The 72,089-nt window shown below is 40.5% G+C and overlaps 2 protein-coding genes across 2 annotated transcripts; both read left to right on the top strand.

Annotated features, from left to right (window-relative positions):
* The first annotated feature begins 40,857 nt into the window (after positions 1-40,857).
* Positions 40,858-43,604, top strand: LOC138887357 (uncharacterized). The gene is made up of 5 exons (XM_070169094.1): positions 40,858-41,230; positions 41,840-41,940; positions 42,362-42,698; positions 43,209-43,264; positions 43,380-43,604. Exons 1-5 carry the CDS (start codon positions 40,858-40,860, stop codon positions 43,602-43,604), a joined length of 1,092 nt encoding a protein of 363 aa, XP_070025195.1.
* An 8,071-nt stretch (positions 43,605-51,675) lies between these two features.
* LOC138887356 (uncharacterized) lies at positions 51,676-52,095 on the top strand. The gene has a single exon (XM_070169093.1). It carries the CDS (start codon positions 51,676-51,678, stop codon positions 52,093-52,095), a length of 420 nt encoding a protein of 139 aa, XP_070025194.1.
* The last annotated feature ends 19,994 nt before the right edge of the window (positions 52,096-72,089 follow it).

Below are 72,089 nucleotides of genomic sequence, written 5' to 3'. Positions count from 1 at the left end.
CATGTACACCAACCTAAAAATATCATACAGACTTGCTCTTGTAATCAAATCCTCAAAATAACATCAATAACCACGAATTTACCACCAAAATCAAAGGAAATATCATGATCTTTCAAACTTATAAATTGTACAACTAATGTTCTAAATCACGTCATTTCAAGTTCGTTTCTTACCAAATTTTTCAGGCTCAACTTTAATCATATATAAGACCTGTACCGACTCCGGAACCAAAATTCGGGCCCGATATCAATGGTTTCAAACACATTTTTTTTATTTCATAGATAATTCAGTAAAACAATTTATTTCAAAAATTGATTTCTAAGGCTTGGGACCTCGGAATTCATTTTCGGGCATACGCCCAAGTCCCATATTTTACTACGGACCTCCCGGGATTGTCAGAACATGGATCCGGGTCCGTTTGCTCAAAATGTTGACCAAGGTCAACCATAATCAAATTTTAATTCTAGAAATCTCTATTTCTCATATTTTTGCATAAAAGGCTTTCCACTTATAGGTCTGGACCATGCAGGCAAATCAAGGTGAGGTATAAACGTGGTTTTAAGGCCTCAGAACACAGGATTTATTTATAAAATAAGTGATGACTTTTCGGGTCATCACACCTGCTTTGTGTACCAAACATCTTTTTAAGATGTTCAATGATTGCATTTGGATCCATATCCTGATGTTTCCTTTGTAATTCAGAACTCATAGAAGCGAGAATGATCCCTTTGGTAGTAAGACATTCTTCCAAGTATTTCTGATAAATCTTGGTAGCATCATCATCATTCTCATCTTGTACTTCCTTGGCAGGCTTATCGATCACATTAATAAGCTTTTCATGCATGAGAACAATTCTCAAATTTTTGTACCAATCATCAAAGTTTGGTCCTACCAACTTGTTGGTCTCAAGTATTCCACGCAGTGATATAGCAGACATATTGAGAAATCTAAAATTAGAAAAGAAAAGATAATAATATAAGAACATATTTACACATATCATAAAGACATGGACTTTTATCTAAATGATATTTTCACTAATTATTTTAAACTATTTACCCTTATTATAGTTTACGAAATCTTTAATTTAGTTAGTGGAGTAAATGAATCCTTTAACAATATGTATGAGCCTCTTGGAAGTCAAGTCATTTCTCACATATATTTTAAAGGTAGGTACTCTTACCATGGTAGTCAGGTCGATCCTATTGGCATAGTTGAGTTCAACCATCAGGAAAGTAAAGAACTTATTAAAATTTATACTCCCCGGGTGGTCCAGGCATCTAGTATAAAATTGAATAATTCTTTCAATCCATACAACTAATGCAATAAATAATTTTAACATATTCTCGAAATATAAGTCTCCCGGTATTCAGGCTGCTCATTATAAACAAGAAATAAGTAAAATTATTTACTTTGATGGATAGCTCTATAACAACAAGAAGATCAAATCTTTATAGCAAGTGAATTTAGTTCAAGTTGTCTATATGCTTAGTCCTAAATTGATTTACATCACATGTAATAAATAATTCAAAATTATGTAATGAACAAGCGCGTGACATAAAAACAAAATTCAACATTCTTCTAACATGTTTAATCTATATATCACAAAAAAGTAATTCATGCCAGAATATTAATATTAATTAACATCTCATGAACTAATAACAATAGAATTATGTAACCTATTATAGATTCCCGTTGTATCTAATACAAAATTTCAAATTCAAGCTATGAACTATCTCAATAGTTATATGAATACATATTTTATCTGCAATAAAATAATATCAACATTCAAACGATTTGACTATTACACAAGACACATGTGTTATGGTTTGAACTCTTCAAATATAATATTAAAATAGTTCGTAAATAAATTTTAGACAAAATAAACCACGGCTCTGAAATACAGATTGTTGCTAATGCATAGTTTTAAAAGCATATATGCATTTCAAAAATATTATAGGGAAAAATTGGGTATCAATAGCTGTCCCTCTTTACCCGGCAAGGATGAAAGAGTTTTCGCATAAAGAAATGATGGCCAATTTTGACCGAATGGGATATTTTAAAAGATAGAGGCCGGACTCTAGCCTTTGAGCTACCTACATATCCCTGATTTTACAAGAATCAGGCCATATGCAATTCCGAATCCATCGGCGGAATGTACCGATGAAGTCATTACAAGAATGGACACGAGATTTCGGGATGGATAAAATAGTGGTTATGGTGAACAGTTAGGTTTGAGATAGTTCAAGGAACTGGAGCGAGGTCGCTCTTGCTGTGATAGCAGTTGCTTACTAGTCACCTGCAGACAGAGAGATGCTATAAACATGTATATGTGCAAAATTTAAACATGATGTAGATTCCCTTTAGACCATGAAAGTTGTCTTTGGACGGTTGAGGATGACGTCCTTATATCATGACGTCCTGGGCTATGAATTGTTTAGTGAGGGATTCGGAGGCCATGAAATGATGTTCTCGGGCCATGAAGATGGTGCCTCCGAACCATGACACCTTTGAATAATGATATGCAGATTTGAGATATCCTCAGGCCATGGCATGGTGTCTTCCGGCTATGAGGATGATGCCTTTAGACTATGGCGCCTTTGGACAGATTGGCGATATTTCATCCTATGAGATGCAATAATATGATGTTAACAAGACAAGGATTAGTCTTGTGAAATAGAGGCCAGATTTTAGTCCGACAGAAGAACAAATAACTAGTATCGAAATAGAGCAATATTTATGCAAGGAGGGACAATGCTTAGTCCCATGCAGATGGAAGGCAGAGCTTAGCCTTATACAGATATGGAGGCAGGGCTTAGCCTCATGCAAGATGTGGGATAGGGCTTAGTCTTATGCAAATAGAAGGCAGTGCTTAGCCTTATGCAAATATGGAGGCAGAGCTTAGCCTCATGCAAGATGTGGGACAAGGCTTAGTCCCATGCAGATGGAAGGTAGTGCTTAGCCTTATGCAAATATGGAGGCATGGCTTAGCCTTATGCAAGATGCGGGACAAGGCTTAGTCCTATGCAGATAGAAGGCAGTGCTTAGCCTTATGCAAATATGCAAGCAAGGGTTAGCCTAAAGCAAGATGCGGGATAGGGCTTAATCCCATGAAGATGGGAGGTAGTGTTTAGACTAATGCAAAATGGAGGCAGGGCTTAGCCTCATGCAGGATGCGGGAGAGGGCTTAGTCCCATACAGATGGAAGGCAGTGCTTAGCCTTATGCAAATATGGAGGTAGGGCTTATCCTCATACAAGATGCGGGACAGGGCTTAGTCCCATGCAGATGGAAAGCAAAGCTTAGCCTTATCCAAAATGGTTGCAGGGCTTAGCCTCATGCAAGATGTGGGACAAGGCTTAGTTCCATGCAGATGGAAGGCAGTGCTTAGCCTTATGCAATTATGGAGGCAGGGCTTAGCTTCATGCAAGATGCAGGACATGGCTTAGTCCCATGCAAATGGAAGGCAGAGCTTAGCCTAATGCAGATATGGAGGCATGGCTTAGCCTTATGCAAGATGCGGGACATGGCTTAGTCCCATACAAAGAGAAGGTAGAGCTTAGCCTTATGCAAATATGGAGGTAGAGCTTAGCCTCATGTAGGATCCGGAACAGGGCTTAATACCATGCAAATGGAAGGCAGAGCTTAGCCTTATGCAGATGTGGATACAGGGTTTAGCCTCATGCAAGATGCGGGATAGGTCTTAGTCCCAAGCTAATGGAATAGCAAATAATGGTAGAATATTTCTTAGCTAGGATATATTCGGTGTTCAGTGGCCCGTTTGATAGTGATTTTGCTTCATGTATCTATTCGCAAATGCTATTGCTATGCCAAATGTGCCTGTGTTCAAAGAAAAATTGTAAGTTTTGTGAGGGGGAGGTTGGTTCGTGCCTTTATCCGCTAGCCTCGCTTTGCTCCGTTCTGGGGGCCTTTTGAGTTTCCCTGGGTAACAACTGACTGTTGCGGAATTAGATTTCTCAAAAATATGCAATTATTGATAAAAATAGAGTCATTTTAGAAACATAGCGAAATATCAAGTAGTTTTTTGACGAACTGGTGACTGTAAGACATTTCAGAGACATTTCAGCTTTCTCCTATTAGAATTTTGAGGGTCCTCCTCAAAATTCTTCCCATGTTTGGTAGATGATCCTTCGTCCACTTGCAGGTAACGAGCCTTGTCGAACCTTCTTCAGAATTTTGAGAATCTTTCTCAAAATTCTGCCCAAGTTTCTTAACCATTTTCTGACCGATTGGCATATGTTGGTGTCGGCTGGACTTACTCCGAAATTTTGAGGGTCCTCCTCAAAATTCTGCCCCAGTTTCTGATCTTCGGGGGAATGGAAATTTTATTATGATATGACCAAACCCACATGGCTGCTTACGTATCCCCTCTGAAACAGGAATCAGGTCAAGCATAGTTCAATTACGTTAGATGAGGAAATGTAAATAGCCTAAGCATAGTATCTCTTGACTGTGTCTAAATTGATTGGTTTTGGCCAGACTTCTCCATCCATTTCTGCACGTATGAGTGCTCCTCCTGTTAGCACCCTATGAACCATATAAGGACCTTGCTAGTTGGGAGATAATTTCCCTTTGGCTTTATCATGATGTGGGAATATCTTCTTCAATACCAGTTGTCCTGGTGCGAACTGTCTTGGTTTGGCCCTTTTGTTGAAAGCTATGGACATTCTGTTCTGGTAAAGCTGATCGTGACATACTACGTTCATCCTTTTTCCATTTATAAGGGCTAATTGCTTATAACGGCTCTTAATCCATTCTGCATCGCTGAGTTCGTCTTCCTGTATGATCCATAAAGAAGGAACCTCTACCTTGGCTAGAATGACAACTTCGGTACCATAAACTAGCATGTAGGGAGTTGTCCCGGTTGACGTACGAACTGTAGTGCAGTATCCCAACAAAGTAAAAGGTAGTTTCTCGTGCCATTGCTTATGGTTTTCTACCATCTTTTTTAGTATCTTCTTGATAATTTTGTTGGCGCCTTCTACGTCCCCATTGATCTGAGGTCTATAGGCTGTGGAATTCTTGTGCTTGATTTTGAAAGTCTCACACATGGCTTTCATCAGATCACTGTTGAGATTGGCGGCATTATCAGTGACAATAGACTCGGGAAGTCCAAATCGGCTAACAATACGATCTTTGACAAAGTCTGCCACGACTTTCTTGGTTACAACATTGTAAGATGCAGCCTCTACCCATTTTGTGAAGTAATCAATGGCTACTAGAACAAACTTGTGCCCGTTTGAAGCTGTGGGCTCGATAGGACCGATGACATCCATTACCTAGGCGGCAAAAGGCCTAGTTGAGCTTGTGGCATTGAGCTCATTTTGTGGAACATTTATCATATCAGCATGCACTTGACATTGGTAACATTTGCGGACATACTGGACGCAATCTATCTCCATAGTCATCCAAAAGTAACCGGCCCTAAGTATCTTCTTGGCTAGGACAACCATTCATATACGGGCCGTAAGTCCCAGCATGTACCTTCTCAAGTAGTTTAGAAGCCTCTTTTGCGTCGACACATCTTAACAATCCCAAATCAGGAGTTCTTCTATACATGTTTCCTCCACTGTGGAAAAAGTGATTGGACAATCTCCGAAGTATGCATTTTTGAATGCGGTTCACATGCTCTGGATATTCTCCTTTTTTCCAGATACTCCTTGATATCATAGAACCAAGGTTTTTCATCCGTATCTTCCTCGATGTGGGCACAATATGCCGGTTGATTATGAATCCTTACTGGGATGGGATCAATGAAATTCTTGTCCAGATGTTGTATCATAGATGACAAAGTGGCTAATGCTTCGGCAAACTCATTTTGAATTCTGGGCACATGCCGAAACTCTACCTTCGTGAACCTCTTTCTCAATTCTTGTACATGATGCAGATATGAAAATATCTTGGAATTCTTTGTGGCCCACTCTCCCTGTACCTGGTGCACACCCAAATCTGAATCACCGATTACCAGCAGCTCTTGAATATTCATGTCGATTACCATATTGAACCCTAGTATGGAGGATTCATAATTTGCCATGTTGTTGGTGTAGGGAAATCTGATTTTAGCAGATACCATATAATGTTGACCTGTTTCTGATACCAAAACCGCTCCAATGCCCATTCCTTTGAAATTTGCAGGTCCATCAAAGAACATCCTCCAACAGTCGTATGCTTCGGTAATGTCCTCTCCTACGAATGATACCTCTTCATCAAGAAAATACATTTTTAGGGGTTTGTATTCTCCTCCCACTAAATTTTTAGCAAGATGGTCTGCCAATGCTTGTCATTTGACCGCCTTTTGAGTTACGTAGACAATAGCAAACTCACTCAACAGTATCTGCCACTTGGGTAACTTCCCAATTGGCATGGCTTTCTAAAATATGTACTTCAAAGGGCCCATTCTAGATATGAGGTATGTGGTATATGCACAGAAGTAGTGCCTCAATTTCTAGGCCGTCCAACACAAAGCACATCAAGTGCGTTCCAGCATTGAGTATCGTGCTTCATAAGGTGTGAACTTCTTAGGTAGTATATGGCTTGCTCTTTTCTCCATGTCTCGTCATGCTGTCCCAAAACACATCCAAAGGCTTCATCCAACACAGATAGATAGAGTAACAAAGGCCGTCCTGGTATTGGTGGGATCAAGACTAGTGGTGTAGACAAGTACTCCTTGATTTTGTCGAAAGCTTTCTGACAATCCTCGGTCCATCTTGTTTCGGCATCTTTCCTCAACATCTTAAAGATGGGTTCACATATCTCTCTGGACTGTGCTATGAAGCAATTGATATAATTGAGACGTCCTAGGAAGCTCAAAACGTCCTTTTTGCTCCTAGGCAGCGGTAACTCCTGAATAGCCTTAACTTTAGACAGGTCCAGCTCGATCCCTCGATGACTGACAATGAATCCCAATAACTTTCCTGCGGGAACCCCGAATGCACACTTTGTGGGGTTCAACTTCAAGTTGTACCTCCTTAACCTGTCACAGAACTTTCTCAAGTCCGCTATGTGATCCGCGGCCCTCTTGGATTTGATAATGATGTCGTCCATATACACATCTATTTTTTTGTGTATCATATCATGGTAGATAGTTGTCATGGCCCTCATGTAAGTAGCCCTAACATTCTTTAGACTAAATGGCATCACTTTGTAACAGTATACCCCCCATGGTGTAATAAAAGTTGTTTTCTCTATGTCTTCTTCATCCATCTAGATCTGGTGATAACTCGCGAAGCAATCTACAAAGGATTGGAGTTCATGCTTGGCACAATTGTCGATTAGCATGTGTACATTTTGCAGTGGAAAGTCATCCTTGGGACTTGCTCTATTTAAGTCTTGATAGTCAATATATACTCTGACTTTCACATCTTTCTTCGGAACTGGCACAATGTTGGCTAACCAAGTTGGGTACTTAACCACCATGAGGACTTTGGCTTTGATCTACTTAGTAACTTCCTCGTTGATTTTCAGGCTCATATCTAGTTTGAATTTTCTGAGTTTCTGCTTCACATGCGGACACATGGGATTAGTAGGCAACTTGTGAGTCACTATAGACGTGGTCAAACAGGTCATGTCATCGTATGACCATGCGAAAATGTCCTCATGCTCCTTTATGAAACGAATGTACTCCTCTTTCTCTATCAGCGATAAGTGAATGCTGATGCGAGTCTCCTTGACGGTCTCGTCATCCCTCAAATTTACTTCTTCGATTTCGTCTAGGTTGGACTTAGGTATATTCTCAAAGTTTTCAACCTCCCTGACAACTTCTTCAGGTATCTCATCTTCCTCACCTGAATCACTATTCTCATGTTGTGTTGCCTCATTACATGTCACAGTCACCAGTTCATCAGGAAAAGTAATAATAACATTGTAGAAAGAAAAATATGGAAGATAATAATAAATAATAAAGAGCAATGCATTTGATTAAGACTTAAAACATCCAAACAAGTACGGCTTGATGAATCGAGCATTTATTTGAAACAATCGAGTCTTTAAAACAAAATTACTGAAAATCTTAGATGCCTAGAATGGCTATAGAAATAAAATTTGCCAAGCTACCAAGGGACTCGGCGGGCATAGGATGGTGTGGCGGTCCAGTTCCTGAGAACAGCTCCATTCTCCACAGTCTGAATAGTGAGGCCTTCTTCCTCCTCCTCCTCAATTATTGCACTGCAGTCCATGTCCCCGCCCTCCAGGAATAGATTCCTCAGCTCAGCCAATGCTTCTTCTTCTGTAGTTCTCCATATTGTATCAGTTTGGTGGAAAGTTTGACCCAGATGTGGCACTGGTTGATCGAGAGGGAAATAAGGTCCACGCCATGGAGGTGACCAATCATCGTAGTCCTGTCATGTATACTGGTATCTGAGCCCGAAGGTAGTACCTTGATGTTTTGGTTGTATCGGTTTGGTAATACCCTGGAGATTTTTCCCAAGCCCTTTGCCGGGTTCATACCCAGACCATGCCAGTATGCTTTCTATTTTGCTACTCCACTATTTTTCTTTCGCAACGGCATTGACACGCTCGATGTGATGATAGGTTTCCACTACTAGCCTTCTTCGGTTCTTGACAACCGAGATGGTTTGACTGGTGTAAATAGGGTTACTCACTTACTTGTGAATGATCACCTCATGATGGTCCCACTCAAATTTCACAGCTTGATGTAGTGTGGAAGCCACAGCCCCCAGTGGCATGTATCCATGGCCGGCCCAATAGAAGATTGTATGAGGCTGATATGTCGAGCACCTGAAATTTAACATCGAACCAAGTTGTCCCGATCTGTAGACAAAGATTAATTTTCCCAATTGTGGCCCTTTGAGACCCATCGAAGGATTTCACGTTCATTCTTCCTGCCCGTATTTCATGGAAACCTTTGCTAAATCTTTTCAGAGTATCCAACAGACAAATGTTGAGACTTGAACCCCCGTCAATCAAGACCCTGGCGATGAATTTATCTTCAAATTGCACTGTGATATGCAATGCTCGGTTGTGATTCAACCCTTCAGGCGGTAACTTATCTTCATGGAAGATTATTTTATGACTTTCCAGCACCTGCCCTACCATATTGGCCATCTCTCCGCAGGTGATATTGTTGGGCGCGTAAGCTTCACTCAACACCTTCATCAAAGCATTCTTGTGTGTCACTGGATTTTGCAATACTGACAGTATGGATATCTGAGCTGGGGTTTTGTTCAAATGATCGATGATAGAGTATTCCATTGCGTGTACTTTCCTCCAAAGGTCATCTGGACATGATTCAATGACAGGTTGCTTGATAGCGACATCCTTATATGGTCCTCCCAAGTGTTCAGGTGTATAGATTCTCCCAGTCCTTGTCATTCCTTACGCAACATCGGATTCCTCCATCTTTGCCTTTCCTTTTCACCAAGCTTCGGCAACTTAATCCCAGGGTATTTCTTTTGAATTGAAAAAATGTGTGGTTGATACTGTCACCGTGAAAGGTGTGGCCACTTCCACTTCAAATGGAACAGGGGTGACCACAGGTAGAGATACCTCTACCTCAAACAGAACTGATGTAGTTATCTCAACTTCGATTGGTGACTAAGTCTGTACTACAATAGGAGTAAGTGTGACTGCAAGTTTAAAGTTATCGCCTTCTCGAATGAGCCCGATTGGCCCATCAGGATTCCATTCTTCATCCATCTCTATCACATGTATCCCACCACATCTATGATCCAGGAGAGGGTTGTTGCGGACATTGGGCGCAACGTTTTTCGCCTGTACAACCTTGTTGTCAATCAGTGTTTGGATTTTGTCTTTCAATGTTCGACACTCGTCAATAGTGTGCCCCTTCATACCAGAATGGTATGCACATGTTTTGTTTGGGTTGACCCATTCAGAAGGGTTTTCTACTGCCACATCGAGAATGAGAGTGACGTATCCAGCGGCTTTCAACCTTTCATACAGCTGGTCGATGGGTTCAACAATAGAGGTGTATTGTCTGGGTGGTTTGTGGTCAAAACCGGGTCATGGTCTTGGATAATTTTGGCGAGTTGGAGGTGACTAGAAATGAGATGGCTGGGAATTATAGGCATGATAGGCAGCGACCGGTTGGGAATATCTGGGAGATGAGGGTTGATATGTAGGTGGTGGTTCTTGGTATGTGGGAGGGGGTATTTGATATGTGGGTGGAGGTGTTTGATATGTGAGTGGAGATTTCGGGCCCTGAGCCACCATTACTGCCCCAACATCTCTATTCTTTGATATGCCGCCAGATTGTAATGCTTTGTTTGTGGCCTGTAATGCCTTAAAGATTGTTACCATCCCGCTCTTGATGCCTTGTTTGATTCTTTCCCCAAGTTTGATGATATCAGAGAATTTATGATTTTCAATAACAATCAACCTTCCATAGTAGTGCGGATCTTGTGCTCTGACGAAAAACTTGTTCATTTGTTCCTCGCCAAAGATGGCCTAACTTTGGCTGCTTCCGACCACCAACAAGTAGCATACTCGCGGAAAGTCTCGGTGGGCTTCTTCTTGATGTTTGGAATGTAAAAAACATCTGGTGAATTTTCTATCTTGAACCTGAATCGGTCCATGAAATCGAATGCCATACTCACCCAGCTAGACCATTTCTTAGGATCCTGGATGATGTACCAGGACAAAGCATCTCCCGTAAGACTCCTCATGAAAAGCTTTATCCAGATCTTTTCATCCTTTCCAACACTGATAAGTTTATCACAAAAGGTTCTTAGATGAGCCATGGGATCACCTGTACCATCAAACATTTCGAACTTGGGAGGTTTGTAAAACTCTGGCAATTTTACATCTGGGTGTATGCATAGGCCTTCATAGTTCAAACCTTCTATCCATTTGCCTCTTTCAACGCCCTAAACTCGACTTGTCAACTTCTTGAGTTCCTTAGACATGTTTTTGATGAGCAGGTCCTTCTCAACGGATTTTGGTGTATAGGAAGTTGGTTGGATAGAGTGAGGTACGATTTCCACGTTTATAGGGTTTTTTTGGTGAGTGCCAGTTGCCTGGGTGTAGTGGCGGTCAATGGTTGAGTTTTCAGGATCAGGAATGGGTTGAGGTATGTTCTGGGGAGTGTGATAAGTAGCAGTTGGTGGGTGTTGGATTGGTTGATGGTTGTGTTATGGCGGAGTTGGTATCGGTAAGGGATTGAGATTTCGACGTGGGGTTGCATATTGATGCGGTGCATGGGGGTTTTGGGGATGTTGGTTTAGTGTATTTTGGGGAGGTGATGTGTTCTTGGTGTTTTGTTGGTTGACATCGGGGACATTCAGGGTGAGGGATAGGTTTGCCAAGTTGCGGACCTGCTCAAGATCTCCCTATAACTCTAGTATCTTTTGTTCCAACCTCAAAACTAAATCGTTTGGTGTCGGAGTACTCCGACCGTCTGATGTTTCTGCATTTTCCACGTTCTCTTTTCGAATACCACTTAAGTCGTCCATTTTATCTTTCCCTTTGCTCTTTGTATTACTTGAAGGAGGAGGAGGTGGAGGGCCTCTAGATCTGTTGTGATACACTGATGATGCCAGTATGTGCGAACCAACCTTAGGGGATGGGAATAAAGAATAAAGACAACAAAAAGGTAATCAAGTCAGTAAAGGTTCTGAAATGTTTGAAGTACTTAAACACATATCGCGAGAACGTAAATTCACGTCCTAATTTTGGAACATCGTTTTGCCCGAGGTAGGCCTAGCGACAAATAAATTTTGAGAAATTCAGTGCTAATAATTGCCTCATTTCATTAATGTAAAAATAAACAACCCAAAACGACACTAAATAAAATAATGTTGCTAGTGGCACTTGTCCTTATTACATTTAAAAAGGAAAGCAAGTAAATCTAATCTACTTGGTCCCAGAAGGACCCTCTCCAAACCGGATGCTATTGTCGATCATCTCTCCCAGCTCGCGTAGGTTCAACAATAGTAATGCCTTTGCTAGATGCCCTCCTTCATTTCCTTCAGCGTTCTGGCAGTCGATAACCCTCTTCCGTATCTTCCCTTCCAATTCCACTAAGTTGTACTCCAGATATTCCATCCTCTTACAAGATTTAACAGCTATTTCTTTCTACTAGTTAATCATTTCCATGTAAGCCTTATGCTGCGCCATATGCTCAGCTTCAGACTCTCGAACTCTTTTCCGCAGCTTGTTGTACTTCACCTCTGCTTCGGCAAACTCATCTATGACCCAATTTCCTGTACCAACCCTTGGTTCAAAAACACCTGATAGATTATCATCCAACCATGAGGGGTAGAAATATGAATGGCCCGCATGATATCAGTATGGCTCAATGGTATCCTTCTCCACAATAATCTTCAAAGTCCACATATGGTGTGCTTCATTCTTATTTGGGATGGTGTCACCCTGGAAGTCGGCTCTGAAGTGACACATCTTAGCAACTCATGGTATGACTTGTCTCCTGCCTACCTGTCTCATAACTCTAAGGGGAGCATAAGGGTATATCCCTCTTAACCCGATCAACACCAAATGTGGGACATTTCTAGATCTTTTGATAAACTCGTCTGTGGGGAACCACTCGAACATCCACTGAACATGGTCCTCAGTCAACTTGTTCAAAAACTGCACCCATCATACAACATCATTAAATTGATCGAACATGTCTGGAATGTAAGTCATCCCTTTAGGGTGATGGAAGGCTAGGTGGTAATTCCACGACCTTCGTGGAAACTCTTGGCGGTATTGGCCCTTTAGGAAATGTTCTAACAGCCAGACTTGTAACAGTAAATTGCAACCTTAAAAGAATCTGGACCCCTTCTGACAGTGTTCTAAGGCCCGGTACATGTTCGCAATGATCATAGGGACAATAGTATATGTTTGCCCCTCGATCTTGTCAATGAGAGTGTTCACCACCATGCCCAGCCTATTATGGATTTTATCCCCTTGGATTGGGAATACTAGCATACCCAAGAAGCACACAATGAACTCGAAGACCCTGCAATGAACCCAACCCAAAGAGGTGATTGAGAACTCATCATCAAAAATACTGTAAGAGATGTTGTGACCGCATCTTTTATAAGGGAAATAAAAAGTTTGTAGGAGTTTTTCAGGCACTCCAAATCATCATTTTTCTCTAGCCCCATCATCTTAAGGAACCCTCTAGTGGTGCAATTTTCAGGTTCTAGCAGACCAGAGCTATCCCAAGGCAACCCGGCAAATCCCCCTATTTCTTCTAGTAGGGGAGTCATTTCTATGTCTCCAAAACGGAACACAACCCTTTCCTTATCCCAAAATAGAGCGGCAGCCTCGATTAGCATCTTGTTTGGTTGAAGATCCAATAGTGATGGCAAATTCCCTAAGACTCTTTTCACATGATTTTGGTCAGTTGAGGGAAGATCTCTCCACCAATATATAAAAAGTGGAGGAATTCTACGGACCATACCGAATCTGGGGACTTCGTGCCTCATTTTTTGCAAAACAAGAGATAGTTAGACCTTTTCCCCCTCCAGGTTCATCTATTTATACAGTAATGATTAGCATATTGGCACTTATTTCTCCAAATTAATGCACACAATCGTGGTTACGTCCGTTGGGATTGTGGAAAACCCGATGGACTTTTGGACGAGGTTTGTCTCAAAGGGTTATTATGAAGACATCATATTAACCCGACTAGGTTTGACCATGATGCATGCAAAATTAAATAGAGTAAGGCTGCTATAGAGGTCTAGACTGGGACTCTCAAACAGATAACTTGGGGAAAGGCACGAAACTATCGAACGCACCGCTGATCGACTAGTTTTATCGCAAATACGCCTTTCCGAATTTAAAGGGTGATATATAGGAAGAGCGCAAACACTCATCAAGCGTTTCTATAGGATTGATTACGCACGAGTGTAATATGATGTTGAGCATGATTTATGCAATAATAAATAGCATGTTGTCAAGTATTTGCACGTAAAAAATGATAAATACAGTATTTAAATAATTGAAAAACAGTTATGGAAAAAGAAAATAAAGAGACAACTCAGTTTCAGGAAAATAAAGAAATCATAAATACTTGAAAATAAGCAGTTAAATTCAATTAAGGGGAAAGGGTAGATGAGATAGAGCATGCTTGGACTAATTCACAAAAATAAGTTCGTTATGGTAAGAGCCTAAAATATCCCTAGCAGAGTCACCATGCTATCGCGACCCTTTTTTCCCTCGCGGGAGTCCAGGTTTCTGTAAGGCCCCATGAAAATTTCTACTCCAAAAACCCGAATCTCATAGTGCCAAGTTAGGATCATGTGTTAGAAATTCATAAAATAAGCTCGCTGCGGTTCGGACCCTTGGGATTGATCTGTGCATTAAAAAGCTAAGGAATTATGTTTTCCTGAAAAGTGTGTTTCTGTGGTCAATTATGCGGTCGCATAATAGATCTGCAGACCGCATAGTCGACGTAGAGGCAGACAGTTTGATGGTTAATTTGAGGACAACTATGCGGCCAATTATGCGATCGCATAATCAAAATGCGGGCCACATAGTCATCGCATAATCCCCTTAGAATTTTTGTGAGAAGCAGTTCTGCAGTGTATTATACGACCGCAGAACAGGTATGCAGACTGCATTTCTGTCGCATACCCAAACAGTTTGTTCAGGTTTTGGGACCATTTTTGCGGTCCATTTCGCGAGCCGCGTGTCCATTATGCGATCGCAGATTTTGTCGGGGCTCCTATTTTCTAACTTTTAAAACCACCCATCCCATTAAAAACACCCATTAGGCCTCTTTTATGTCATTTTTACTGCAAATAGGGTGAAAGAGGGAGCTCTAGAGGGAGAAACTAGCTCTCAAACCTTTCCAAATCTTTGAAGACTTTCAAGCAAAATTTGCTAAGTTTTCACCCCAAGAGGTAAGAACTTGAGCCCTAATCTCTGGTTTCGAAATTCACACTAGAATGAGCAATTAGCTTGTGGGTTCATAGGTATAAAAATGGATTTTCTTGCATGCATAAGAGTTAACAAGGTATGGGGAAGATGTGAGCTAAAACAATAGCAATTGGGGTATAAGATGATGAAAATCTCTCACAAAAGGGTCCGAGAATCACAATGCACAGTTAGTGCTTGATAGTATGCTTAAATGAGCTTGAAACTTAAGCATATCTCTAATTCTTTGTTTAATTTGTAATTTTCATAAAATAAATTGATGTTCTTAAGAGTCCCGGAATTTTTGTAAGAATTTAAAGAAAGCACTATTGAGGTATGTATGGCTAAAACCCCCTCCTATTAGAAATTGAGCTTCGTTGGTATGTGTATGTGCAAATGTGGTAGGAACGAAAACTTGATTGATGTATTGATTGGTATTTTACATGATGGTTTTGAAATGGTATTTATACGCATGAAAGGTGTGCCTCATTGTGTGTAAAGTACTATTCTAGATATTTAAAGATGTGCAAAGAATATGAACTATGTGTTGAAATTGCTTAGACTTCACGTCAAGATTTAAAACTAAGAGTGTCATGCTAATTATGTGAAATCTTACCTATGCCTACAACTTGAATTGCTTTTGTATGTGCCTATGATCATAAATTGCAATGTTGACATTGAAAGTGGAAATGACGTGATAATTCTGGCCCTAAGCACCAATGAGTTGATATGATATATGTGGAATAAATATTCAAATGAGATGATTAATTAAGTAACAAGGCCTAGGTAAGGTGGCTTAGCCGGTCGGGTCGTGATGGACACCATGCCGTACACATGGTGGTAATGTGCTGATATTGAATTCCAGAAAAAACAAAATGAAACGGTGATTGAGGTATATGTCTAAAATGAGGCAACCTAGCTGATCGGGTCGTGATCGGACTCCGCTCAAGATAGCGGTGGTATTGAGAACAATGATGAACATATGAAATGCCCCAAACTAAAGTTATGAAAATCATGTGAAAGTTGTATGATCTTTATTTGATGATGTGGTGTTTGGTTAAAGTTTTGATTGTCTCTTGTGAATTCTTTGAATTCTTTTATGATAGTTCTTTCTAATAAGATGGTGTTTAGTTATACATACTAGTACTATTCCATGGTACTAACGTCCCTTTTGTCGGGGGGCTACATTTTTAAATGAATGTAGGTGTCTCCATAGCGGACAGTGCCGATCGCGCGTAGCGGAGTATCCTCCTCTCATAGTCTTGGTGAGCCTCTTTTTTCCTTCAAGGGGTTATGTTGCACATCTTTTGTTGTATATTTCCACTGTTGATGTATAGCTAGGGCCTTTTTGTTGACGTTGTCATAATATTGTTTTGTATCCTTAGAGGTTCCATAGACGTTTGTGTGGGTTATGTATGGGTGTTGGATGGGTCTATGAACTAGGTTGTAATCTAAAACTCTTGTTTCTTCAAATTGTGACTGCATGTAGTGTTAGGACTTAAGTACGGTTTAAGGTTGTAATATGAAATGATCTATCAATGTTGATTGTACCATTTTTTCTATTGTCTAAGTAAACGAAAGCATGGTTCCCTTAATCATATTGAGTTCGGTAGAAAGTGTTAAAAAGGCTTGCTCAGTTGGGATCACTCGATTGAGCGTCGGTCATGTCTCTCGAGGTTGGGCATGACAAACTTGTTATCAGAGCCTAAGGTTTCAAAGTGTCCTAGGATGTCTTGGAGCCGTGCCTAGTAGAGTACTTCTTATCGGTGTGTAGTCGACCACATCTATAAGTTGGAGGAAACTTGGGCATCTAGGAATAACACCCTTCTTTGATATCCTGGATCGTGTGGCAATCTTGCTATGAAACTCTCCCCTCCTCTAACTAGTGCATTATTCTATCTTTCAGTAAATGGCACCTAAGAAGAAGTGTGAGGCGAGCATTGGCCAAGAAGCCAATGCCACCTCAGGGGTGGCTGATGAATCATTGCTTGATACCGCGGGTGAGGGTAGTCACCTTGCTATCACCCAGCATGGTTCTTCTATTCGAGAGTAGACTACCCCAGTTCCTACACCTGCGGAGGATACCACTATCCCTCCCGTTGATACTCCTGTTCCGCCTCCAGTCCTAGCTTCCGGTTCTGGTATTTCTGATGGGGATCTTAGGGGAGCTATTCAGATGTTGACCTGGCTAGTGGCTGTGAGCACGTGATTTTTGTTTTGCGCGACAATCACTCCAAAAGAAACAAAAATAATAACAATTGGCCTTGCTGTACAATTTTTGGATTTTTACGTGGCATTTCGTTAGTTATTTGTGATTTTGTCCATTTTTATTTTTATCAAACAAAATACAAAAAATGTGTGTGTCGTTTGTAGTTGAACCATAGTCCGGTTATTAAAAGGAAAATCACTAAATATGCATGTTTTGTCCTATTTGTCGCCTTATGATTTTACCTATTTTTAATATTTTGATACGTGTGTAAATAATTGTATTAAGTGTCTAATTAATGGGGTTTAATTTTGTTTAATTAGGTTTTGTTTTAAAATGAAAAAATAAAAGTAAAAGAGTGCAAAATTGGCCTAAAATCAAGTTTGGGCCTGTTCCCATTTAAAATCCGAGGCCCAAATCGAGCCCAAAATGCGTGATTGCCCCGGTCCAGACCAGCTGATCTCAGGAGCGTCCAAACGACGTAGTTTTGATCTAGTCTGATCTAGGCCGTTGATTTCAGAATAATCAACGGCCAAGATTGCATACCCTGTACCCACGAATAGATCCGATCCGTTCTACCCGAACCAACCATGACTCTTAGTAAGTTAAACGACATCGTTTCGTTTAAACTTCCAGATCCAGGCCGTTGATCTCGATTGATCTAACGGTTGAGATCAAACCATCCACCCCATATATAAGCTTTCCACTCATACCCCACCCCCTATCCAAATACCCCTCCTTTGTCCTCAACCCTTTCCCAGACCCCAAACCCCGGAACCCTAGCCGCCCCCTTTCCCTTCACCATTAATCCTGGCGGCATGGACGCCGGTCACCCCCACCTTAACACCATAGATGCATCTCACCATCCTGAACCCAAATCCACCAACCACTTAGCTCGAATCCCCTCCCACCTTCTCGAATCTTCATTTGAGGATTCGAGTCAGAACCTGACTTACACCGATTGACCCCAGCTTCACACCAGACAGTCCCTGGACCTCCTCGTGACCAAACCATGCTTGGTTTGGTCCGAATCTAACCAGGGAAACATAAATCCCAGATCTGCTTTTAGGAGCCCTAGGGTTCCTCGTGCCGGATCTGTGTCTGTTTGAGCCAAGTGATTAGGGTCTAATGGACCTTAATAGAAGTGTTTCTCATTTGAGAACACTTCGATTAAAGTCCGTTCAACCCTAAGAAAGATCAATTCAAATCCGAGCTAGGGTTTGCTGATTTTTCAAGATTTCAGGTATTTTTGTGTTCTTTTCTATCAGTTCATGAGTTTTGTTGTAATTGAATGTTTGTTTATTGCCCTAAAATGTTAGTTGATTTTATTTCTGAATTGTTGGTCGACTGTGTCCTGTCCACCTTGCCTGGACCTCTCTGTTTGATCGAGTCTTTCTTTCATTTACTGATAATGTGTGTATGTGTAAGCTGTACAATCAACAGAATTTGAAATGAGTCGATTAATTAGTTCCCAGGTTCATTTTTGTATTAACAGTGCAATCTGAACCCCTTGTTGATACTGTTAGATTTCTGATCATTAGCTTTGATTGTATGTGTTACCATTAGTATAGTCGAGTCGATACACATCGTCAATAAGTTAAAAGCTTTGAATGATAATAATTTGATTGGTTTTTCTGCTGAAGTCCTACTTAAATCAAATTAGGAATTGAGTATAACTACTTATAGTTGTTGTATTTGAATCAGAAATTTAAGGGTCTGGTCAGTAACTGCAGTCTGAATTGGGGGGTATGTGCACTTGTGCACAACATGTGCATAAAGGCCTTTGTTAAGATTAAAATAGTTTGACAACATATGCTGTCAGATTATATTCTTGCTGCCCATGTCTGCTTTTAGTTTAATAAAATGTTAAAGGGGACTGTCAGGGAATATCATGGGAGGGGTTTGTTAATTTTAAAAGATGAGTGGAAAAACCACAGACCACTTGGGAGGGGACCTGAATGTGTTTAACAGACTGTAAAGGGTTGATTGCTAGGCTATAAAAAAATGGCAGAACTTCCATTAGAGGGGGACTGGATTTTGGAAAAGAAAAACACAGACAAATTTTAGACTGAAAAATTTAGACTGTGCCAGGAGATTGATTTTTAGAAGGCATAGATACAAAGAGATATCACAGAATAGGCATATACAGACACATACACAATAGAGAAAAACATACAAAAAATCAGAAACTGTTTCTTCCTACTGTTGTTTGGGTTTCATTTGTTCAACATGTTCAATCAATCCTGATTTCTTCCAAGTCTCGATTAAGTCTATTGTTTGGTTTGCATTGTTTGTTCTCCTGGACTTGGTCTTGTCTTGGAGCATTGTTTCTACTGTACTGTGTGCTGCTGTTGTTTTGTTACTACTTGTTCTATCGGCTATAGTTGCATTTTGCTCTGGGATTTGTCCTGTTGTTATCTGCTATTGCATTTGTTGCCATTGTTACTCTACTGACTTCTCTTCTTCTTCAACTGTAAACACTTCCAGGTACACACTTCTGAAACCATGTGTTGTTGAAAGCTTGAAGTTTTGAAGCAGAAATAAAGAAATGAATGTTGTTTACTTCACAATGCTTGTGTTCAAAATATACCCATAGTTTGAATGATAAGTTGGCCTGCATTTGTTTAACTTCAAACTGCAATTGCTCTGTATGAATTAACATACATTCTGATTGAGATGAACTATTAGATAGCATTGTTTGTTAGATCAGACGTATTTTAATGCATATAACCATTGGGTCTTGATTTAGTTATGACATTATAACATAGAATCATGGCAAGCATCTGTATGTATTTTGTCTAGACCTCTGAACTGTCAAATCTGTTGTATTTGGTTCCATTTGACTTCAGGATAAATGTATCCCAAACAAATTCTCATGTGGTTACGTTAACAGTTTGGCCATGTACGCCAACTCTCTTGTTAGACTACTTGTTCCGATATAGGTTCGATATGGGCTTCGATATAGATTCACTATTTCGAAATAATGCAATGAATTTTGAGGAAAACTAATAGGCATTTTTGAGTTCAATTAGTAGTATTTTTCCTAATAAACAGCCGATTTCATTAATCAAGCCCAAATAAGCTAGTTTTAAAATTCAAATTTGAAGGTCGTTTAATGTAAGTTTAGTATGTGTTATTAGTTTGCTTGCAATCTCCCTTAGCAAATTAACAAACGTATTTACTCGTTGAAGACAAGGCATGAGGTAACTCTCACCTCATAAACAACCAATCAGGTAATCAAACAAAATTCGGATTCGGCAAACATAGTAAAGATTTAGCATGTAGTTGCTTAAACAAGTAAATTTGGTATCTTCTTTCTTTTATTTTTTAGAGACAAACGTAATAGAAATGTAGTCACTTTAGGACATCTTTTTTTTTAAAAGTAATGAGACGAGCCTCGTCAAATAAAGATACACATTGCGGGGCCCTCAATAATTGATTATAATAAACACATAGGTTTTGGGATGGACTGTCTAGAAAAGTTCACTCCTTCCCCAAAGATAATAATGCGTTATGCTCTTTAGGCGCGACTTAATTAAATTACATTCTTAAATTCGGGTGCACATTTATGTGACCCAAATTCAAATCTCAACGGAGTCGAAATGTGTTAACAACTACGGGTGCATTGATTGTGACGTGGTTCGAGATGCATTTTCACGACGTTGCAATTCTATAAAAATAAATGATAATAATAAAAGCGGTTTAAACTTAATAAAAGCACATAAGTCACAACATGTATTTAAATCAGATATTTAGCCATTATAACAATTTAAGCGACCGTGCTAGAACCACGGGATTCGAGGGTGCCTAACACCTTCCCTCGGGTCAACAGAATTCCTTACTTAGAATTTCTGGTTTGCAGACTTCATTTGGAAAAGTCGAAAATTTCCTCGATTTGGGATTCAAGATAAACCGGTGACTTGGGACACCAAAAGCCAAACCTTTCCCAAGTGGCGACTCTGAATTAAATAAATAATCCCATTTCGAATATTGTCACTTAAATTGGAAAAACTCCCTCGCGCATTTTTACCCTTCGGGGCGGGGCGCGCAAAAAGGAGGTGTGACATCTTTGGTGACTCCGCTGGCGATTTGTACAAAGCTCCCAGAACCACTGGTTCAGGGTTCAAGAATTCGAGCTTAGAATAATTGTTATATTTGGCTTTATTATCTGATGTTTATTATGTGTTTTGAAATAACGTGCTAAAAGTTGTCTTTTACCGCTTTGATATTATCTGAAATGTATATAAATTGTGCCGAACCCTTCTCTCTTCACCACCAGGGAGAAGCTCGCTGGTCGAGGCTCCCTATTCTTTTAGTGTCAATACCTGAAATAAGAAAGAGGACGGATAAGTTACGAAGCCGGACGTCCTTTTGGTTCCCGATAAGTTGCCCCTCCTCGACTCGAGTTGTCTGCTCGGGTACACAGTCTAGAACATCTACCCAGGTTATAAACCTAGTATAACGAAACCTCATGTCGGATCCCTAGTAGGAACGCTTATCTGCATCATGTTACATTTGACATAGGGGACTCAACATAGGGGTTGGGTCCGTCTAGGACAGGCAACCTGGAATGAAAAGACCATCCTGCTGCATCCCGTTTGTTTTGCGCATCTATTTGCTTCAGATCTGCATGTCGACCGGTTTCCGAAAAATTTTCAAAAAAAAAAAAAAGAATATTAGGGTAGGGAGATAATTACTTATTCTTTTGGAAAAAAAAAACCAATGTCCGAGTAATGTCAAAACCTCACCGGAATTTTCTTAAAAAAATATATATAAAAAAAATGAAAACAAAGATTGTCTTTCAGTTTGACTATTCCTTTTAATCACTTTCAAAATCCAAAATATATATAAATAAATAAGAAATCAATTTTTTTTTTTGTTTCATTTGTAGTACCTCTTTAAAAGATTTTCGAAATTTCAAAAAAAAAAATGAAAAAAAAGGGAAGTTTAAAATGTATAAGTATTTCCTTGGTCTCTTTTCAAAAAAATAAATAATAAAAAAAAACATATAACAAAATTCCAGAAAAAAAATAGTTATTCTCCTTTTCTTTAAAGGATTTTATTTTTGTTTCCCCTATTTTGATCCGACCGAACTACGCCGGTTTGATTCTCACATGGTGTGAGATACGTAGGCAACTCTCATCGGGTCCAACCTCCCATTTTGCAAAAAAAAAAAAATCCTTTTAAAAAAAAAAAGATCTAGATAATTTTAATTTTTGAGTCTAATAAAGGTATTTTTTTAATCACCCTAAATAAATGTGCAGGATGAGCACGATACAAAACGAACCCTTTTCAATAATGACCAAGATCCCTTTTGAGTTGCGATTATGGTGGAACGACTTAGGCAAGGAGGGGCAAAGTAAAGTAAGGAAATATCTAAAAAATCTCCCGGATTTACTAGACATTCAGCCTCGGCGCGATATTATCAGATCATTGGTCACTTACTGGGATTCGACGCACAATGTATTTCATTTCTCAGACTTCGAGCTCACCCCGACTCTGGAAGAAATAGCGGGATACATTGGGGGTGATGAAGCTCCGTTAAGGTTCAAATACTTGATTGCACCTAGGGCCGTCACGGTACACCGGTTTCTGGATTTCTTGAAAATACCCCGAACATTTCACCATCCAGATCTTGCCAAAGGTTTCTGCAGTCTCCAGTTCATGTATGCTAGATACGGTCACGAGGGCGGGTTCAATAAGCCGGATTTCAAACTGTGTAGCAAAGGCAACCGACAAAAGTGGGACGAACACAGGCTGTTAGGTTTTATGACAGCCTTCTTGGGTCTTATAGTGTTCCCGAGGAAGGACGGAAACATCGATCTAAAAATAACTGGGGTCGTCAGTACTTTGCTTACCCAAGATAAAAGTACTCTGGCGCCTATGATTATGGCTGACATTTTCCGGGCTCTCACTGCTTGTCGAGCCAGGGGCGACTTTTTCGAAGGATGTAACCTACTGTTGCTAATATGGATGACCGATCATTTATGCCAATGCTCCCCGCTCTTGGGTTACGGTTCGCCCGAAAAAACTTGTATTGGAGAATTCTACACAAGAATCAAAGGGTTCAATTTACCTGAGGGAGTCACATCATGGACCTCATTTCTCCGAACTCTCACTGCTAGCCAAATTCAATGGACGCTCGGATGGTCGCCTATTGAGGAAATCATATACATGCCGGCAACCAGGCCCCACTTTCTGTTGATGGGACTTAAAAGCATCCAACCCTATGCACCATATCGGGTTTTGAGGCAACTTGGGAGATATCAAGTGGTGCCGAAAGATGAAGATCTGAGTACCCAAGTGATTGAAATCAGTCCGGACGGTCGTTTCCCCGAAGAAGAAGTTCGCCAAATCTGGAGTGAGTGCCAACATCTGACAGCAAGCACTTGTGTGATGGATACAGCAAAAGGGGAAGTTTCCCCAGGGTATCACGCTTGGTTCAGAGGCGACCTGTCTTGCGAAAGACCAGCTAAGAGACTGCATCTCAACGATTTTGTAGAATCGTCCCAAGGGCAGTGGAACTGGTTAGCAAAAGAAAAGGGGTATCGGGCAGAGATCGGTGATTTGAAGCTACAAAATTGACAGTCTGAAATTCAATAACAGAATACAAATCGCGGCAGATTGAAGCGAAAAGAATAAATTGGTCCAAGAGAATGAAGAACTTAAGGCCCAAATCCAAAAATTAAGATTGTCTCTTGATGAACAACCCAGAAGTCGATCAGACCAGCAGTTGATTAAGGGTTTAAAAAGAGAAGTCACGGAATAGCGAGATGGTTTAGAAGAATCTGAAAAGTTCATGGCAAAGCTCAAGGCACAGTGGGGAACAAGAGTAGAGAAGCATCGCCGATACTTGAACAAATTGAAACGCGACCACGAGAAAACTGTTGCCAAAATGAAGAGAGAGATGGCTATACTTGAGATCAAAGCAGTTAATCAGGCCAAGGACTTCCAAATTGAGAGCAGATACTGGTACGACTTGTTAGCTCAGATGAAGTTAGAAGTACGACGACTGAAGAATCAACATATACAGGATTCTCAGGTATTCAAGATGTGTAGCGATCAGATAAAACGCCTACTCATAGAGAATAAACAAACCAGAGATAGGATCAAGGCCATTGCCCATGCCATCACCAGACGATGTCTACGATGTGAGAACATGACCAGCGTTACCGTCCTCTCGGCAGTGATGGGTTATGTCAAGCAGACCATGCATGAGCTGGAGCAGCTTGAGAGGGATCTCACACCTAGGACCGCGGCGAGGCCGAATGATGCCCCACGGGCACCAATGTTCAAAACCATAATGTACTCATAAGTCGAGCATCTTCTGCCTATTTTTTCCATCAGTTTGTTTTAGTCTATTTGAGTCTAGGTTTATTTTCAAAGTTTGCTCTTTCTTTTGCAAAATGTAGTTTGTAATAGACCGTTTCAACAATAAAAAGGTGTGCTTCTTTTACGCTTATTTGTGTTTTTGAACTACGTAATGATCTGATTCACGTGGCATCGTGATACGTAGGCAATCCTCATTGGATCCGGTCGCGGTTTAACCAAAAAGAAAAATTGAAAAAAAAAGGAAAATAATAAAAAGCCTAAAAGAATGCCGGAATGACACATGCTTTCGTCGCAAACATGTAGGAATCCATTTAACTGTATAGGTGCATCATGCCCCAACGTGAGATTGCCTATCTGTTATTTGATTCGAATTAACCGTTCGTTTGTCGTTGAGTTCCTTCCAGGTTTTTGGAAAAAGGCGGTTGGTTTGGTGAAAGTCTGGCCTCGCACTCATACTTCACGAGGTCGAAAGGGAGTGTTCAATTACCTATTGTTAAGACAGGAGGTAGTGCTCACACTTACTTCACAAGGTCAAAAGGAAGTATAGAAATGTCCTCAGAGATTCCTTTGCCAACAATCCCTGTTTCCGAGGAAAGTTCTATCTCGGCCGTCCTCACGCCCGAATCCGCAACTGCGGAGGAAAATAGAATCTTGCGGCTTCGCATGCTGGAAATGCTTGATGACTGGAATAATGGAAAAGAGCCACCAAGCATCGTCCCTGGATTCCCTGAGTTATTCTCCAGGACAAGTGGGATTTCTAATGTCCCCATAAGCTATCCTGCTACCCCATTCGGATACCCAGCCATTTCAGCCTTCTCTGCTAGATCGCCCTCTGAGTCTCATCCTCGAGTGTCAACGACGGATGTAAACACAAATATCTTTACTGCACCACCTTGCCCGATCACGGCACAACCTGCCGCATACAAGCCGACTTTTGACTCGTCCTCGTTTACATTCCAAGCCCCATCTTTCTCAATGGAACCAACTAGGTTCGCCACCAGCACTAATCCTCCACAGCCTCAGTGCGAGGTTGCACCTGGGCAGGATCAGAACCCCAGAATTGCTGAACAAAATGAGATGGCCAAAAGAATGAGAAGCCTTGAACAAAGTTTGAAGAATATGCAAGGTTTGAGCGGACAGAAAAACGTCTCTTACGCCGACCTATGCATGTTCCCTCACATACACCTACCAGTGGGTTTCAAGACCCCAAAGTTTGAGAAGTACGACGGGCATGGTGACCCCATTGCTCACCTCAAGAAATATTGCAACCAATTAAGGGGAGCCGGCGGAAAAGAGGAATTGCTAATGGCATATTTCGGGGAAAGTCTGGTAGGAATAGCCTCGGAATGGTACATGGACCAGGACATGTCCCGATGGCATGTCTGGGATGATCTCGCTAGAGATTTTGTGAGACAATTCCAGTATAACATCGACATCGCACCAGACCGAAATTCTCTGTCGAACTTGAAGAAGAAACCTTCAGAAAGCTTCAGAGAGTATGCTATTAAGTGGCGCGAGCAGGCGTCGAGGGTGAAGCCTCTCATGGATGAGGTGGAAATGGTCACTACTTTTCTCCAGGCTCAAGAGTCTGACTATTTCCAAAACATGATGTCAGCCATGGGAAAGCCGTTCGCAGAAGCAATTAAGATTGGAGAGATGGTGGAGAACGGGCTAAAAACGGGTAGGATTTTGAGTCAAGCAGCCATAAGGGCAACCTCCCAAGCCGTCCAAAGCGGGTCTGGAGGAATGGCAAGAGGGAAGAAAAAGGAGGAAACGGCTATGGCAACATCAGAAGCAAGGGAATATCGTAATCCCAGGCCCCGTTTTCCGGAAAGGACCTCGCAACACTACTACCCCCACTTAAACACGGCATATCCCCCTCAACCCTACATGGTCATGAACACCCAGCCTTATGTCCATCCGCCGCACCAAGCCAACCGAGGCCAAGCTCCACCTCCCAGAAATCACCCTCCATACCGCAACCAGTACAACCCACAGCCTCCTCAAAATAATTTCCGCCCTCAGGAACTACCTAGAAGGCGGACTTTCACGCTCATCGGTGAGCCATACTCTACTTTGTTCCCGAAGCTAGTCCAGTTGGGTTTCCTGCAGCCAGTCCCTCAGACAAGGCACAACCCGGCGTCACCTTCTTACAAAGCCGGTGTCAGATGCGCCTATCATTCAGGGGCCGAGGGGCACGATACAAATGACTGTTGGTCATTGATAAGAGTGGTCGAGAATTTAATAGAGCAAGGGAAAATAGTGCTAAGGGACGAGGAGGTCCCAAATGTGACTAACAATCCATTACCTGCTCACAATAATGGGCCGCTGATCGGAATGATTTGCGAAGACAAAGAATTTGACCCTGCTTTGAAAGCTATAATCGCCATTGTTGACGCAGGGAAAAAGCCTGAAACAGCCCAGAAACCAGAAAAAGGGGAAAAGGCCAATACTGTAAAGTGCGAGCCCGAAAAGAAGGTGGAGAAGAAGGCGGTGCCTGTGAAGAATGGAGTTCTTTACATCCCACGGGGTCGAACAGAGAAGCCGCAGAGCTTCGAGGTCAAAAGGGCAAAACCTATGTACGTACCGAAAGGGGCCTATGTGGTCCAGGGGACGATTCAACAACCTCGGCTGAATGAGCCAGTGGTTATCGGACGCGTGCCACAAAAGCCGATGACAAACACGTCCACAGTACCTTGGAACTATCAGAGGACGTTGGTAACGTACAAAGGTAAAGAAGTCACGGGAGAACTTCCAGAAAATATTTTCGTTGGAAGGTATTCAAACACCCAAGAGATGAACAATGCCACACGGAGACGCTTCCCACCAAAGAAGCCGGTAAACGTTGAAGAGGCGGAATTTTTCTTCCAACAAATGAAAATGCCAGACTACGAAGTAGTAGATCAACTACGCAAGTGCCCTGAGCAAGTGTCCATGCTATCTCTGCTAATGGGGTCAACCGAGCATCAAAAGATCTTACTCAAGACCTTGAATGAAGCATACGTACCAGTAGAAACCTCAGTTGAACAATTGGAACGGATGACGGAGAGGTTCTTTGCCATCAACCAAGTCTCTTTCAGCAAGAACGATCTACCCCCAGAGGGAGCGGCACACAACAAAGCCTTGCATCTAACAGTTAAATGCGAAGGCTACTACGTCAAGCGGGTGATGTTGGATGGGGGTTCAGGTGTTGACATTTATCCGCTCTCCACACTATAGAGAATGGAAATTGGGACCGGAAGAATCCGCCCCAATAATGTCTGCGTGAGGGCTTTTGACGGCATCAAGAGAGACACCCTTGGGGAAGTAGATTTGATATTGACCATAGGGCCAGTGGAGTTTGAGGTAACTTTCCAAGTGCTTGACATGAATACGTCCTACAATTTCCTCCTTGGCAGGCCTTGGATTAATGCGGCGGGAGCTGTGCCTTCCACTCTTCACCAGATGGTGAAGTTTGAGTACGAAGACCGAGAGATTGTGGTCCATGGAGAAGACGAGCATGCTATTTATCGGGACCCATCCATCCCATATCTTGAACCAAGAGAAGGGAGTGAACACACGGTCTATCAAGCTTTCGAGATTGTGTTAGCAGAGCAGCATGAGGAGGGAAAACCTTGCCCCCAACCTTTCTTGTCTAACGCTTCGGTTATGGTGGCTAAAGAGATGATCCGGCACGGATTCAGGCCAGGAAAAGGGCTCGGACGAACATTGCAGGGAATAACGAAACCCATCACTCTGCCTTCCGCCAAAAAACTTTTTGGGATAGGTTTTCAACCCACTCCAGAAGATGAAGAATGGGCGAAGAAAAGGAAGAATAAGGTGTGGAAATTGCCTCGGCCGCTGCCGGATTTATATGAAACTTTCGTCGGACCAAGATACACTGAAGAAGAAGACGACGAGGTTTTCACGGCTGAGGAAATCGAGGAGATATGTGGGGCAATGAGAGAAATGCTCTACGAGGCTCATATGGTTCAGCCAGGAGAAGGCACCAGCACTGCCAAAATACTATATATGGGGCAAAATGCCAAACTCCGAAACTGGGAGGCCACGCCATTCCCGACTAGGCGGAAGTCCGGGTAGACCTGTCCTACCACCTTTTCTGCATCCCAAGTTATCTCCAAGATATAACTTGGATGTTTTTCTTCCCTTCAATTGTTGCTTTGCATTCTTGAGTTGTAAACATTGTTGTCTTCCAAAATTTCAAGAAAATAAAAAATGAAAAAAAATCGTCATTGTTTTCCCATTTTTCTCCTTTGTTCTGATTTTGTTGTTTTTCTTTTATCTTTTCTTTCAGTTATCATAACGCGACTTTAAATATGACATGCTCGCAGACTTCATGCCCAGATCACAATGAGCTATTTAATTGTGAAATAATGAACCCAGAACCAGAATACGATGAAGAAGAGGCTTTTAGGGAAATAAACCGAGAGTTGGAACATTTTGAGAACAAACCTTAGCCAAATCTTAATGACACTGAACCGGTTAATTTAGGAACTCCTGAAGAAATCCGGGAGACCAAAATAAGCATTCACACAGACAAGAAAACACGAGACACGATAATTCAACTTCTTTTTGAATTTAAAGATGTGTTTGCTTGGTCATACGATGACATGTCGGGATTAGGTGTTGATCTAGTGGTTCATAAATTGCCAATTCACCCTGATTGTCCTCCAGTTCAACAAAAGCAACGAAAGTTCAAAGCTGAGGTCAGTGACAAGATTAAAGAGGAGATCACCAAACAACTGAAAACGGGAGTGATTCGGGTAGTCCAGTATATAACATGGTTGGCAAATGTGGTTCCAGTACCGAAAAAAGACGGAAAAACTCGGGTATGTGTAGATTACCGAGATTTGAATAGAGCAAGTCCCAAAGATAATTTCCCACTGCCCAACATCCACATCCTTGTTGATAATTGCGCCAAACACGAGATACAATCTTTCGTAGATTGTTACGCTGGATATCATCAGGTATTGATGGATGAAGAAGACGCCGAGAAAACTGCCTTCACCACGCCTTGGGGCACCTACTGTTATCGGGTCATGCCATTTGGTCTGAAGAATGCTGGGCTACTTACATGAGGGCCATGACTGCCATTTTTCATGACATGATGCATCAAGAAATAGAGGTGTAGGTGGACGACGTGATAGTCAAGTCTAAGACGTGATAATCACATCCAAGACTTGAGGAAATTCTTCGAGAGACTGAGGAAGTATGACTTGAAGCTGAACCAAGCCAAATGTGCTTTCGGAGTTCAATCGGGCAAGCTTTTGGGCTTCATAGTGAGCAGGAGAGGTATTGAATTTGATCCAACAAAGACAAAATCTATCAGCGATCTAGCTCCCCCAAGAACGAAGAAAGACGTGATGAGTTTGTTGGGCAGATTAAACTATATCAGTCGATTTATTGCCCAGCTGACAAGCACGTGTGAGCCCATATTTAAGCTGTTGAGGAAAGATGCGGCGATCAAATGGACGGTTGAATGTCAGGAGGCTTTTGACAAAGTCAAAGAATATCTTTCAAACCCCCCAGTTTTGGTCCCGCCAGAGCCAGGGAGACCACTGTTCTTGTATCTGACAGTCTTGGAAAACTATTTCGGTTGCGTCCTCAGGAAACATGACATAACCGGAAAGAAGGAGCAAGCAATCTACTACTTGAGCAAGAAGTTCACCAGCTACGAGGCCAAGTATACTCTGTTGGAAAGAACGTTTTGTGCTTTAACATGGGTGGCTCAGAAACTGAGACATTATCTCCAAGCTCACACTACTTTCCTCATAAGCAGGTTGGATCCTTTGAAGTATATATTTTAGAAACCAATGCCTACTAGAAGACTGGCCAAGTGGCAAATCTTGCTTACTGAATTCGACATAGTCTATGTCACTCGCACGGCAATGAAAGTCCAGGCGCTAGCAGATCATTTGGCCAAAAATCCAGTCGATGAGGAATACCAGCCATTGAGTACCTACTTTCCAGATGAAGAAATAAACACTGTAGAAGTGGTCTCGGAGGACGCTCATGTTTGGAAGATGTTCTTTGATGGAGCCGTAAACGCCAAAGGTGTAGGGATTGGGGCAATTTTGATCTCGCCCTCTGGTCAGCATTATCCAGCCACAGCTAGACTGCGTTTCTTTTGCACAAACAATACAGCTGAGTATGAAGCCTGCATCATGGGCATGCATATGGCGATCGATCAAGATGTTGAAGACTTACTGATCATGGGAGATTCTGACCTGATTATCCGGCAAGCCCAAGGTGAATGGGAAAATCGGGATGTCAAGTTTATCTCTTACCGACAACACGTGGAGGACCTCAGCAAGCGTTTTAAATCAATAGAGTTCAGGTATATCCCGAGGTGTCACAATGAACTAGCATATGTGCTTGCTACTCTGGCTTCAATGCTACCCTACACGAGCAACGCCCACGTCGATCCTTTGGAAATCCAAATCAGGGAAAGACACGGTTACTTCAACGTAATCGAGGCAGGATCAAATACGCAGCCTTGGTCATCAAGAGGTTCCTGAAGATGCAAGAATACCCCGAGCATGCTACTGGAGATCAAAAGAGAACCATTAGACGGCATGCAAGCGGTTTCTTTTTAAGCGGTGAGTTGTTCTATAAAAGGACCCCGGACCTCAACCTACTAAGATGTGTTGACGCCGAGGAGGCAAGAAAGATCATGCACGAAGTACACGCAGGTGTGTGCGGACCTCACATGAACGGGTATGTCTTGGCAAAGAAAATCCTTCGAGCAGGTTATTACTGGATAACCATGGAAAAGGATTGCTTTAGCTTCGTTCGGAAGTGTCATCATTGTCAGGTGCACGGTGATTTGATTCATGCACCTCCCACGGAGTTGCATCCCATGTCTGCACCTTGGCCGTTTGTTGCTTGGGGCATGGACGTCATAGGTCCGATCAAGCCGAAGGCCTCAAATGGACATAGATTTATATTGGTTGCCATCGACTACTTCACAAAATGGGTAGAGGCTGTCACTCTCAAGTCGGTCACCAAAAAAGCTGTAGTGGATTTCGTACATTCAAATCTTATTTGTCGTTTCGGTATTCCTGCAACTATCATCACAGATAACGCAACAAACCTGAATAGTCAATTGATGGGAGATGTATGCGACAAATTCAAAATAACGCATAGGAATTCTACTCCTTATCGGCCAAAGGCCAATGGCGCTGTAGAAGCGGCAAACAAAAATATCAAGAAGATTTTGAGGAAAACGATCCAGAGTTCCCGACAGTGGCATGAGCAGTTACCATTTGCATTGTTGGGGTATCGCACTACGGTACGCACGACAGTAGGAGCAACTCCTTATCTTTTGGTTTATGGGACCGAGGCTGTGATACCAGTGGAAGTAGAAATCCTTTCGCTTCGAACCATTGTTGAAGCAGAAATCGAGGACAGCGAATGGGTTAAGACTCGATTGGAGCAGTTGACTTTGATTGATGAGAAACGAATGGCCGCGGTTTGTCACGGACAGTTGTACCAACGAAGAATGGCCCGTGCTTACAACAAGAAAGTCAGACCTAGGAATTTCGAAGTAGGTCAACTGGTACTGAGGCGCATTCTACCACATCACCAAGAAGCAAAAGGGAAGTTTGCTCCAAACTAGAAAGGCCCATACATCATCAGGAAGATATTGCCGAGAGGAGCATTGTACCTAGGTGACATTGAAGGAAATGATCCCGAAACAGCAGTGAATGCGGACGCAGTCAAAAGATACTATGTCTAAGTGACGCCCCAGCGGTCCTGACACATTTGAAATGCTGAAGGTTTTATTCTAACTATCAACTCTCTCTACAAGTCTTTGAGCCGATTACAAAAAAAACAAAAAAAAACAAAAAAGAACAAACAAAACAAAACATTGATCGAGGCCTGAACTACGTCTGACTTGATTCCAAAAGGATACGTAGGCAGCCTCTCCCTGAGGTTCAGTCACACCAACAATAAAATCCCATTTACCCTGAAATTGAAACCGGGGCACGTCAAGCGGTTTAGAAGTTAGTATCATCTACTTTTCTTTGCCAAACACAAGCCTTTCAGATCAATTACCAAAGGTAACGGGAAGCCAAAAAGCGTCACGAATGGAGACCGGTACACTGTAAATTAAGAGAAATAAAATGAGAGAGTCTCGTCGGTGAAAACCGTCGGGCACCGCGAGGCGACGGCAGTAGAGAAATAAAAAAGAGAGAGCTTGTGTAGTAAAAACTCGTAAAGAGTTCTATCAAGCGACAGCAAGGAGGGAAACGATAGAGGTCAACTAGCGAAAACCCGCAAAGGGCGTTGTTGGCCGAAAAGATGACTCCACCCCAGGAAGTCTCGGCAAAGTTCCACCGGTTTTAAACACAAACCCATTTTGGTTCGGGAGGAAATGAAAGTTCATTGAAGGTCACGCGTCCAGTCCAAAGAGCATGTCATGTCCATTTAAATTCAGCATTGTTTTCCTCAGATAAGTCTTTTTCGTCCCGAAAGGGACACTTCTTTTCTGAAGTTTGCTTTCTCCTTTCTTTGCTTTTATTCAAATCCCTTTCATTTTTTAACCCTAAGTTTCCAGATATACCGGAAAGGACAGGTGGCAGGTTTGGTTTCACGGAATTCCGTTTCGCAAAGGAAATGCCCCGTTTCGTTGGTACGTTTGTCCAAACCTGATAAATCATGATGTTTGACTGCGTTTTTTCTAAAAAAAAAAAAAGAGAGAAATTTCCCCAGCAAGTCCGCCTTGTACAAATCCTCTCAGAACTTTCCTTGTACAAATCCACACAGAGCCTCCCTTTGTAAAAATTCCACCAGCAAGTTTGCTCCAACAAATCCTGGCAAGTCCGATTTGCAACAAATCCCCAGGCAAGTCCGCCCTATACAAATCCCCACAGAGTTTCCCCTTGTACAGAATCCCCATAGAGTCTACCCATTAAAATCCCCATTGAATAACCCCGAGCAAAACGGGACCAAAAAGAGCCTTACGAGGCAAATCATCCCAAAATCTGGAAATACAAGCCTGAGCAGTCTAAAGGGTTTCGCCGTTTGAATCCAATCAATGGTAGGACTCCTCAACAGAAATAAGGACGCGACAAGGCAACCAGAACAATCAAGGTCACCGAACCAATCGCCATTTCCGAACTAACAATTGTTCTTTGTTTGAGAAGTTGAAACAGGCATAATCCAAGACAACCGTGCAAGAGGCAGGTGTCACCCAAAGAAGAAGGTACATGGGTACAAGAAACAGTTTGGCAATAAGGAATTCACTCGAAAGGTAAGTTTCCACGAGATTCCCTTTTATCTTCTACTAAAACAAGAAAATTCAAAAAAAGAGGTCAGTTAGTATCCTCGAACTTTGTCCCCAGCCAGTCAGCATTAGGGTTTTAAACCCTAAACTGAACTCTTTGCTTTAGTCAGCATTAGGGTTATAAACCCTAAACTGAACTTCTTCCATTTAGTCAGCATTAGGGTTTTAAACCCTAAACTGAACTTTTTCCTTCAGTCAACATTAGGGTTTTAAACCCTAAACTGAACTTTTCCTTTAGTCAGCATTAGGGTTTTAAACCCTAAACTGAACTTCTTCCATTTAGTCAGCATTAGGGTTTTAAACCCTAAACTGAACTCTTTCCTTCAGTCAGCATTAGGGTTTTAAACCCTAAACTGAACTTTTTCTTTTAGTCAACATTAGGGTTTTAAACCCTAAACTGAACTTTTCCTTTAGTCAGCATTAGGGTTTTAAACCCTAAATTGAACTTTTTCTTTTAGTCAGCATTAGGGTTTTAAACCCTAAACTGAACTTTTCCTTCAGTCAGCATCAGGGCTTTAAACCCTAAACTGTACTCTTCCCTTCAGTCAGCATCAGGGCTTTAAACCCTAAACTGAACTCTTACCTTTAGTCAACATTAGGGTTTTAAACCCTAAACTGAACTTTTCCCTTTAATCAGGATTAGGGTTTTAAACCCTAAACTGAACTTTTCCTTAATCAGCATTAGGGCCCCGACCCTAAACTGAACTTTTCCCCGGTTGGTCGGCATTAGGGCTCCAACCCTGAACTGAACTATTTCCATTCCGCCAGCATTAGGGCTCCAACCCTTAACTGAGCATTTGTCTGTCAGCTAGCATTAGGGCCCCAACCCTGAACTGAGCATTTTTACCTTATGGAAATTATAGGGATCCAATTCCGGAGTTGCATTTTGTAGTTCAATCCTTTCATCAACTCTATAAACTTCCTGGCAACTAACTCACGAAATTTTCCTAGTAGAACTGGGGCAGAAAATTTCGTTCGTTTGTTTTTCCTGCAGGTCTGACCTCGAGCCACATGGATCGAAACGACCCACGAGATGAGTCTCAACTAAGAATCAAAGAAGAAAAAGACAAAAAGAAGATGTGCCGAGATATTCGGAAAGGCGAGGGGCGGATCGTTCAAAGGTTTGATCAAGGTCCCGAATTCTACCAACCCCATCTTACCCAATACCGGAAATAAACAGGCACCTACAACTTGCAAGCATCAAGATTCAGATCGAAGTCTACAAGCAGAATCAGCTAAGACCCAGGATCAAGTCGCAAAAGAATCATAGATAGGAATCTTGTAACTAGGGTTGGCATGCATACGTAGTTAGTTCAGTTTCAATCTTCCTTTGTTTGTAATAAGGGAGTCAGTAAGCAGCAACAGCAGCGACAACAGCAGTAACGGCAAGCATTGCAGTCCCATGGTAGTCCCAGCTACCCAAAGTTTCCCGAACTACATTGACCTGATTCCTGTTTAGCCCAGGATATGTAGGAAATCTTTGAAGCGAAGATTCAGTCAAATCTTTCAAAAAAAAAGTGCTTCACACGGAGTTTTCCGATAGGCAAAAATCGCTCATATCCGTTCACTTTATCTTTGCACGAAAACCCTTCGTGTTTCCGAACAAAGAGGCGCAGCTGTGAGCACGTGATTTTTGTTTTGCGCGACAATCACTCCAAAAGAAACAAAAATAATAGCAATTGGTCTTGCTATACAATTTTTGGATTTTTACGTGGTATTTCGTTAGTTATTTGTGATTTTGTCCATTTTTATTTTTATCAAACAAAATACAAAAAATGTGTGTGTCATGTATAGTTGAACCATAGTCCGGTTATTAAAAGGAAAATCACGAAATATGCATGTTTTGTCCTATTTGTCGCCTTGTTGATTATACCTATTTTTAATATTTTTGATACGTGTGTAAATAATTGTATTAAGTGTCTAATTAATGGGGTTTAATTTTGTTTAATTAGGTTTTGTTTTAAAATGAAAAAATAAAAGAAAAAGAGTGCAAAATTGGCCTGAAATCAAGTTTGGGCCTGTTCCCATTTAAAATTCGAGGCCCAAATCGAGCCCAAAACGCGTGATTGCTCGGGTCCAGACCAGCTGATCTCAGGAGCTTCCAAAGGACGTAGTTTTGATCTGGTCTGATCTGGGCCGTTGATTTCAGAATAATCAACGGCCAAGATTGCATACCCTGTACCCACGAATAGATTCGATCCGTTCTACCCGAACCAACCATGACTCTTAGTAAGTTAAACGACATCATTTCGTTTAAACTTCCAGATCCAGGCCGTTGATCTCGATTGATCTAACGGTTGAGATCAAACCATCCACCCCATATATAAGCTTTCCACTCATACCCCACCCCCTATCCAAATACCCCTCCTTCGTCCTCAACCCTTTCCCAGACCCCAAACCTCGGAACCCTAGCCGCCCCCTTTCCCTTCACCATTAATCCCGGCGGCATAGACGCCGGTCACCCCCACCTTAACACCATAGATGCACCTCACCATCTTGAACCCAAATCCACCAACCACTTATCTCGAATCCCCTCCCACCTTCTCGAATCTTCATTTGAGGATTCGAGTCGGAACCTGACTTACACCGATTAACCCCAACTTCACACCAGACAGTCCCCGGACCTCCCTCGTGACCAAACCATGCTTGGTTTGGTCCGAATCTAACCAGGGAAACATAAATCCCAGATCTGCTTTTAGGAGCCCTAGGGTTCCTCGTGACTGATCTGTGTCTGTTTGAGCCAAGTGATTAGGGTCTAATGGACCTTAATCGAAGTGTTTCTCATTTGAGAACACTTCGATTAAAGTCCGTTCAACCCTAAGAAAGATCAATTCAAATCCGAGCTAGGGTTTGCTGATTTTTCAAGATTTCAGGTATTTTTGTGTTCTTTTCTATCAGTTCATGAGTTTTGTTGTAATTGAATGTTTGTTTATTGCCCCAAAATGTTAGTTGATTTTATTTCTGAATTGTTGGTCGACTGTGTCCTGTCCACCTTGCCTGGACCTCTCTGTTTGATCGAGTCTTTCTTTCATTTACTGATAATGTGTGTATGTGTAAGCTGTACAATCAACCGAATTTGAAATGAGTCGATTAATTAGTTCCCAGGTTCATTTTTGTATTAACAGTGCAATCTGAACCCCTTGTTGATACTGTTAGATTTCTGATCATTAGCTTTGACTGTTTGTGTTACCATTAGTATAGTCGAGTCGATACACATCGTCAATAAGTTAAAAGCTTTGAATGATAATAATTTGATTGGTTTTTCTGCTGAAGTCATACTTAAATCAAATTAGGAATTAAGTATAACTACTTATAGTTGTTGTATTTGAATCAGAAATTTAAGGGCCTGGTCTGTAACTGCAGTCTGAATTGGGGGGCAAGTGCACTTGTGCACAACATGTGCATAAAGGTCTTTGTTAAGATTAAAATAGTTTGACAGCATATGCTGTCAGATTATATTCTTGCTGCCCATGTCTGCTTTTAGTTTAATAAAATGTTAAAGGGGACTGTTAGGGAATATCATGGGAGAGGTTTGTTAATTTTAAAAGATGAGTGGAAAAACCACAGACCACATGGGAGGGGACCTGAATGTGTTTAACAGACTGTAAAGGGTTGATTGCTAGGCTATAAAAAACAGGCAGAACTTCCATTAGAGGGGGACTGAATTTTGGAAAAGAAAAACGCAGACAGATTTTAGACTGAAAAATTTAGACTGTGCCAGGAGATTGATTTTTAGAAGGCATAGATATAGAGAGATATCACAGAATAGGCATATACAGACACATACACAATAGAGAAAAACATACAAAAAATCAGTAACTGTTTCTTCCTACTATTGTTTGGGTTTCATTTGTTCAACCTGTTAAATCAATCCTGATTTCTTCCAAGTCTCGATTAAGTCTATAGTTTGGTTTGCATTGTTTGTTCTCCTGGACTTGGTCTTGTCTTGGAGCATTGTTTCTACTGCACTGTGTGCTGCTGCTGTTTTGTTATTACTTGTTCTATCGACTATATTTGCACCTTGCTCTGGGATTTGTCCTGTTGTTATCTGATGTTACTGCTGCTGCATTTGTTGCCATTGTTACTCTGCTGACTTCTCTTCTTCTTCAACTGTAAACACTTCCAGGTACACACTTCTGAAACCATGTGTTGTTGAAAGCTTGAAGTTTTGAAGCAGAAATAAAGAAATGAATGTTGTTTACTTCACAATGCTTGTGTTCAAAATATACCCATAGTTTGAATGATAAGTTGGCCTGCATTTGTTTAACTTCAAACTGCAATTGCTCTGTATGAATTAACATACATTCTGATTGAGATGAACTATTAGATAGCATTGTTTATTAGATCAGACGTATTTTAATGCATATAACCATTGGGTCTTGATTTAGTTATGACATTATAACATAGAATCATGGCAAGCATCTGTATGTATTTTGTCTAGACCTCTGAACTGTCAAATCTGTTGTATTTGGTTCCATTTGACTTCAGGATAAATGTATCCCAAACAAATTCTCATGTGGTTACGTTAACAGTTTGGCCATGTACGCCAACTCTCTTGTTAGACTACTTGTTCCGATATAGGTTCGATATGGGCTTCGATATAGATTCACTATTTCGAAATAATGCGATGACTTTTGAGGAAAACTAATAGGCATTTTTGAGTTCAATTAGTAGTAGTTTTCCTAATAAACAGCCGATTTCATTAATCAAGCCCAAATAAGCTAGTTTTAAAATTCAAATTTGAAGGTCGTTTAATGTAAGTTTAGTATATGTTATTAGTTTTCTTGCAATCTCCCTTAGCAAATTAACAAGCGTATTCACTCGTTGAAGACAAGGCATGAGGTAACTCTCACCTCGTAAACAACCAATCAGGTAATCAAACAAAATTCGGATTCGGCAAACATAGTAAAGATTTAGCATGTAGTTGCTTAAACAAGTAAATTTGGTATCTTCTTTCTTTTATTTTTTAGAGACAAACGTAATAGAAATGTAGTCACTTTAGGACATCTTTTTTTTTAAAAGTAATGAGACGAGCCTCGTCAAATAAAGATACACATTGCAGGGCCCTCAATAATTGATTATAATAAACACATAGGTTTTGGGATGGACTGTCTAGAAAAGTTCACTCCTTCCCCAAAGATAATAACGCGTTATGCTCTTTAGGCGCGACTTAATTAAATTACATTCTTAAATTCGGGTGCACATTGATGTGACCCAAATCCAAATCTCAACGGAGTCAAGATGTGTTAACAACTACGGGTGCATTGATTGCGACGTGGTTCAAGATGCATTTTCACGACATTGCAATTCTATAAAAAATGGTAATAATGAAAACGGTTTAAACTTAATAAAAGCACATAAATCACAACATGTATTTAAATCAGATATTTAGCCATTATAACAATTTAAGCGACCGTGCTAGAACCACGGGATTCGAGGATGCCTAACACCTTCCCTCGGGTCAACAGAATTCCTTACTTAGAATTTCTGGTTCGCAGACTTCATTTGGAAAAGTCGAAAATTTCCTCGATTTGGGATTCAAGATAAACTGGTGACTTGGGACACCAAAAACAAAACCTTTCCCAAGTGGCGACTCTGAATTAAATAAATAATTCCATTTCGAATATTGTCACTTAAATTGAAAAAACTCCCCCGCGCACTTTTACCCTTCGGGGCGGGGAGCGCAAAAAGGAGGTGTGACAGTGGCCTCTCAGGACCAGAGGTCCAATGTTGCGCCCAGTTCATCTAGCCAGTAAGGGATTCCACCAGTTCCAGGGTGAATAGATTTCTTTAGTTAGACCCTCTAGTGTTTACTAGTGCCAATCGAGAAGAAGACCCTCATGATTTTATTGATGAGACGCACAAGACCCTCAAGGTTATGCGTGCAACTGAGACAAAGGGAGTATAGTTAGCTACCTATCATCTGAAAAAGGTGTCCTATTCATGGTTCGAGTTGTGGGAAGATTCCCGTGAGGAAGGGAGCCCTCCGGCAAGGTGGAGCCAGTGTGTCGATGCCTTTATAGATCATTTCTTTCCTGTAGTGACAAGGGCAGCCCATGCAACAGAGTTTGAAAATCTGAAGCAAGGTAGCAGAAGTGTGTGGGAGTACCACATGGTGTTTGCTTGCCTGTCCAAGTATGCCATTCACATGTTTCCCTCAATGGAGGCCAAGGTGCATCGGTTTGTCCAGGGCCTTAATACTTTGACTATTAATGAGGCTTCTACGGATGCATTGAATTCTAACATGAATTATGGGAAGATGGTAGCATTTGCTCAGGCCATGGAGAACTGTAAATTGAAGAACAGGATGGAGAGAGAGGGTAACAGCAAGGGCCGGTCTACGGGCAACATGGGAGAGTCACTAGTGGGGGAATATCAATTTTTATGGGAGGATCATCAGGGCCGTCCTAGTCTATTGCACAGTCTTTAGCTAGTGCACCACCATCAGGGCCCAGTAAGCAGCAGTGGAGTTGTTTCAGGCCCGATCAGGGCAACAAGGGATCCCATCAGCGTGGTCGGTCAGGAGAGAGGTCCCACCAGCAGTAGAGATCCCCGTGCCCCAGGTGCAGGAAGATGCACTCAGAGATTTACTATTTGGAGTTACCCGTATGCTATAGATATGGGATGAGGGGTCATATTCAAGGGCATTGTCGTGTATCTCGCCAGGGAGCGGGTAGGGGCACAACACAGTCATTCAGTCTAGCAACTACTACATCCTCATTCCCCTCTCCAGCTTGAGGTACCCCAGCATCTACAGGGCGTGGTGCAGCTAGGGGTGGTCCGAAGAGTTCAAAAGGACCCAGCTGGTTCTATGCTATGAGTGGTCGCTAGACTACAAAGGCTCCTCCAGATGTTGTTATAGGTATTCTGATTGTCCAATATCATGATGTGTACGCACTTATTGACCCTGGTTCCACCTTGTCCTATTTACCCCTTTTGTTGCTATGGAATTTGGGATAGAACTGGATCAGCTTCATGAGCCATTTTCGGTGTCTACTCCGGTTGGCGAGTCTATCATGACTGCTCGAGTTTATAAAGGTTGTGTTGTTATGATGCAGGGTAGGGATACCATGGCCGATCTTATTGAACTAGGGATGGTCGATTTTGATATAATAATGGGAATGGATTAGCTTTATTCATGGTTTGCTAAACTTGATTGTCGGAATAGAACTATGAGGCTTGAAGTTCTTAATGAGCCCGTTGTTGAATGGAAGGGAGATAATGTAGTGCCAAAAGGTCGGTTTATTTCTTACCTTAAGGTCGCGAAGAAAATCAAGAAGGGGTGTATCTATCATTTAGTCCGTGTTACGGACACCGATGCTAAGGCATCTAGCCTTGAGTCTGTACCAGTTGTGAATGAATTTTCGGATGTCTTTCCAGATGAGCTCCCTGGGATTCCACCAGACAAGGAGATTGATTTTTGGATCGATGTGATACCAGGCACGCAGCCTATATCAATTACACCTTACATAATGGCACCGGTAAAATTGAAAGAGCTAAAGGAACAATTGAAGGATTTACTAGAGAAGGGTTTCATCCGGCCGAGTATGTCACTGTGGGGCGCACCGGTCTTGTTTGTAAGGAAGAAAGGTGGGTTGCTACGGATGTGTATTGACTATCTGCAACTCAACAAAGTCACTAGCAAAAATAAATATCCTCTTCCAAGAATAGATGAATTGTTTGATCAATTACAAGGTGCTTCGTGTTTCTCAAAAATTGACTTACGGTCCGGGTATCGCCAATTGAAGATATGGGAGCAGGATATTCCATAAAAAAATTTTAGGACTTGGTATGGGCATTTTGAATTTCTAGTGATGTATTTTGGGCTCACAATTGCCCCGACAGCTTTCATGGATCTTATGAATCGAGTCTTCAAGCCTTTTCTAGACTCCTTTGCAATAGTGTTCATTGACGGTATTCTTGTGTATTCTCGAATTCGGGAGGACCATGCTGACCATCTTAGGGCAGTTCTGTAGACTCTTCAGCAACATCAATTGTATGCAAAATTTTCAAAATGTGAATTTTGGCTTGAATCTATCGCGTTCTTGGGCCATGTCGTCTCCAGGAAGGGAATTATAGTTGATCCTCAAAAGATTGCAGCAGTGAAGAATTGGCCTAGACCTACCACTCTAACAGAGATTCACGATTTCTTAGGTTTGGCTGGATACTACAGGAGATTTGTGGAGGGATTTTCTACTCTTGCCTCTCCATTGACTAAATTGATGCAGAAAGCAGTTAAATTCCAATGGTCTGATGTTTGTGAAAGGAGTTTCTAAGAATTGAAATCCAGATTGACTACAGCACCGGTATTATCCCTGCCAGAGGGTATAAAGGGATATGTGGTGTATTGTGATGCTTCAAGGATCGGGCTTGGGTGTGTGTTAATACAACATGACAAGGTTATAGCTACGCTTCTAGGCAACTCAAGAATCATGAAAAGAACTATCCAACCCATGACTTAGAGCTTGCGACAGTGGTGTTTGCACTAAAGATTTGGTGAGACTATTTGTATGGGGTCTATGTGGATGTATTCACGTACCACAAGAGCCTTCAATATATTTTCAAGCAGAAGGAGTTGAATCTGAGACAGAGAAGATGGCTAGAGTTACTCAAGGACTATAACATTGATATTCTCTATCACACGGGAAAGACTAATGTTGTGGCAGATGCTCTTAGTCGAAAATCTATGGGAAGTTTGGCTCATTTGGAGACATATCAGAGGTTGTTGGCCAAGGAGGTTCACCAGTTGGCCAGTTGGGAGTTCGCCTTGCGGACTCTAATGAAGGAGGAGTGATTGTGCAGAATAGGGCTGAATCATCGCTTGTGGCAGAGGTGAAGGAGTTGCAATTAAACATTCCATTGTTAGCACAACTAAAGAGGGGATTCATAGACACAAGATCACAACTTTTTCCTTTGGCATGGATGAGGGTAAACAACGGTACCAAGGCCAACTATGTGTTCCGGATATTGACGGTCTTCGGGAAAGGATCATGGCAGAAGCTCACACTTCCAGGTATTCCGTGCACCCAGGATCTACAAAAATGTATCATGATCTCAAGGAAGTTTATTGGTGGAACAACATGAAAAAGGATGTGGCGGAGCGGACTATTCCCTACGGTACCAACATGAAAAAGTTGATTGGTGGAACAATTTTTCATCCTCAAACCGACGGGCAAGCAGAGTGGACTATTTAGACACTTGAGGACATGTTGCGTGCTTGTACTCTTGATTTCAAGGGTAGATGGTATGACCATTTGCCACTCATTGAATTTGCTTATAACAATAGCTTCCATGCTAGTATCCAAATGGCACCATTCGAGGCATTGTATGGTATGAGATGTAGGTCTCCCATTGGGTGGTTCGAGGTTGGGGAAACAAAATTCATAGGGCCAGACCTTGTGCATCAGGCCATTGAGAAAGTCAAAATGATTAAAGAGAGGTTGAAAACTGCTGAGGGTCACCAAAAGTCGACATTCGTCGCAGAGATTTGGAGTTCAAATAAGATGATTGGGTATTTTTGAAGGTTTCCCCCATGAAGGGTATCATGTAGTTTGGAAAGAAAGGGAAATTGTGTCTGAGGTATGTCAGACCGTACAGAATCATTCAGAGGATTAATCAGGTGGTATACAAGCTCGAGCTGCCGCCTGAGATGTCATTGGTGCACCCAGTCTTCCATGTGTCTATGTTGAAGAAGGTAGTGGGAGATCCGTCCACTATTTTGCTAGTTGAAACTATCAAGGTTAATGAGGAACTGTCATATGAAGAAGTTCATGTTGCCATTCTTGACAGACAAGTCCGGAAATTGAGAAATAAGGAAATTGCCTCCGTAAAAGTGTTATGGCGGAACCAGCAGGTTGAGGAAGCCACTTGGGGAACCGAGGAACAAATGAGAAAGAAGTATCCCCATCTTTTTGTATAGCCATGTTATAGCTTTTATACATTTGGTCCCTATGAACTCTTATCTTTTGATTTGATCTATGTAAAACTGTTTTGTCTTGGTTATATGTTGCCTATGCGGCCGCGCTAGTGTTGAACAAGTTATGTTATGTCTATAGAACATGTATATACTGTTAAGATATGTTTCTGTGCCCCGCTAACAGGTGGATAGGCCTAGTTACAAAGGAAACTCTGGCGAAATTTTTGGAAAATTTAGGGAGTTAGCCAAATTTGGGGACTATTAATATGTTTTATGTTGTGAAAGCAAAGAATTGCATAAAGATTCCTAATAAGTGAACCTTTATTCTCATTCGAGGACGAATGATCTTAAGTGGGGGAGGATGTAAGGCCCTGTGAAAATTTCTACTCCAAAAACCCGAATCTCATAGTGCCAAGTTAGGATCATGTGTTAGAAATTCAAAAAATAAGCTCGCCGCGGTTCGAGCCCTTTGGATTGATCTGTGCATTAAAAAGCTAAGAAATTATGTTTTCCATTTAAGTGCATTTCTGCGGTCCATTATGCGGTCGTATAATAGATATGTGGACTGCATAGTCACCGCAGAGGCAGACAGTTTGATGGTTAATTTGAGGACAACTATGCGACCAATTATGTGATGCATAATCAAAATGCGGGCCGCATAGTCATTGCATAATCCCCTTGGAATTTTTGTGAGAAGCAGTTCTGCGGTGCATTATGCGACCGCAGAACAGGTATGCGGACCACATTTCTGTCGCATACCCTGTCGCATACCCTGACCACATTTCTAACTTTTAAAACCCGATCCCATCCCATTAAAAACACCCATAAGACCTCTTTTATGTCATTTTTACTACAAATAGAGTGAGTGAGGGAGCTCTATAGGGAGAAACTAACTCTCAAACCTTGTCAAATCTTTGAATACTTTCAAGCAAAATTTACTAGGCTTTCACCCCAAGAGGTAAGAACTTGAGCCATAATCTCTAGTTTCAAAATTCACACTAGAATAAGTAATTAGCTTGTGGGTTCATGGGTATAAAAATTGATTTTCTTGCATGCATAAGAGGTGACATGGTATATGGAAGTTATGAGCTAAAAAGATAGCAATTGGGGTATAAGATGATGAAAATCTCTCACAAAAGGGTCCTAAAATCACAATGCACACTTAGTGCTTGATAGTATGCTAAAATGGGCTAGAAATTTAAGCATGTCTCTAATTCTTGGTTCAATTTACAATTTACATAAAATAAATTGATGTTTCTAAGAGTCCCGAAATTTTTGTAAGAATTTAAAGAAATCTCTAATGAGGTATGTATGGCTAAAACCCCCTCCTATTAGAAATTGAGCTCTGTTGGTATGTGTATGTGCAAATGTGGTAAGACCGAAAACTTGATTAATGTATTGATTGGTATTTTACATGAATTGGTTTTGAAATGGTATATATATGCATGAAAGGTGTGCCTCATTATGTGCAAAGTACTATTCTAGATATTTAAAGATGTGCAAAGAATATGAACCATGTGTTGAAATTGCCTACACTTCACGTCAAGATTTAAAACTGAGAGTGCCATGCTAATAATGTGAAATCTTACCTATTCCTACAACTTGAATTGCTTTTGTATTTGCCTATGATCATAATTTGCAAGGTTGACATTGAAAGTGGAAATGATGTGATAATTGTGGCCCTAAGCACCAATGAGTTGATATGATATATGTGGAATAAATATTCAAATGAGATGATTAATGAAGTAACAAGGCCTAGGTAAGGCGGCTTAGCCGGTCGGGCCGTGATCAGACACCATGCCGCACACATGGTGGTAATGTGCTGATATTGAATTCCAGACAAAACGAAATGAAACGGTGATTGAGGTATATGTCTAAAATGAGGCAACCTAGCTGATCGGGTCGTGATCAGACTCCGCTCAAGATAGCGGTGGTATTGAGAACAATGATGAACATATTAAATGCCCCAAACTAAAGTTATGAAAATCATGTGAAAGTTTTATGATCTTTATTTGATGATGTGGTGTTCGGGTAAAGCTTTGATTGTCTCTTGTAAATTCTTTGAATTCTTTTATGATAGTTCTTTCTAATAAGATGGTGTTTAGTTATACATACTAGTACTATTCCATGGTACTAACGTCCCTTTTGCCGGGGGGTTTTATTTTTAAATGAATGTAGGTGTCTCCATAGCAGACAGTGTCGATCGCGCGTAGCGGAGTATCCTCCTCTCATAGTCTTGGTGAGCCCCTTTTTTCCTTCAAGGGGTTATGTTGCACATCTTTTGTTGTATTTTTCCACTGTTGATGTATAGCCAGGGCCTTGTTGCTGACGTTGTCATAATATTCTTTTGTATCCTTAGAGGTTCCATAGACATTTGTGTGGGTTATGTATGGGTGTTGGATGGGTCTATGAACTAGGTTGTAATCTCAACCTAGGTGAATATCATAAAAACAAAACATGCAGCATTTGGTTTAAGGGAAGTGGTAGAATCCTAACCTGTTTGCCTACCGGTTTAATAACCCTGTAACACTCAAGCAGTTTAACACAATCAAAATGCAATTTCCAGTTTTTATATTGAGACTGATTACCTATGGCTTGCCTAGGCGTGGGATTGTATACAATCACAATTATAGGAACTGTTTGAATAGTTGAGATTGTTCAATCTATGAGCATGCTGATCTAGATGATACAGGTTATAACAGGTGCTTTATATTGTTTTGTGTTTAGAGACATAATGCCTATGTGTGAGGCCATTTAGACCTTTTAATAGCCAGTTATTTATTTCAATCGAAATAGACATGTTCAACGAAATACAAACAGAACTCCTAAAAGACATGGTATCTAATGCATACAGGAGTGATAGTTTTATTAAGATAGGATTATGAGCCTAGGAGCAGGATCTCTAAGTGACAATACTGGTGCAAAATTTAAGCATGGAATAGTGAGATGTAGTGTACTGAAGCAATAAACATGGAGTCCTAAGGATAGTACATCTAATGCATGTTTAGCATGATACAAATGAACACATCAGTCCTAGAGCGTGTCTTCTAATGGGGATTCGCAGAATATAAAGCCTACACCATGTTTTCTACCCAGTATTTCCCATAATATCATACAACTACCCTCCCTTTTCACTAGTCTCCCCAATATTTGTTTACAATTAATTATTACAGACCAATGATTGAATAAATTATATAAATAAAATATAGATTAAACTATAGGGAGCCTGAAGTATGCCCAAAGCAAATCCTGGTGTACCAGGCCTTTAGTAGTCTCAAATGCCCATGATTTCATTGCCACATTTATGTCCAGGTATGACAGAGTTCCATAAGGACCTTAAGGACCTCGGGCAGTGCTCATACCTAGACTTCCTCAAATAAGGACTGATTATGTGCAGTGTGGAAGAGCCATCCCTGATATGCTAGAGTTCAGAGAGATCTCAAGGATCTTTAAGTAGTAAACATACCAGAGCGGCAGGATGTAATAACCTAAGAGTAAGTGAGAGCGCTTGACATAATTTAAAAAGGTTTTGGTCAACAGTATAGAGAGGACTCTTAGAAGTGAAAAGACTTTTTGAAAACCAGTACTAGTTTGGTAGTAAAACAACTTGAGAAAAGTATGAAAATACTTTGAAATTAGAACACAAATCACAGAACAACCAGATTCAGAAACACTTTGGCAAAGAGATTCCACACAGGGAGAGAGAGGTTGGGGATACATAGGATACACCTTAGTGTATATGGAGCACATAAGCAAACAGATGCACAGAATTCTTAAGAATTTGGTAGAATTTATAAGTTAGTAACAAGGGTATGTGATGGAGCAAAGATTAAAGTAGAGACATGTTGAGGACACATAAACCTCAAACACACAACTAGAGTTGCCTTGAGAGACTAGATGACTTAGCAAAGTAGGGTAGGAAAGGACCTAACTGAACAGACTAGGCAAAACAGCACACAAGCATTTATAATGTAGACATGCTAATCACAGACTGAACAAAACAAGATTTAGACATGCTAGATAAACAGTAGTCAAGAAAGTATAATTGAGACATGCTAATCACAAATTGAACAAGACAGTGTTAGGCATACTAAACAAGATAGTAAACAGGAACAAGAATGAACTCACAACTGATGAACTAAGGCAGCAATGAAACACATAGGGTTTAGACTTCAAAATTAATCAGAAGCATACCAGCTAGGAACAAGAACACGGAATATAGAGCAAAGGTCACGCAATAGTTAGCCTTGCCTGTCAGCTAGGCCAATAAATATCACAAGTAATAGAGAAGAACAGAGAGAGATTTTTAGAGTGTAAGCGTAGTGGTGAACTAATGTTCGCGTGTCAGAAGTGAGAATAGAGGAGAGTATATATAGTAGTTAAGAGTAAGAAGAATAAGGTAAAAGAGATCAATCATTAAGCAATTAAGGAAGCCATAGGATAAATTACACATAAATTAGTGTAATTTTCTCTTAATTAAGGGTAATTACCCAACGGTAAAGGCATAAAGCATTTAAGAAAAGAAAATCAAGTGAGAAATTAAGGGTAAATGGATAGAAGTTTAATTAAGGAAATAATTAGTGAAGAATCAGTAAATATCACAGTTATTGAATAAGGTAAGAAAACTAATCAATGTCGTAAACAAAAGGAAATAATCAAGAATCAGCACATAGTTTTTAATATAGCCAATTAGTGAATCAGAAATTCAAACAATACTGATTTAAATGTGAAGATATAGTTTTTCAACAAATAGACAAATAGGCTGAAATAGAATTTCATAAACATACAAAAATTAGCCGAGAAATCGAATCAGAAACCCTGATAGAGATGAACAATGGTAAAAAATCATAAGACACTGAATTAGACAAAGGGGGAAATCATGAAAGCCAAAGCAGTGAAAAAACAATGTAACAAGTAACACGGGAAGACTCAGAATCGAAGAAAAAACATAAGAAATTAGGCCTTTAGCATAAACTAGTTATCATTGAAGCAAACTCTTCGAAATCAGGGAAAAACACATAAAAATAGAAGATTAAATACTTAAAATCAGCAAAACGTTTTGAAGAAAGAGATTTTCAGGAAACCCTAGTTTATGAAAATGGGAAGCCACTCAAAAATCAGAAGATTTTTGTAAAACTCATGTGAAATAAGTTCAACCATCTCAGATCTTGTATAGATATGAGAAGTTCAAAGGACGAATTTAGGGTTTCGAGAAAACAACATAGAGATGAAGAAGTAGGCTTAGAAATTCATAGGTGTAAGGCGAAATAGGAAAATCTTACTCGAAATCGAACCGGAACAGCCTAGAAACAGGAAAGAAAGGGCCACAGTTGTAAGCGGACTGACCCTGGTCCTTCTAGGACCTTAGAGATGGCGGTACAAACATAGGAGAGGCCATTAGAGGCATGGGGGTAGTGAGAAACTACCATGAACGGCAGTGGATGAGTGACGATGAGGGTGAGTTAGGGTTAAGATTGGAGAGCATTTGAGAGGAGGAGGGGTGAGTGACGACGGTGAGAGGAAAGAAAATGAGAGGTTTGGGGGAGGGGGATAAATAGGGTTTAATTATGATAGAGAAGCTCTGGACCGTTGATCAAAATGATCAACGACCGGGATTGGCCACGGTATTGGGTCGGGTGGATTCAGATTGGGCCTAGGGGTTTTGGCCTGGTTTTGGTTTAATATTAAGGGGGTTTTGGGCTGGTGTTAAAAGGGTTAAGTTTGAAATAAAAAGGGCTATTTGTTAAATACCCATGTATTTGAATAAAATTATTTTATAAAAAAATTAAACATGAGAAAAAGAAAATTTCATGCACGGGGATACATTAAAAATAACTATTAAATATTTTAAAAATATTTCGGGCTAACTTCTGGTAATATAATGTAGTGATGTATGCATGCACTATAATTGAAAATTATTGCAATTAACCAAAAGATGTAAATCTGGATATTTATGAAATAATTTGGACTTAATAGGACCATAAATAATAATATTAAATCAAGAAATGTTTTAAAAATATTTGTGATGCAATTTGTAATTATTTATGTGAATAAAATACTGATATAAATTAATTTTAAAAAATATAAAAATTATGGAAAAATACTAATTGATGCTAATGCATAGTTTTAAAGGTATATATGCATTTCAAAAATGGGAAAAATTGTGTATCAACACGAACAATATTTAAATAACAACTAACAATTTAATAAAAATATCTGCAAACTTTAAAATTTTCCAAAATTGGTAGTGCAAGTAATAAGCTCTACAGAGTTTGCTACAAATTCTAAATACAACTATTTAGAAATTAGTAAAACAGTGTGAATACAAAATAGGAAGGTAATTACAAAGCCTACGAACGCAACAACAGGTTTACCTTGAGTCTCCACAGCAACGATCTGCACAGCTACTAACGATCAAATACCAAGATCTGCACAAAAATGTACACAAGTGTAGTATGGGAATGACACAACGGTGCCTAGTAAGTATCAAGAGTAACCTCAGAGGAGTAGTGACGAGAAACAATCAAGACACCATTGGTCTAATAACCTGTAACAACTCGACCAATCATTTTGAGAATTTACACTTTTTTCGGTTGTTTGAGGGTTTAAGTAGCTTCGTAGGAGGTATTATGACTTATGTGACTCATTGGTTTTGGTTTTCAGGTTATTTGGAATTGATTTAGACGAATGATTCTCAGCTTGAAGCTTTAAATTTGAAAATTTTGACCAAGTTATTGTTTTTTAGTATTTGACCTCAGATTGCATTTTTGATGGTTCCATTAGCTCCGTTGGTGATTTTGGACTTAGGAGCACGTCCGAATCGTGATTTAGAGGTCCGTGGTGGAATTTGGCTTGAAATGACGGAAGTTTAAATTTTTGAAAGTTTGACCGGGGAGTTGACTTTTGATATCGGCATTTAAATCTGATTCCGGAAATTGGAATAGCTCTACTATGACATTTATGACGTGTGTGAAAAATTTGGGCTCAACCAGACGTGATTTGATAGGTTTCGACATCTTGTTGGCCCAAGAACAGGTGAAGTTTTGAAGAATGACAATTGAACTCAGTCATGGACCAGGTCCATCATGTGAAGCATAATCATGATCAACCTATACATTTGAGATGCACGTGAAGGAGATAAGTCCCACTGATTAAGCAGCAATATCTCTTGATCTGATCGAAAAGGTTGCATATTGGATAAGGGGAGAAAGTTTCCTTATATGAAGAGAACACAATCCGGATAAAGAGAGTGTTAGAGTTTGATATCGTCAAGGACTTAACTACGATAGAAGATCAGAAATTGAATCCCAATCAAACTCTGATTACTAACCTATTAAATGACAATGATTCATCTCTTTTACAGCTATTGCACATACGCTGAAGTTAGACTAAATTGAAAGCAAAAGAGCAAGGCGATTTTGCAAGCAATTTATGTGAGATTTGAGTGTGCACTCCTGAAGCTACTTGAACGAGATAGAAGAACCAGTTCTATTGTGTTTTTTCTTATTCTAGTTCAATTGTAGTAGGTGGTTCAAAGTTGTACCTTTCCAGCTTTCATAGAAGCAATTGTATTAGGTACTTTGAGAGTTCAAGTTATAGGCTAACTTGAAGTTGTCGCAACAGTTAGAGACTAGTTTCTACAACGAGATTAGAGGTAATACTTAGGTTTACAAAGAGTTTTGTAAATGTTGTTTTGGCTCAGTGATTTAGTGAAGTGTTGGGGAAAAACCTACTGAGTAGTAGGTCGTGATTTTTTCACCTTTTGATCTGGGAGTTTTCCACGTAAAAATCTATGTGTTCTTTATTTTATGTACTTTTAATTCCGCAAACAGTAGTAGTTAAAACACCTAGAAGAACCTGGTTCTTCTAGATCGAAAATTGGGTACCACACAAATCACCCCCTCTTGTGTGGTATTGACGCTTAAAAAATCAATTGGTATAGAGCGGGTTAACCTTGAAGAGGCTAACACCTTAGGAAAAGGTCAACATGAGTGCACCTCCTGGAAACTGAGAAGGGAAATCCACTGCTAGGCCTCCACTTTTCAACGGTCAGTACTATTCTTAGTGGAAGAACATGATGAGGGATCACATCATAGGAGAAGACTATGAACTCTGGGACATAGTCACTGATGGCACACTGGCAACTACAAAGAAGAATGCTGAAGGAGTGGATGTTCCAAAGACTAGAGCTGACTGCACTGCTAAAGACCTGAAGAAGTGGGAGAAGAATGATAAGGACAAGAAATGGCTTGTGTGTGGACTAGGTCCAGATGAGTATAGTAAAATTCAAAGTTGTACCACTGCTAAGGAAATCTGGGACACTTTGCAAGTGGCTCATGAAGGAACACCTCAAGTGAAGAGGTCCAGAGGAACAATGTTGTACTCTCAGTATGAGAACTTCACCATGAAGGAAGGAGAAACCATCCAAGAGATGTATACAAGGTTCACCACACTGACAAATGAACTTAAATCTCTTGGAAGGAATATTATCTAAGAAGATAAAGTTGAGAAGATTTTGACCAGGGTTTTTGCCAATCTCTTGGGAAAGCAAAATCACTGCCATTCAGGAATTAAAGAACATTTCTACCCTCAAGCTGCATGAAGTAATAGGAAACCTTACTGCCTATGAACTGAGAAGGAAGACCATGAAAATGGATGCACCCAATAAGGAAAGAAGAGTAGCTCTCAGAATTGTTGAAGGTTCAGATCTAGAGCATGATGAAATGGCTATGATCACTAGAAATTTTAAAAATTACTTGATGAGAGGAAAGGGTTCTTCAAGAGGTACAACCTTCAACAAACCAAGGGCTCCTAAGAAACAGACCAATGAGGGCTGCTACAAGTGTGGTAAGACTGATCACATGATCAAGAACTGCCTTCAATGGGAAATTGAGTGAAAGAAGGAAAGGACTGAACAAAGGAACAAGAAGAAGGAACAGGTTCAACCAAAAAGGAACAAAGGATCAATAGAGGCTATGGTTACTGCCTGGGGAGAAACATCAGACAAGGAATCAAAAGAGGAAGCTGGAGATGAACAATCTCTTATGGCCATAGGAGAATCAAATGATGAACAAGAGGTAAGTATTCTTTATCTCAAAGACAAGATTAAATTCCTGTCTAAAGAAAGGTTGTGTGAGCTATTGCAGGATTTCATTGATGAGTTTGAGTTAATTAATAATAAAAAGGAAGAGCTGTATAGGGAATGTATGATCCTAAAAGCCAAGTGTAAAAATTTAGAGTCTAGGGCTAGTGAGAGTGAAAGTGAAAATACTGAGTTGAAGAACCAGGTTCTTGAACTTGACACTAGTGTCCTAGAACTTAGGTCTGAGAACTTAAAACTGAAACTAGGAACAAGAAAGAAGAAAGCTGATCACACTCATCTCACCCTAGAAGAAAACTTAGGAAAAATGAAGGATGAGCTAAACAGGAAAGATGAGCAGATAAGAGTACTAAAATAAGATCTAGGGAAGGTAAAACATGAACTAGATAGAACTTTCAAATGGAACAAGGTTTCTGATACACTCTCCTGGCTACACGAATATCACAGTAGCAACAAAAGAGGACTTGGTTATGGAACTCAAGAACCTAAGTGGGATCCTAAAAATAAGTACCTAACTCTTCTTGGAAAAAAAAATTTGCATACATTGTGGCAAGACTGGTCATTACAAAAATGAATGTAATGCAAAAGAAAAGGCCAGTCAAAAGAACAAAACCTTTGTTCAAGAAAAAAATAGGCTGCCTGGGTGGGCTAGAAGGAATCTGATTTATCCCTTTGCCCATATAAAGGGACCCAAACTAGTTTGGGTTCCTAAGACTAACCCCTAATTTCTTTTTGCAGGTCCAAGTGAATGGATGCAGCCAAATATGGTACATGGATAGTGGCTGCTTAAAGCATATGACTGGAAGTAAGAACCAGTTCCTTTCACTTAAGGACTTAAAGGGAGGCAATGTCTCCTTTGGAAATGGGAAGAAAGGTGAGATCATTAGGGCTGGAAAGGTAAGTATGACATATTCTCACTCCATTGAGAATGTCTACTTGATAGATGGCTTGAACAAAGCCTTATTAGTGTGCCACAACTATGTGATAGAGATAACATTGTAGCATTCACCTCTACTAAATGTTTTGTGATTAATCTTACCACTGACAAGATTGTTTTGCAGGGAAAAAAATTTAACAATATTTACATTGTCGATTTTTCCACTCTCTCAGAAAATGAACTAACCTGCCTAAGTGTGCTGGATAATGATCCCCTCATGTGGCACAAAAGACTTGGTCATGCTAGTCTGAATCAGCTAAACAAATTGGTGTCTAAGGACTTGGTGATAGGGTTACCTAACATCAAGTTCAAGGAAGACAAAGTTTGTGAGGCTTGTGCAAGGGGTAATCAAGTAAGATCATCCTTCAAAAGCAAGAAAATGGTAAGAACAACCAAGTCGTTGGAACTGGTCCATATGGATCTATATGGTCCAATGAGAACCATGAGTAGAGGTGGAAAAAGTATGTAATGGTACTTATTGATGACTATTCTAGATTCATCTGGGTACTGTTTCTAACATCTAAAGATGAAGCATTTGACATGTTTACTACCTTTGTTCAAAAAACTCAGAAACAATAGGAAATCAACTTGCATCAATTAGGTCTGATCACGAAACTCAATTTGAGACTGCTAAGTTTGCTGAATTTTGTGATGAAAATGGTATAGATCATAAATTCTCTGCCCCTAGGACACCTCAACAAAATGGAGTAGTTGAAATAAAGAATAGGACTCTAGAAGACATGGCAAGGACTATGCTTCTTTCTAGTAAATTGCCCCATAGCTTCTGGGCAGAGGCTGTAAACACTACATGTTACATTATCAATAGATGCATGACTAGACCTCTTGTCGAGAAGACTCCCTATGAGTTACTTAAAGGGAGAAAACCAAATATATCCCATCTTAGGGCATTTGGTTGCAAGTGCTTTGTGCACAATAATGGAAAAGACTCCCTAGGAAAGTTTGATCCCAGAACTGATGGGGAGGTATTCTTGGGATATTCTTCACATAGAAACGCATATAAAGTGTTCAATAAAAGAACTTTGTGTGTAGAAGAAAGTGTACATGCATTATTTGATGAAACTAACACTCTTTTTAAGAGATAGGAACACGAAGATGAAGCCATTGGATTGGTAAAGGATCTGACTGAAGCCTTACCACAAGTCAAAGTGGCACTAAAAGAAGGAACATGTGATGGAACGAGTTCTTCCATCCAGGGAAACCTGACAGGGGAATTAATCAAGGAGGAATTGAAATAAATACCCTAAAAGAACTGGTTCATGACCCTGTTCCTCAGCAACAGAACATGGGAGAAACATCTAGCAGAAACTAGTTGGTTCTAAAACCTCACAAGTATCAAAGTTCTTATCCTATTGAGAACATTATCACTGATCCAATATCTGGAGTCAAAAGTAGATCACAATTAAAGAATCTGTGTGCTTTTGATGCCTTTTTATCTCTTATTGAGCCTAAAAATGTTGTTGAGGCTTTGCAGGATATAGATTGGGTGATTGCAATGCAAGATGAACTCAATCAGTTTGAGAGAAGTTAAGTTTGGCATCTAGTTCCAAGACCCAAGGACAGATCAGTCATTGGTACAAAGTGGGTCTTCAGAAACAAACTCGATGAAGATGGAACAGTTACAAGAAACAAGGCAAAACTGGTGGTCCAAGGTTACAGCCAAGAGGAGGGCATAGACTATGATGAGACATTTGCTCCAGTTGCAAGACTAGAGGATATCAGACTCCTCATAGCATTTGCAGCACACATGGAATTCACTCTTCATGAAATGGACGTCAAAAGTGCCTTCCTGAATGGCTACCTGAAAGAAGACGTTTTTGTGAAACAACTTCCAGGGTTTGAGAGTAAGGAATGTCCTAAGCATGTGTAAAAGTTAGACAAGGCTCTCTATGGACTCAAGCAGGCCCCAAGAGCATGGTATGAACGATTGTCCAAATTCCTGCTAGAGCATGGTTACAAAAGAGGTAAAAGTGATAGTACCTTATTCTTAAGGAAAAAGGTAAAGATCTCCTTGTTGCACAAATATATGTTGATGACATAATCTTTGGGGCCACTACTGATAAGCTAAGTAAGGACTTTGCAAAATTAATGGGGAGTGAGTTTGAAATGAGCATGATGGGTGAGCTTAACTTCTTCTTAGGCTTATAGATCAAACAAAGTCCAAATGGAACCATGATCCATCAACAAAAGTATGCAAAGGAGCTAATTAAAAAGTTTAAAATGGAAGAATCTAAAGAAATAGACACATTCATTCCAACTGCCACTAAATTTGATGTTGATGAACATGGTTCATCAGTTGATCAAAAGTTGTATAGGGGTATGATTGGTTCACTCTTGTATCTTACTGCTAGCAGACCTGCCATTGTTTTTAGTATAAGGCTTTGTGCTCGCTTTCAGGAAAATCCTAAAGAGTCTCACCTGACTGCTGTCAAAAGGATACTAAGATACTTGAAAGGCACTAGTGATATGTGTCTTTAGTATCCCAAATGTAGCAATTTCAATATAGTAGGATATGCTAATGCTGATTATGCAGGTTTTCTAGTGGATGGGAAGAGCACCTCAGGTATGGCACACTTCCTTGGTTCATGTCTTGTATCATGGGCTACTAAAAAGAAAAATTTTGTGGCCTTGTCAACTGCTGAAGCTAAATATGTTGTTGCTGCTTCTTGTTGTGCTCAATTGCTATTGATAAATTACTATGGATCAAACAGAAGTAGGTTGCATTCCTATATTATGTGATAACACTAGTGCTATAAGTATGACAAAGAACCATGTTCATCATAAAAGGACTAAGCACATTAATGTTAGGCACCATTTCCTAAGAAACAACTATGAGAAAGGTATGATCTCCAAAGAATTCAGTGCTACTGATAAGCAAATTGCTGACATTTTCACTAAAGCACTGAGTAGGGAAAACTTTGAGAGGAACAGGATGGAATTTGGGATGATTAAGATCACGTAATAGGTCCAGCTTAGAATACAAAAAATAAATTGAATTTTTTTTGGCTAGGAATTCTAAATCTATGTAAATATCTAGATTAATTCTTACTCAATCTCAGACTTTAATTAGTATACTCCTGTGACATGTGTATATATGACTCATTAATCTCTTACAAAGTTTTTTCTATTATGGCATTTGAGGCATGTTCAAGAGAATTCTACATGAAGAACTTGGTTCATCAATATGAGTTCATATGAAAGCTCAGGTATGTTTTCAATACTTTGCACAATTAGAAAGATTAACAATTCAATCATGAACAGAAGTCCTATACTTTACAAATTCCTAGAAAATTCTATTTGTTGAAGCATTGAACCAGTTTCGTCCATTTTGAACTCTAAAACCGTGATTTTTGAATAATATCTAGGGAAGCCGAATAATCATTAAAAGTCTGGAATTACAGTTTGATTAGACTTCTATTTGACCCCTGAAATGCTATCATTATTGAATTAATGTCTAATTCTCTTTAAATATGCACCACATCTCAAATCTTCTTCATTATTCTAAATAACCGTCAAAAATTCTCTTCTTCAACTCTAATTGCTCTCTTCTAAAAAATTACCAAATTAACTCAGGAAACGAACAAAAATGTCTAACCCATAAGATCATCCTGGTTCTCCTCTACCACCATCACCCTCAAATTCATCCTCATCTACTCCTCCTAGTGAATCCCCAAAACCTAGGTTTCGAAGGTAGAAAATGTTGGCTCGAAAAAATGTAGCATCTAGGGCTCTGAGAAAGGTTTTAAATGAATGGTTGAAAGCTAGCCAAGTGAAAGAAAGCCCAGCTCCAAATTCTGATTCCAGTTCTGAGTCTGAATCCTTTCAATCTGCGACTGAGGGGAAGGACATGGGTCTTCTGACACTGAGAAGACTCAAGAATTCCCTACTGAGCTAAGTTTATCCGTTATTGAAAACTTAGAAACTAGGTTTGTTCTGGTTGGACCCATTAGGGATGTTAAGTTGGCTAAGACAAGTAGGAATGGAGGTAAAAAAAAGTCTGAAAAAGAAAAAGAGAGAGAGGGTGCATGTGGTGAAGAGAGGGGAAATGGGAAGGGAGCAGTTCTTGTTATATGTGGGGTTGCACAAGAGAGGTTAGAAGAGAGTGGCATGAAGTCAGGGGGAAGTGGGTCTGGGGAGGCTACTGAGGGGTTGGTTCATCTGAGCAAAAGGAGAGATGAACCCATTTCATCTATTGAAGAGACCCTAGATGATCTACTAAGAAAGATTGGGACAAGTTATAACCCAAAGAAATGCAAAGCTACCACACCAAAAGTCCCAAATGTTCCCAAGCCATCCAAAAAAAGAAAAACTTCATCCCCCAAACCTACTGCCTCTTCAATGCCTAAAGGAAGAGCCACAAGAAGCAGGGTAAAACAAAGTGAAGCTGACTTACAAAAGGCTCTAAAAGGAAGCAAGAAAAATAAAATGGAGAAGGGAAAGGGGAAGGTTGCAGAATCCTATGAGGTTATAGAGGAAGCAGAGATGGAATTGGTCCATCAAGCAAGGGGTACAACAGTGGAGGTTCCTATACCAAAACCTAAAAAGTCCAAGACTTCTTCCAAGAAGTTTTCTTCTGTACATGTGTCTGCTGAACCCTCACTAACCAAGAGGACAAGATTTGTCGTGAAAGCTAAACAAGCAAAAGTTTCAGATGATGAAGAGTGGAGTAGAGAAGAAGAAGAAGAGGAATCTGAGAAGGAACAGGACAAGTTTGTCATCTTTGGCAGGAGAGAAATTTTGCAAGGTAGATTGTTGAAGGACCTGGTGGAACCAAGGATGATGAGGTTGGTTGACTCTTTAACTGCTCAAGGTTGGAAGGACATGGTCCTTCAGATGGATGGGAGACTAGCCATAAATGAACTAATTGAGTTCATGGCTAATGCTGATGTTAAGGATGGGGTTGTCAGTAGCTTGGTGAAGGGAATCCAGTGTAATTTGATGCTGCGAAACTGGGAGAAATTCTAGATATACCCTCTAAAGGGTTTGATGGCTACACTAGGCAAAGGTGGCAATGTCTGGACTCCCTACCTACTACTCTTGAGATCACCAAGAATTTCTATGATTCAGAGGATGTGAATAAAGGCAGGGCGGTGTAGAAAAGTGAGATGAGGGCTGAGCACAAGGTTGTGTTTGAGTTTGTCAACAAGTGCCTACTGCCTAGACAAGAGAGAAGACATACTACAAATTACATGGAACTAGTTCTTATGGAGTGCCTTGAGAGAGGAAAGTAGATCAACGGGCCTTCTCTTATTGTAAAATTACTAGACATGGTCATCAATGGCTCCAAGGCTCATGCTACTCCATATGGCTTCATACTGACCACTGTTCTAGACAGTCTGAACGTACCTTTGAAGAGATGGGAAATGGCATCAAGCAAGGAACATTTTGGCATTAAGACTCTTCTAGCTTGTGACTATTCAGTCAATGCCATCCCAGCTGAACCTGGTTCATCTCTGAAGACACCCATCAACAGTAAGGTTAGGACTTTGGCTCAGGAATGTGTAACTAAGGATGCTGAAATTGCTAGGCTCAAGGCTCGTGTGGCTGAATTGGAAATTGAGAGGGATGGCCTTAGAACTGAGCTAGCAAAAGAAAAGGAGAAGAGTGATGGAATCCTTCAGAATATGCTAAACTTTCTCTAGACTCAACCCTCTAGCTCCTCCAAGCCTTAGGTCTCCTAGCACTTGTCTTCTAAACCTGTATAGTACCCCTAGTGAACCCCAGTGACACGGATTAGGGATTTTTCTTTAGTTGCTCATATTTTTAAAGTTTTTCTTTATTTTTGTGGACTGTTAATGGCAACATATCATGATCAATGACAACACTTGTTTTCTCTTATTGTATGATGATTCTGACCTTAATAGTTTAAATATGTTTGTTGATTATTGATAATTGCACCATGTTTTCACTTGCAGTTGCCCAGAGTCCATGAGTACTTATTAAAATATGGAATTCACATTAAGTATGTAACTTTTCTATGATGCCAAAATGGGGAAGATATTGTGCTTTACCAATTATTCTGAATAGGTGATATTTATAACCTAATTAACCTGGTCCTTTAAGAGAAGTAAATTTACTAAGTCTAGTGTTGATGGTTAAGTTGAGTTTTTATAGGTCTTTTAATCAGTAAAAAGCACAGAGTTTATCATCATCAAAAAGGGGGAATTTGTTGGCCCAAGAAAAGATGAAGTTTTGAAGTATGACAAATGAACTCAGTCATGGACCAGGTCCATCATGTGAAGCACAATCATGATCAACCTATACATGTGAGATGTATGTGAAGGAGATAAGTCCCACTGATCAAGCAGCAATATCTCCTGATCTGATCGAAAAGGTTGTATATTGGATAGGGGGAGAAAGTCTCCTTATATGAAGAGAACACAATCCGGATAAAGAGAGTGTTAGAGTTTGATATCGTCAAGGACTCAACTACGATAGAAGATCAGAAATTGAATCCCAATCAAACTCGGATGACTAACCTATTAAATGACAGTGATTGATCTCTTTTACAGGTATTGCACATACGCAGAAGTTAAACCAAATTGAAAGCAAAAGAGCAAGGCAATTTTGCAAGCAATTTATGTGAGATTTGAGTGTGCACTCCTGAAGATACTTAAACGAGATAGAAGAACTAGTTCTATTGTGTTTTTTCTTATTCTAGTTCAATTATAGTAGGTGTTTTAAAGTTGTACCTTTCCAGCTTTCATATAAGCAACTGTATTAGGTACTTTGAGAGTTTAAATTATAGGCTAATTTGAAGTTGTCGCAACAGTTAGCGGCTGGTTGCTACAACGGGATTAGAGGTAATCCTTAGTTTTACAAAGAGTTTTGTAAATGCTGTTTTGGCTCAGTGATTTAGTGAAGTGTTGGGGAAAATCCTACTGCTTACTAGGTCGTGGTTTTTTCACCTTTTGAGCCGGATGTTTTCCATGTAAAAATCTCTGTATTCTTTATTTTATGTACTTTTAATTCGGCAAATAGTAGTAGTTAGAACACCTAGAAGAACCTGGTTCTTCTAGATCGAAAATTGGGTACAACATTAATCACCCCCCTCTTGTGTGGTATTGACGCTTAAAACATCACATTTGTTATAGAAGTTTGAGGTTTCAAGTTCATTAAGCTTGAATTGGTGTGCGATTCATATTTTTGTTGTTGTTTGATGTGATTTGAGGGCTCGACTAAGTTTATATGGTATTTTGGGACTTGATGGTACCTTTGGTTGAGGTCTCATGGGCCTCGGTGTGTTTCGTATTGAGTTTTGTGCGAGTCAGGGCATTTCGGTACTCTAAGATGGTTCTGGCACTTTTGGAAGTGCGGACCGCACCAAATATATGCAGATCGCAGAGGAAAGTGCAGACTGCACAAAAATTTTGTGGACCTTAGTGTGGACCACACAATTTCGTGTGCGGCCGCACATCAAGATGTTCTGCAGGATCGCTGGTCCGACTTCGAAAGCTTATAACTTTTGATCTACAAGGAATTGTAAGATGATTCAAAAACAAAAATTATAGCCCTTCGTGCCTTGTTTCTAGAAAAAGAAAAAAAAATCATTATTTGGACATCTGTAGAGAAAGTTATGGTCAAAATACTGATGCCTGTTATAGAGAAAGACTGTGGTGTGCGGCCGCACGATTTTTGTGCGACTGCATAGATTGGAAGAGTGCGTCCGTAGCAGAATTGTGCGGACCGCACAATGATGTTTAGAGGAAGTACTATATAAGAGAGGATTAGGGTTTTATTTCACATTTTTGACCATGGGAGCTCCGCTTGTGGCAATTTTTCGTGGGTTTTTCAAGAAAATCATCGAGGAAAATCATTTTCTTCATCATTCAATTAGTATTTTGAGATGGAAATTTGGGGAAAATTGTAGAAAATTCATAAAGCGATATTTTGAGATTTGAATATCGTATTGAAGTCGTATTTGAGTGAAACTAGTTTGGTTGGACTCGTCAGTGAATGGACTTTCTAGTTTTGTGGCTTTTGTCGGATTTTGAGACGTGGGCCTGGGGTCGGGTTTAAACCAATTTCGGGTTCCTTGTCCATTTTATAGTTTTTCTTGTCAAATTCATTTCATTAGTACATATTGATGGTATTGTACTTGTTATGAATAGATTCGGAGCATTTGGAGGTCTAGTCGAGGGGCAAGAGCGTCGCACAGTAGAGATTTGATCGATTTGAGGTAAGTAACGATTGTAAATCTAATCCTGAGGGTACGAAACTCCAAATTTCGTATCATTTTATTATTTCAAGGTGACGCACATGCTTGGTGATGGGCATGTGGGCGTTTACTGTTGGGGATTATGACTTAGTCCGTCCCGTATCTATTGGATGCTATGTTTAGGCCTTATGTCAGTGTTGTTTGGACCTTAGAGGTCTTTTATTGCTATCATCCCATTGTTTTCGATTGGAAATCTATACTCAGTCATGTTATACTTATTGATTTCGTAACTCAGTTCTTATTACTTTGTTTTGATGCATATAAATATTGTTTTTGGATGAGCATCTTATTTTTACTGAGAGCCCGAGTGGCTTGAGAGGCTTATGGCTGAGTGAGGCTGAGGGCCTGATTTGTGAGTATATTTATGGGATCGAACTGCACACTGAATCATGTTTATATAGGTCGAGGGCCTGATTCATTTATGCCACGAGTTGGCTTGTTATAGCGCTTAGGCTGAAGGAGCCCCTCCAAAGTCTGCACACCCCCAGTGAGCGCATGTACCTATTGAGTGCGAGTGCCGAGTGCTGAGTGACTAGGAGGCATGAGTAATGGTGAGGTATGCCCGAGGGGCTATATACAAGTCACTGTGAAGTTTGACTGAGGGGCTGTATATGAGTGATATTTTGCCCGAGGAGCAGTTTATGATTTAATCATTTTGCTCACCATTGCATTGAGCCTTCATTGAAAACTTTTGAAAAATATCTTTAAATGTTTTTTTTACTAGAACTGAGTTTAAACGGGATAATTTGATTCAAACCCTAATTTTAAAGGCATGTTGTATTTTACTGCGATTACATGATATGAACTTTAAATATTTTATTGCTCGTCATTACTTCTCAGCCTTTATTTACTATTGTTACTTACTGAGTGTGAGTTACTCCCTACACCTTGTGTGCAGATCCAGGCATTTCTAGACTGGGTAGCGGGTGTTGATTATTCAGTTGTAGATCCATCGGAGTTAGTAAGGTAGTTTCCTGGCGATCACAGCCCTGCTTTCCTCACTCTTTATCTTCCCTTAGTTGTATTCAGTTATTAGCCTTTTAGATTGCCTCCACCCCTATCTCTAAAAGCTACGACATCCCACTGATCCCCGAATCAACTCTGCTAGTTGGCTTTGTTGCTATCAAGACATAGCATTCCAGACTATGTTAGTCTTGATATCGTTAGACAGTTGTAGTAGATGCTTATGACTAGTGACACCCCGATATCGAGCTTTCATTCCGCACCATGTTTTGATTTGAACTCCTTTATGAAGGTTTAATATTAAATAGTTTTGAAATTATCTTTGAAATGAAAATATCTTTTTGTTTAGGTAAGGTGTCAATTTCCCTAGTACCACGATAGGCGCCATCACGACATGGTTAGGGTTGTGTCGTGACAAGTTGGTATCATAGCCTAGGTTACATAGGTCATATAAATCATGAGCAGGTTTAGTAGAGTCTTGCGGATCGGTACGAAGATGCCTGTACTTATCTTTGAGAGGCTGCAGAAACTTCAGAAAATTCCATATTCTTGAATTCTTATCGTGCGACATTGATTCAGCTTGAAGCATAACTCCACGAATTCCTTCCACGCATTCGTGTGCGCACATGAGTGCTTGGTATCAGTTGTGCATCGACGACTTGTGAGTTCCATGGTTGAGGTGCGAGATGTGATTTTGGCATGTTGATAATGGGCCGGTCTGGAGGACTTGAGGCTAAGTTTTGATTGTAGCTCAAGCACCGAGGTGTTGATTGTGTGAGCACGTGCTTTTGGATTTATATGTTCGATAGTGTCCCTATTAGTGGAACTGATGGCTGGATGGCTACGTGATGAGTATTATGTGACTGTGAGATGTGTTTATATGATTTGAATGTGATGAGAAGGGTCTGCATGAGGTGTAGAAACAACTATTTGGAGCTTGATTTCCATCTTGATTTGAAGTATAGCCCCGGGTTATGGGTGTGCTGAAGGATCTTTTCATGTTGTTTAGTTGGTAGTGAAGTAGATGCCATGTCGTGATATGAGTTCAGACTAAGGAGGATTATGTTATTGCTTAATGTTTATGACGGTGGAAGGGTATAAAGAAATATTCGTTTGAGGTGAAGCAGGTGGGTTATCTCTTGCGGGGTGTCCTGAGGTGTGTGATCCCTATGTTGTTTTGAAGCGAGTCCTATTTTACCAGTGAATTATATGTGCTGCAGTTTGAGTTTGGATCGCTCATGAGAGTTGGCTTGATTGTTACGAGGATGAATACTAGCTTTGCAAATGATTTGAGGTATTAGATGGGTTGTGTCACATGAGCTTATGAAGGATTTAGTTGAATATCACTATGGCATTATGGTAGTGATAGAGTATGGGCATTATGAGTTAGTATGTGTTTTGATCTATAGCTTTGAGCCAAGTGGGGGAGTTTGCTATTGATCAGTTGATTGCACGGTTATGTGTTAGTATTGGTTTCTGTTTGAGGTATACTGGTGAATCTGTTATGGCTTACAGAGGTTGAGATCGAGGATGGCTTGAGTAAAGGAAATATTGGATAAGGGTTGTGTTATGCTTTATGGGTATGTGAGAAACATTAGATGATTTAGTTGTTGTTTGTAAGGGATGTAACGTGTATGGAGTAGGAAATCGCTCGGTGGCTTATAAAAATAGGTTACTTCCTTAGATGTTGTTGTACTAATGGGACACAGGTCGTTCAGACCATTTGATCAGTTAATTGAGACCTGAGTATAGTGGATGACCCTCGAGAATGGTTCTAATGGATTCAAGATTTCTATCTAACAAGTGGGGATCTTTAAGATGTGTAATTGGCTAGAAACTGAAGTTTACATTGGATGGTGTCAAGACTTGTGGTATCTCTATATCATTATGGATTCTACATATCAGTATCAGGAAGGTGAAAATAATGGCTTTAGATTCACAGGAAGTCTCTTTAGGGTAAGTATTTTGAATGTGGTACTTTCAGCGGCTTATAAACCTTAGGGAGGTGTGGTTTTATGCTTGGGTCTCGTGTGGTGAGTCTAGGTTAAGGATTGTGGTATTAGGGCGAGGAGAACTATCAATTTAGTGGTAATTCAGAAGGAACTCAGATAAATAGGACAACTTGGTAGTAGGTTGGATCAACATAGTAAGGTATATGATTAGTTCTTTAGGTGCTTATGAGGTAATGAGTTTTTACAGGTGTTTCTTGGCAATGCTCTTGGGTTTTTGGCGACCTGCGTAGCTTGGTTAAGTTAGAAGCTTTTAGTCCTGACGGTTTGGTTTTATTCAAATGGGATTCGGAGAGTTCTTGATGATTTCTACCATGTTTAGAGATGTATATTTCCTACTACCGTAAGTAGCATCAAATATATATTGATTTTCTCCTGGATGGGATCAAACGGGAAGTTCTCGACTAATTAAGTATGTAGTTGCTTGTGACTCGGAGTGGATTACAAAGTTCTCGTATTTTTTGTATGATGGCATGGTATATGAGGTGTGCTGTGTAGGGTTGAGGTTTGCATGTGTAAGGTCACGGTTCAGATGACTATGTAAATGAAATCACTATTTGGTATGGTTTGATGAGAGTATACATTTCAGAAGGGGCGATGTGTTTTGATTTATGGATACTTCATTGGTATTGCGGTGCTCTCTTGGTTGATCGACTGCTTATATTCAAATTTTATTATGTGGCACAAAAGAATTATAGGAGTATTCCTCATGGGATGATCGTGTATTGGAGAAGTATTAGACATTCAAGCAGTGGAGTTGAGATCAACTATGGTGATTCGTGTTTTCTATTGATTTGAAGTCTAGGAGTTTTCATGAGTAGATTGTTTCATGGTTGTGGACTGTAAAAATGTAGCCAAGGTTAGTCAGAAGATAGTATGTGTTGTGATCCAGTTATTGTGGGCTTACGGAAGGTTATTTATCTATTGTGTGTGACGAGAGTTGATTTGGGGTTCATTTGTAGCCTCGATCTGGATGTCTGTTCTGCACCGAGTCGGATTGGTTGGCTCCGAACTACTATTGCTGAGGGATGTGCCATTTATTTGTTGTTGAGCTTATTCATGTTCTGAAATGATCGGTGAGTTACCCTTCTATATTATGAGGAGTTGTGAATCGTTGGTTATATGCACACATGGTGCGGTTCTAGTTGGGCCTTATAGCGGAAAATTGAGCAAGATGAGTATATGGGTATTACGTGATTGATTACTCGTTGGCTATGTTCTTTCCGGATGGTGGCATCGTGTTATTTGCTCTTTGTAGTTATGGTAATGCACTTGAGGTACTTGATGTCGAATTTCGAGTGGTTATGGATTTTGAGCAGGGTGGCTCGAGGTATATTATATGGACCGACGTTTGGATATGGTCACGCATTATAGCGGAGTTATGTTGAGGTATGATCCCTTATGCTCGATTCGTGTGTTTTGGTCCCGCGGTGTGTGATGAGTTCTTAGCATTGCGTTGTGGTTATACTGTCACGACCCAGACCCCGATCCGGTCGTGATGTCTCCTCTTGTGAAGACAAGGCCAACCAACCAACCCATTTCGCCTTTTCAGAATAGTTAATATTAATAAACAGTTCTCGCATAATTAAATAACCCCAGTTTAAACAAAAGTTTTCTTTGTTAAGTGCGGAATACAACCCAAACACAACCCAAACTGGGGTATCACAAGTCACAAGCATCTATTAGGGTGTAAATATAACTACAAGGTCAAATTATACAAAACAGGAATAATGAACAAAAGGAGAAAAGCAATGCTGCGAACGCCGGCAGCCACCTCGCTAAACACCGATAACTCTACCTCTGATCAGCCAAAATCCCGCTACCGGGGGTATAAATACTTGCATCTGCACACAAGGTGCAGGGAGTTATGTGAGTACTCCGACTCAGTGAATAATAAAGCTAAATAACAACTGAGTAGTAAGAAATCACGTAAAGCAACCAACATGTTGTATAGAAGCAGTGGAAACCTTTTGAGAAAAATAGTGAAGCTGTGAAATCTTTAGAAATATCTTAGCTCAGTTTAAACCTCTTTTGAAAATGACTTTCTGAACAGTTACGCAAATGAGTGCAAAACGAATAGTGCAGATAAGCACGGAAATCCGCCCCTCGGGCACAACACTCAATTAACAGATAATGCCAGGCAATCAGATAGATATCACATGGAGTAACACAAACAACAGAAAATGACAGACAAATGAGATTAAGTAAACACATAAAACAATATCAACTCCATTGCGGCGTGCAACCCGATCCATATATCGCTGCGGCGTGCAACCCGATCCATATTTTACGTTGACGGCGCTCATTGGGGGTGTGCAGACTCCGAGAGGGGCCCCTTACAGCCCAAGAATAATATCAAGCCATCTCGTGGCATCAAATCTAGGCCCTCGGCCTCATATAAATCACAAGCCACCTCGTCGCGTACATATCTAAGGCCCTCGGCCTCATAATCAATCAATATCTCACTGTTGCGGTGTGCAACCCGATCCAAAAGAATCCTCACAATAGAGGCCTTCGGTCTCACTCAGTCAGAAATCACATAAGCCCCTCGGGCAGTAGTAAAACATGATGCTCAACACAAAAATATTATTGGAAATATCATTTCAAGTGTTAAAGCAAAATAAACTTGGTTGAGTTTTGAAAACAGCGGGAAAATACATGACTGAGTTCAAGTATAAAATCAAAACAGTGAGGAAATATCAACAATAATCTCCGAAGGGTTCAAATAGCTGGCACGAAACCCAAATATGGCAATCAGCCCAAAACATAATGATCGCAAACAAGTTTTAGTCAAATATGCAGTAAAATCATCAATCGGGATGGACCAAGTCACAATCCCCAATAGTAAAAGACCGCACGCTCGTCATCCAGTGCGTGTCTCACCTCAATACAGCACTACGATGTGCAATCCGGGGTTGAAGGACCCTCAGGATATCATTTACAATCATTACTCATCTCGAACCGGCGAATTCTCTAGCTCGCGACGCCTTTGCCCCTCAAATCGGCCTCCACGCGCGTCGAATCTATCCAAAATCAGAACGAATGCATCACAATATGCTAAGGGAACAAAGCCCAAGCGAACTCAATCAATAACGGGCACAAATCCCGCAATTACCAAAACCCGAGCCCCGGGCTCACTTCTCGAAACTCAAAAAAATTTACATCAACAGGTTCCTTATCCTTCCATGAATTCATACATATCAAAAGTTCTCAAATCCGACCTCAAATGGTCCTTCAAATCCCAATTTAAAAGTTTCAAAAATCCCAAACCCTAGTTCTTCCATTTTTTTATTAGTCTCCATAAATTTCTAGGTGGATTTCACAATAATTCGAGTTTTAGGTTCGAAAATCTTACCTCCAAATGTTTCTCCTTGAACCCCTCTTCGATTTCCTTAAAAAAGCTCTCAAAATGCATAGCTATGGAGGAAAAATGACTCAAAATCGCGTATGAAATAACTTAAAACATTTTGCCTAGAGGTTTTCGCATCTGCGACCCCACCACCGCTCATGCAGTACCGCATTTGCAGTCACCCGTCCGCTTCTGCGGAACTCACTAAAGAGACCAGGCCCCGCATCTGCGAAACAACCTCCGCATCTGCGACTCCGCAAATGCGGCTAACCTGACCGCTTCTGCGATCCCAGACCATCTCCTCCTCTCCCACTTCTGCGGCCAAAAACACGCATATGCGACGCCGCACCTGCGGTCCACAACCCGCAGGTGCGAAAATACCAGAAACAGTAAAATCTGAAGCTGCAATTACACCTCAACTCTTCCATTAACCACCCGAAATCATCCCGAGGCCCCCAGGACCTCAACCAAAAGCACAAACATAACCCAATACCTTATTTAAACTTGCTCAAATCGTCAAAACACCTCAAACAACATCAAATCTACCAATTCACATCAGATTCAAGCCTAAGTTTCAAAAATCTTCCGAAATACGCTTTCGATCAAAAACCCAACCAAACCACGTCCGAATGACCTGTAAGTTTGCACACACATCCCAAATGACATAAAGAAGCTATTGCAACTCTCGGAATTCCATTCCGACACCCAGATCAAATCTCACCTACCAATCGGAAATCGCCAAAATTTCAACTTCACCAATTCAAGCCTAGTTCTACTCCAGTCCTCCAAAACCAATTCCGATCACGCTCCTAAGTCATAAATCACCCAATGAAGCTAACCAAATCATAAAAATTTCGTTCCGAGATCATATACAAATAAGTCAACTCTTGGTCAAACCTTTCAGATTCAAAGATTTCATCTGAGACTGTTCTTTCAAATCCATTCCGATTTTCCTAAAAACCAAAACCAACGATCTACATCAGTCATAATACATTACACGGGGCAAGTTATGCCCGAGAACTGGCGATCAAGTGGAAAAACTCAAAATGACCGGTCGGGTCGTTAAATCCTCCCTCACTTAAACACATGTTCGTCCTCGAACGTACCCAGAGTTGTTCTAAAAGCCAACCCGTAGCTGAATAATTTTACCATGCATATACCCGGGAGTGATCCCACGTTACCCTATCTCATATAGGTCCGATAACACATTGCAACTGAAATAGCACAATCCAATCTGGCCCATAAGCCATGGAACCACATTTCCACTTTCGAAACCATCAATACGATCAAAACCTCACACCTATACTCTGATAGACCTGAACCAGATGTAATTACCAATGCCTGCAACCTCGGGAGAAATCCCATAATATACCACATAACTCAAACACTCGTAGCGATAACTTCTATTCAAAACAGCTGCCCACAACAACCGAATACTGGTAGAAAATCTCTTATCAACGAAAGTCTCATTCTAAGACTTTCATATACTGCCAACGATAAATGAAATACGCACTGAACTATAACCATTTCTGAGATCGACTATTCATGTAACCACTTCTCCTTTGGCAAATACCATAGCAAAGTTCTGAGCCAAACCTCGACATTATTCTCCCAACATGCTGAAATCGAATCCGTTCGTATTCATTAATGATCCCAACGATCTCCTCTAATCCAATACATCATTTTGGTGACATGACGCATCAATAGAGGCCTAAGCCACAACTGGCATAATACGCGGGCCAATAAGCAACGGTCCTAACATACTCAATCATAAAAATGACTCAATGAAGGAGTTGTACCTCAAGCTCACCCGTACCACCATAACACAAGACCAATGACCCGTCTCATATCATAGAAATAGAACACCCGAATCTAACCCGCAAGGTCATATCTCCACCTAGCTTCGCTGCAAAAATGCGTGATTCTATCCACATGAAACACCTCAAGTCACTATGCTCAAAATTGACAACCGCACACAATTTGACGCTTGGAACCAAAGCAAATCACTACACCCACTGTGAAACAAGGAACACATACCACGCAGACCCGATACGACGTAGCCGATACGCCATCCACCGAGAAACACCCAATTACTTTTCCCGCTCTACTTCCACTATGAATCCTAATAGTACCGCACCATATGTGCCCATAACCTACAAATCATAACGTCTCGCAATGCAGAAAGGCAACTCATAGATCTCCCATATCACTAGTTAGCTCAATAACGATCGAATCAACCTGTCCCTCAACAATATATCCTTGGGCCAACTAAGCCGACTCAGCTAGAACACACATCCACATTGGCCTGCCAACGAACTCCTTATAAAAGAAGCCCGAAGCTGCTCCTTCCACTACTATAACTCCTGCCGGAGCCATACAATACAGTTCCCGATGCCAAATCAATACCAAAATCAAAAACCCTGCCCGGCGACATGCCCGACCACAAGAAACACATCCGGATAGTCCCTCAACACCGGAACTGAATCAGTGGTAGAATCCTCTGCACTGACATCCATCACAAAGGCTCAATTAAGAAAGGCAATCCTTCCCAATCGTTCGCTGGGTCTTTGAAACAAAAACCACCCTACTAGAACATAATCTGCTACCCCACGCCACTCAACCCGTGGCTTTTCCGGCATAGCCCATAGAGTAATAGTCGAGAATAACCCAACATTGAGACGACCAGTCTGAACTCCAACATCACATCCAACATCTAACATACCAACAAAGAAAAATCCACTCGAGCCTCCAAATCCCGATAGTCGCTAAACAGTGCCGATACACACAATCCATAACTATAACATAGCCTGAATATGAGAACTTCCGTCTCCAAATCCACACAGCCCATGAATTACCACATCTGATCCCAGTTTCGCCGTCCGAATACATGTTATGCCTAAAATACCTAATCATTCCACGATAGATACTCAAAAATTTCCCTATGCCCCTACGCAAACTCGAATATCACCAGTCGATCTAACAAGAAAGTGCCGCAATACTACCGAAGTACCATCAACTTAATCACATTGTTTTTTCTGAAATACATACACTCGTCAAATCACCCCAATTAGCACTACCTCTTCCTTAATCATCTGAAACTGCCTGTGCTACCTAAGAATTCATGACTCTCCGTTTAGAACTGAACCATAACCTTCCACACGCAATTGTCAAACCTCCACAACCCACCGCATATACCATACCATCTCAAGATAACATGAGAACTTCACCTTCCTTCCGAGCCACAAACATCTACGTACTCAATTGGTCAAGAACTTTCCATTGGTCCCAATCTAGAAGAAAAATCACTATACATCCCATGCTCCGCATGCCCATAGAAAATATACATCTCCAAGCCGTGGTAAACCCCATCAAGAACTCTCTGAGTTCCCTTTGCACAAATCAGACATGTCAAAACTGAATCCTTCTAACTCGATCAAGCAAAGCAAGCCATCAAAACCTAAGAGTATCGCCGCAAAATACCTGAAAGAACACATTACTTTGAACACACACAAGGAATTAATCATATCCTTACCATACCAATTCGGTCTACTATCAAACTATTCCATCTATCTAAATTTCCTTCTGATTCATTTTCAACTTGATTTTCTCTCTTGCTGTAGCACCACAATTCCTCAACTTACGCTCACCACACGAGACCCAAGCACAAGACCACACTGTCTAAGACCTATAATCCACTGAATACTCACTCAATTACTCCCAGAAACCCCACATTCCAAAACACTTTACTTTGAGGAACTTCATGCGAATCTAAATATGTTACCTTTGCTTTCCTGATACTGATACATAGAATCATATAATCAATATAGAAATATCACAAGTCTTGACCTCTTCCCATAAAAGCACAATTTCTAACCCCATATACAATTTTAAGAT

This window comes from Nicotiana sylvestris, chromosome 3 (genome assembly GCF_000393655.2).
Source record: "Nicotiana sylvestris chromosome 3, ASM39365v2, whole genome shotgun sequence".
Taxonomy (NCBI): Eukaryota; Viridiplantae; Streptophyta; class Magnoliopsida; order Solanales; family Solanaceae; genus Nicotiana; species Nicotiana sylvestris.
Note: the sequence above shows the minus strand (reverse complement) of the source record. Positions and strands in the feature narration are given on the sequence as shown.

What these genes read in the sequence shown, in the direction of transcription:
- LOC138887357 (XM_070169094.1), top strand. Translation starts at nt 40,858, where the DNA reads ATGAGGCTTGAAGTTCTTAATGAGCCCGTTGTTGAATGGAAGGGAGAT. An exon ending in GAAGGGTTTCATCCGGCCGA is followed by an intron (nt 41,231 to 41,839) that starts GTATGTCACTGT and finishes ACGATTTCTTAG; the next exon opens with GTTTGGCTGGATACTACAGG. An exon ending in AAAGGGAAATTGTGTCTGAG is followed by an intron (nt 43,265 to 43,379) that starts GTATGTCAGACC and finishes ATGTTGAAGAAG; the next exon opens with GTAGTGGGAGATCCGTCCAC.
- LOC138887356 (XM_070169093.1), top strand. Translation starts at nt 51,676, where the DNA reads ATGATGAGGGATCACATCATAGGAGAAGACTATGAACTCTGGGACATA.